A 72,089-nucleotide genomic window follows, 5' to 3' on the forward strand; every position below is an offset into this window, starting at 1 on the left:
GGAAAAAAATCAGAGAGCATACATTTTCAACAGGTCACTGCAGAAAAAATTGCCCAAGAGTCCCTGGGACAGAGCATGGAAAATCATGCACATTTAATGTACATTGCAGAACAGGAAATAACATGCCATGCGTTTCGCACAGCATATAAAATAGGGAAACATGAGCAGCCATTTGTAGATATGTCACTGGATGTTCACGTGCAACAACTGAACGGATTAAATATGGGCTGTGTTCTTCATTGTAACAATTCATGTGCTCACATTTTAGATCATATAGCTTAAGGCATGAGGAAAAAACTTGCAAAGGACATATTGGAAACGAAACGTAAAATATGCTTGTTAATTGACAAATCAATCACATTTTGTGGAAAATGTGTGCTTGTCCTTTGCTTGTGTGATGCTGTCGCAAATTATTCTGATGTGCATACTTTTTTTTTTTACTTACTTGAACTTGATGGCACCACAGTCAATGATATCAGCACTGCTGTGATGGACTACCTACACAAGCATGCCTTTCATGAGGACTTTCTTATTAGAATGTTTGATTGCCTTGGCCTGTGATGGTGCATCGGTTATGCTTGGGAAACAGACTGGAGTTGCAACGCAGATTCAGATTCGCTATCCAGGTTTGTGTGGCAATGTAGCAATCATTGGTTGGAGCTAGCTGTGTTAGATGTTATGAAAGAAATGTCAGGCATAAATCACTTTCCGATTTTCTTTGACAAACTATATTCTTTGTATCATGCTTCGCTTAATAATCAAAGAAAACTGAAGCCGTGTACAAAGGAAATTGAGCAGAGTTCTTTTGTAATTCAAAGGATTCTTTCCATTCGTTGGATTGCTTCCAGTGAAAGGAGCGTAAAGGCTATTTGACAGAGCTTTTCTTCACTACACCAGCATTTCTCAAAAGCTGCTGTTGATAAAAAACATAATGACAGAGATAGAGCAAAATATGCTGGCCGTAACAATATTCAGACCTCTTGCTCATTTTTAAAGAATGTTGATGTTATGTTGGATGCTCTAGCAGAATTGAAGGACTTTTCTTGCCAGCTTCAGTACAATGATACACTTGAATGCTGATGCAGATGCTGAAAAATTGCTGACAAGGGCAGCCTGGGTCTCTTAGTCAATGGTTAACACCCCTGGTCCATACGCTGAAGACGTCATAGAAGCCTGCAGCAGCCTTACATTTAGGAGTGTAGATAGACCTGCATGAAAAGAGTAAGTTTCCAATGATAAATGCAGGTCAATTCTACAGGAGCTTAGCTGAAAACCTAAAAACAAGATTTTCCACCACAAAATCATCCCATGTCAGCACTAAAATGGCAGACACTCCCAAAGCAGACAACATGAAAGTGTTTAAGCAGCACATAAAACTGCGTTATCCCGAAAACTGGCAAGAAGACAGTATTGAAATTCAATATGGTTACATGGATGTGAGGCAGCTTTGTCAAACCTTGAGAGTAAATGTGGTGATTACTATCAGGGTACTTAGAGAATACAATGTCAAAGCTGCCTAAATACCTCTAGATTTGATGCCTTTGATGAAACGCTGTAGAAACCATTGCTGTGTCCACCAGAATGGCACTTCTGATTCTTTCAGCAAAATGGAGGAGAACTCGAACAGAGAGCCGGCAGTGATGTGATAATAACCTCTGACCTGATTTCAGTATACAACATAATTGGTTTTGATTCAAAATTGGAGACAATTACATTTTTTGTCTTAACAAAAATCAGATAGCTTATTGCAAAGGTCAACAAAGGGTGGTACCAGCGGCACACAAGACGCCGGATGTAGGAAGTTTTCAACAATTTTAAAGATTTCTCACAGGCTATTATCGGCTAAAGATATTTTAACCTTAAAAAGGCGGCTTGTGCCTTTTTTAGATCTCGCCTACTCAGCGCACATGCACTGCGTAGGAGGGGACCTTTTGGAATCGATTACCTTTTTCGCCCAAAAACATGCACGCTTTGCATTGCTTTCAATGGCAACGCGTGCACGTTTGGCGATTTCCCTTGCGGGAGCGAGCTTTGGTGACATCTGTTTGTAATTAACTTTCAAACAGATGGTGCCCCTGCTCGCTCCCGCAAGGGAAACGCTTTGTGTTTTTTTTTTTGTGCTTGTCAGTTTTTGCAGGCACACTTTCCCCACTTCAAATAAACTTTAGTTTACCTAACGCCACACTCATAGCCTCGGGGGTGGGGGAGGTGAGCTGGGCATGCCTGGTGACTCATTGTCATATTGCTGCTAATTCACAGCTGAGAGCTGCGTTGCCAATTTTGTTTTGTTTTTATTCCGAAAGTTTGCCTTCCCTGTTCAGGGGCGTTCTTATTATATTAACCTCTAGTTACCAGGTCGTTGTTTTGAATGCAGATCGGTCATCGCGGAAAACGGCTCCCGTCGTTTCTGTTTGGAGGACTGCGATTTCCGAGAACTCCAGCAGTCTCGTGTTAGGGGTCAGTGGTTCTGACTGAACGGCTGCTTTCAGCTTGCACGCAGAGCTACATGTGCCGTATCAGAAAGGCGAGACTCAATTCACAGGGTGACGTACACCTTCTTATAAGGAAAGCCTTGGCAGAGCTCGCAATTTTTAGGAGCGGGCACCGACAGGCACATTAAACCGAATTTACCAACCGTTCAGTGAGTCTACAGCCTGGAGTGCACAGTCAGTGTGTCACTTTTTGCTCAACCTCTGTAGTCTCTGCTGGAGGTGGGCGAGCCAACAATGACCAGGGAGAGCCCAGCCACTAGTGGGCTCTGGCTTCAGCAGCCCGTGCACGAGCCGAGCCCTGGCAAAACTGGTATGTATATCATAACATCATTTGTGTTCTTGTGTAACGTAACTGGTGCTCATGTAAAGCGTCCCAATACCTTCTAGTCGAGTTTGCGCTATATAAAACTGCAAAAATAAAATAAACAAGCATTGGCATAACCAATAGGTCTCGCCTTTGGGACCTTATAAGTGTTTTGCCATGCAACAGTTGATGTTGTTGCACCAAGGATATTGTGCTGCTAACTAAATACTTATAAGGTCCCAAAGGCGAGACCTATTGGCTATGCCAATGCTTGTTTTTATTAGCCTATGATATTTCCTGAGAGCCTCACAATACTTGATTTTATCCACCAGATGATAACATTTCTGCCATAGCTTCTTCAACTGCTTGCAATGTTTACGCTCATCCCTCAATGTCTCAGAGAACCAGGTGACAGAGAGGTTGCGTTTCAATTTGATAAAGGAGATCTTAGTAGGGGACACTGTATTTGCCATATCTTGTAACCAAATATTGGTGCCTACAACATCTATCTCAATATCGTATAGAATATAGGAAGTGAGTTGACCAACAGGTGCTCCATGTCAAGATACTTAACTTTATTCCAGGCACGACAGGAAATGGATTTGGGCAGTGGATCCCCATTCTTCCACGACCTGATGTGTTGGGGAGGTAACATATTAAATCAGATTTTAAAGTGGCCAACTTCTCCAAGAGCGCAGATGTCAAGGAGTCGGCTTTATTATCAATATGTAGATTGAAATCTCCAAGAATGGTAAAATTGGAGAACTGGGGAGTACAATGGGTAATAGCCTCCTCTAGGGAGTTAAGAAAATCACCCGCATAACCAGGTGGCCGATAAACCAACACCCCGGCCACAGATAACCGGGTCGAAATTGTAACGCAGAACCCCACGGCTTCAGCACCCCTTTGATCCGGTAAATCCAAAAAGCAACACTTGAAATAATCTTTAAAAACAATAGCCACTCCGCTCCCTGCTGCCAGATCTATCTACATGCACGCATGAATGCCCAGGATAGGGCAGTCGCTATGTCATGGCCCATGGGCCAAAGACCCGTTCATCCATGGTTCTGTTAAGAATAAAATATCAATTTCCTTCCCACTGAGTAAATCACAGATATGTACAGAATTCTTGTGTACTGACTGCACATTACCCCCAGGTCCCTTATGTCCTCGTCCCCTTCATTAACACATTGGAGATAACTATCTCCCGACAGAAAAAAAGAGCAGAAGGCATGCTGGGACCCTAATACTGCCCCTCCCACCTGGAGTACATAAGCAGTACTTACCCAGCATCCCGTCTGTTCTTTTTTTCTGTCTTCGACAGAATGGACGTGGTGTGCTGTTCTGCTGCTCCTGCTGGGCTGGTGTGGCGTTCCTTTCTTCCTCCCCCGCCCGGCTGCCTGGCTGTTCGGGCGGGGGGGCGTTCCTGGTCCGTCCCCTGGCCTGCCGGGCTTGCTGGGGGTCGTGACGGTGGTGGCCGGTGTGCTGCCTGGCTCCTGCGGGACCTTTTTGGCTGGTGCGCTCCCGGGTACTTCCGGGTCGCGTGCACGTCTTCCTGAAGCTGGGCGTTTGGGGGACGTGCCGCGTTTCCTGTATGCCGTACCTTCCCGCTGTTGGGGTGGGGGCCTTGCTGCTGGTGGTGTCCGGCCCCTGCCCTGGGTGAGTCCCGCATTGCGGTTTTGTTGTTCTTCGCTATGCGTTGGGGCTCTTTCTTTCTTTCAGGCCCGTGATGGTCGGCGGAGGCTCCTGGAGATGCCGGGGTTTGAGCCCGGGACCTCATGCTTGCGAAGCATGCGCTCTGCCGCTGAGCTTCTTCCAGACCGACGCGCCCGTGGATTCCCTTTGCTGTTGGGGTGGGGGCCTTGCTGCTGATGGTGTCCGGCCCCTGACCTGGGTGAGTCCCGCATTGCGGTTTTGTTGTTCTTCGCTATGCGTTGGTGCTATTTCTTTCTTTCAGGTCCGTGATGGACAGCGGGGGGCTCCTGGGGATGCCGGGGTTTGTACCCGGGACCTCATGCTTGCGAAGCATGCGCTCTGCCGCTGAGCTACATCCCGACCGGCGCGCCCATGGATTCCCTTTCTGCTGGCGCTGTCCTGGTGCTTTACTCTTCGCTGTCGCTTGACTGCTTGGGGGTATTGGAGTGCGTGGCTCCTTGCTCCTCCTTCCTGCCCGTTTACCTGCTCTGTGTCCAAGTGCTTCTTCTGCTGCCGGTGTTTATGCCTGCGGCGGTGTGACGCTCCTTCTGGCTGCTGCCTCTGCGTGTGCTGGTTTCCTCCCCGTTGTGGATGCTGCCTTGCCGCGTGGGCTGCCTCTTTTGTGGCTGGGGTTCCGGGTTGGAGCCTGGCATAGGCTCGGCATCCTGTGTTTCTGCGCTATTCGCCTGGTCTCCCTGCGCCTTGCGCACGTGTATGTGTCCTTGTGTGCCGTGCCTGGTGTTCTTGTGGGGCGCTCTGGTGCCTTCGCGTCGGGTTCCCGTTCTGTGGCTATGTGACTTGCGGTTATCTGCTGCGCTTCGGGTGTTTGCATGGTGCGACGTAGAATTGGTGTGCTCCATTCTCTTTTCCCCGTGTCTCCGCCCCACTCTGTCCTATCCCCAGTGTGTGATGGGGTTCCGTTCCCGTGGTGCTCTCGTTGGTTCTGTTAGTTGTTGTAGGACCTGGGGTCTCCAGGCCCTATGGGGCGGTAACGTGACACGAGCGGTCGGGCAACCAAAGGTCGGTGTGTAAAGCAACCATACAACACGCACCTCTCATGGACGGGGACCGCACACAATAAGTGACGCCACACGGTATAAATTATGCAAACAATTCAAGTTTATCCAAGTAGAGCTAGTTAGATGCAGTTCATGAGGTATCAGTGCAATGCTAGCGTTGTAATACAATCCATCAAGATATACATGCCATACAGGAGCAGTTCATAATCTATAAATGCAACTCAGGTAATATACTGGCACTGCAGGAGATGTACATGCAATTCACTTTCCCCACCGCGTTAACCACTAGTAGGTTTAGTTACCTATAGCGCTCTAGGGGTGATTATAGCGCTGTGCGCGCTAAGCGGTGACTACCTCTGAATGGGGCATCTAGCACAGAGCAATACTCGTAATGCATGACACTTAATACTTCAAAGCGGAGCATGTAAAACAAAGCGCCACTCGTAATCACTGACACTTAATACTTTGAAACGGAGCATGTAAAACAAAGCGCCACTCGTAATCAATGACACTTAATACTTTGAATCGGGGCATGAAGAGCAGGGCACTACTCGTAACCCATAGCATTCAATACTTCAACACAGGACCGGAGGGACAGAGCGCTGCTCGTAATCATTAGGATTCAGTACTTCAGGACGGAGCATTCAGCAGGGAGCGCAACGGGACTTGAGGAGCGAGTCTCTCGGCTCCGGTGCAGTTCGTAGGGCACCACGCTTCAGTACTGTTCAAGGGGGCACAAGGAAAGTATCCCTCGGCGGGGTCTCTTCGTCGCGATGACAGGGGGGACTCCCACGGAGGGGGAACTCGGGTTCGGGGTGCGGTGAGGCTCCCAACCAGTAGGGGGCGCACCGGGGTCACTCCCAGCCTCCAGGCTTACCTTGCTCACGACGTCGGAAGGCGTCCGCGCCAGCAGCAATGGGGGGAATCTCGTCCACGGCCTCGCGCACCTTTTCTCACGGCAGCGACGGGGCCCCGGGCTTCTCCACGGGCCTCGTGACTCTGCAGGGCACTTCTTCAGGCCTCCGGGCCGCCGCGGTGAGCGCGCTGGCTCCCACGTCCCAGGTGGGGGGGGCTCAAATTAAGGAGGGTAGCTCCGCGCTCAGCGGAGCACGCTGCCGGGGGTCCCAGGCCAGGTCAGGGAGCGCAGGGGTCACAGCGCTAATACCTGGTCGGTCCCCGGTGGCTCTCCAATCGGCTTGGCATCAGGTTTCAGGGGTCAGTCTGGACACGCAGTCTCAGCGCTTGGCATATAAGTTTAGAGTTCAATCTGGACACGCAGTCTCAGCGTTTGGCATATAAGTTTAGAGTTCAATCTGGACACGCAGTCTCAGCATTCAGTTTCTGTTCTCAGATGTTAGATGAAGTCTGGTTGGCGCAGATGTATCTGGCGCCCTTAAGAGGTTCTGTTACAGAAAGGGGGGTAGGGAGTGAGTTGGCGACTAGGTCCTTCCTAGTCAGGCTGGGCAGAGGTTCTCTGGGTCCTCCTACTGCTGGGCAAGATCAGTGGGTTTCACAGGGTCCCTCACTCACTTAAGAGGCAGCACCTAAATCCTGTCACTCTCAGAGGCATAAGTCCCTGGCTAGGCCCTACCGCCTACACTCCTGGTGGATTCTTCCAGCTCTGCTTTACCCCACTGGCCAACTAACTACAAAAAGTTCCCTCCCTCACTTAAGTAGCCCTAGGTCAGGTGACCTCTAGCCAAGGCGGCAAAAGAAAAAACCCCACCTCTCTTCTAGAAGGTTCCAGCACATTCCAGGAGCTTCCCCATTCTACCTATGGGACAAAAAGGCGGGCTGGTGTCGCAACATTGTTGTGGGGTCCCAGCCAGCTCCTGGCAGCTAGGGTGCTACTATGACAGGCCACTCTGCAGTAGCAGGGGTCTGTGGCAGCCATCTTGGGGGAAGGGAGCACCTGCACCTTAACACTGTAAAAACGAAACAATTCAGGGAAAAAGGGCCAAGTCCAACAGTTGTGCACTGGGGCTGCTATGTGGCCCTTTCTTTCGGGGGATGTTGGCCGCTGGGCGCCTCTGTATTTGGGCGCTTCCTGTTCATCCCGCGCTGCTGGTTGGTCCTTTCCCCCTGCTCCTGTGGCGCCTCTGTTTAGTGTGTGGTGCCGGTCCTCCCGCTCCTGTTACGTTTTTTACGGGTTGGCCTTGGCCTGTTTGGGTGGCAGTGGCTCCTGGTGTTGCCGGGGTTTGTGCCTGGGGCCTCCTGCTTGTGCTGCTTGCTCCCTGCTGCTGCTCTGCGTCCCCACTTCTGCCCTCGTGTGTGGTCTGCGGGGCTGGGGTTATTGCCTGGTTGGGCTGTTCCTCGTCCTTGGCTTCCTGGGTGTTCCGGGTGGCTGGGATGGTGTGCTGGGGTGTGCAGTGATGCCGGTGTTTTGGTTCGCCGTGTGGGCTGTCTTTTATGGCCTTGCCTCTCTTGCGGGGGCCTGGTCGCCGGTTTGGCTCTCTGCCTCTATGGCCTCCTGCTCCCTGGCTGCCGGGGCTGGCGATGCGCGTCTGCTGTCGCTTGAAGCAGGTCTGTGCCGCCTTGTCCTCTTGCGGCTTTTCCCTCCGGGGCTTCTGTGTTGCTCCACTGGGTTTCTGTGGGCTTTCTTGCTGGCTGTCGCTTTTCCTCTGTGGGACGTGGCCTCCCTGGGTCGTATGTCTGGGGTTTGTGGTCCTCTCTTGTCAGCGTGGGCTTACCCTCTCTTGTTCTCTTAGTCCTGCCGGGGTCTGCCTGTTTTTTGGCTTTTCTGGCCGGTCCTGCTGCTGGGTGTTGTTGGGGCCCGTTCTGTGGTCTGGACTGGAGTGGGCTGGGTTCCTAGGTTGGATTCCCTCCCCGGGGGTCCTTGCCTGTGCGGCTGGCTCTGTTCCTCTGTTGCCGTCCGGTTCAGCTGGTTGTGGGACATGTTTGGCTGTGCCGTGGGTTTTTTCTGCCTCTCTTCGGGGTTGCTCGCTCTGTCCGCTGGGGTGCGGTGTCCCCTTTCTTTCTGGGGTCTGCCCTCCCTGGTGTTCGGTGTTGCCGTGTGCTGGGGGGCTTCTTTTACTGTTGCTGCCTCCTTTTTGCTGCTGTTGTGTTCTCCTTGCACCTTCTGGGGCTTCAGGTTTGTATTCCGGGCACTCCTGTGTGCTTGGGTTCCTTTGTGGGGGGCTGTCGGCGTGCTGTCTTCTGTTTCTCACATCTTCCGTGCTGGGTGCTGTTGTTTTTTGGTTTCTCCTGGCTCTGGCATATTTGGCTTCTTTAGGTGGGTCCTGGTCGCCCCTCCTGTTCCTGTGGCGGTCCTGCTCTCGCCTGGTCTCTGTGGTTCCGCTTGGTCGGGACAGGTTTTTTCCTGCTTATGGCTACCTGGGGGTGCCTGTGGCGGTCGGCTTCTCCGACGGATTGGGTTGGGTCCTGCTCTCCTTTCCTTTTGCGTTCCCCCTGGGGTGTGTTTCCAGTGGCGGTTCGCGTTTTGGCTCTCTGGCGTTCGTGCCTGGTTTGTTTGGGGCCTGGCTCTCTTTCGCTGGTGCTGTGTCCTTGACTTGGCTCTGGTTTCCCCTCTTTTGGTATGCTGGGGTTTCCGGTTCTGCTGGTTTTGGGCATCTGGTGGTTGCCTTTTTTCGGACGTGTTTCCTTGCCTGTGCTCTCTCGGTGGATCCTGGCGGGGTGCTCTCTTGGTTTCGTGTCGTGTTCTGGTGGGTCCTTCTGGGCCTGCTCCTGCCGGCGCTTTTTTCCTGGGCTTGGTTCGCCTCTGGTTGGGTGTCCGTGTTTCAGCCTGGTTCCTGGGGTTCGGTTGGGTGCTGTTGGGTTTCGGTTCCCCGTTGCTCCTGTCTGGCTGGCCGCCTTCTTCTTTTTTCCTGGGCTGCGGGTCCCTTGTCCGGCCCTGTGTGGGTCCGGGTGTTCGGTGCTTCTGGGTTGGCTCCTCCGGGGTTGTCTCCTGTTGCTCCTGGTCTGCGGGCTTCCTTCTAGTTCTGCGTGGCCTCTGGCTGGGCCTCCTTGTCGTGCTCTCCCTCCTGGCTCCTGGGTTTCCGATTCTGCTGCTGCTTGGCTCTCTGCTTCTCTGCTTCCTCAGGTTTCCGTTTTGGTGGTTTCCTGTGCTTCTTCTTCCGGCCTTCTGTTTGGTTCGGCGTTGGGTTGCTGGGGGTCTCGTTCGGCCTCCCTGCCTTTCCTTTGCCCTGGGCTCTACGTGGGCTTCTTCCGGGGTTGGTTGGGCCTGTGGGTCCTCCTGCCCTTGCGGGTTGCTGGGCTACGGTCCTGGCTTCCTGGTTCCTTGTCCCTTGTTGCCCTCATTTTTTTTGCTGTCTCTTACCTCCTCTTCGGTGTTGTGTGGGGTAGGACCTGGCGGGTTTCCGGTCTGGGTGCTGTGCGCCCTAGGGCTTTTTTGTTCCTTGGCTCTGGCCCTTGCTGTGTGCTTGGCCTGGGTGTTGGGTGCCTCTGCGGTCGTCCTCCTTCTTGGCTTCTGTTTTTTTCTACCCTCTGTCTTGAGGTTCCGGTTCGGTCCCGGATTGCTTCCTCTGCTCCGCCTGTTCTGGGTTTTGGCCGCCCTGTTCGGTTGGCGGTTTTACTTCCCTGTGGGGGCTTTGTCCTCCTGGGGTTTTTGGGTTTCTGTCTCCTTCCCGATCCTTTTGGTCTGGTTGGGGTCTGGTTCCTGTTCTGCTCACATGCTCTTGCTGTGGTTCATCCCCGGTGCTGGCCTCCTCTGCGGGGTTCGTTGGCTTTCTTCTCTGTGCTTTCGTCTGGCCGGGTCGTTCGTTTTGGTGTGGTGGGCCGGTTTCTGGCCTGTGCCTTCCTCCTTCTTTGTTGGTCTGGGTGCTTGGGGCTGCGCCTCGTTGCCTGGGCTGGCCTTCTTTCTTTGGCCTTCTCCGGGGTGGTCGGGGTTTGCTCGGTGTCTGTTTGGCTGCCGGGTCCTGTGTGCCTTCCTGGTGGTTCTGGGCTGGACGGGCTTGTCCGTCCTTGGCCGTGTCATTTGGCCTGGTTGCCCTGTCTCCTGTTTCTTTGGTTGGTGGCCTCGTTTTTGTGGTCCTGGCCTTGTGTTGTTTTCTGGGTTGTCTCCGGTCCTTGTTTGGTGTTGGATGGTTGCTTCGTGCAGTCTCCCCTTGCCTCCTTCTCGGTGCTCCCTTGGGTTGCTGCGTTGGTGTGGTTTCCTGGGTGTGCTTTTGGTTTTGGAAGGCCGGTTTTTCTGCTTTGGTATTCTCCAATGTGTTAATGAAGGGGACGAGGACATAAGGGACCTGGGGGTAATGCTCTATTACTTACCGGTAATCTTCATTACTCCGGGTCCCGTTGTCCTCGTCCCCTTCATACGCCCCTCCCTCCCTCCCGGGCGACCGGCCTTCCTGTCTGGGCTTGGTGGTACAGACGGGATGCTGGGTAAGTACTGCTTATGAACTCCAGGTGGGAGGGGCAGTATTAGGGTCCCAGCATGCCTTCTGCTCTTTTTTTCTGTCGGGAGAAAGTTATCTCCAATGTGTTAATGAAGGGGACGAGGACAACGGGACCCGGAGTAATGAAGATTACCGGTAAGTAATAGAGCATTAATCGAGACAGTCAGGAGATAATCCCCTGGCTGCCTGGCCGAATGTTCCACCGACTCCGAGGGATCCAAGCAACCTTTCCCCAAAAGGGAGGGTGTTCCACGCTACCTACACCGGTGGACCCTGAGGGGGTGGTCAGGCACCACCTTAATCTTACAGGGCGTTCTGGGCATTATATTCTAAATCTCCTGAGCAGAGTAACAAATCCGAGGACCAGAGAAAAAAGCAAAATACCAGCATGCCTACCGCTGGACGCCGAGGGGCGCACCTGGTGCAGACTATTTACTACTCATAGTGATCTGTTCGTAAACAGCATAAACGGGTAAGCTGATGTATGGCGAAACTCTCTGTACGGACGTTACCTGTTTTAGGTGCACTTGTTTAGTCCAGGTGTTCCCTGCTAAAGCCCAGCGTTGAAGGCCTTGATGTCTCTCAGAGGGTTGTGTGGGGCTGGCTAAGATTCAAACTTTACACAATTACCTTGCTCTTATGAGCGCAGAACCTGAGCCTTCTGATCTACGAATCCATATATTGTTGTCCAGGTCCACGTGCTAGTATCTCATCCAGTTCCGGCTTTGTTTTTATTTGTGGTCTGTAACTTGTCCTAATTTTATAAGAGATCAAATGGACTACAAATCCCAACAAGTAAAAGAAACAAAACTTGCACTGCATGTGCTCGATTGAAGCACTACAATTGTACACTGCAACCAGGGGGTACAAACACAGTATTATATTAACATGCATCCCATAGATGGCGTTTTTCGTTTGGGTGATTATGTCATGCATTGTCTCTCTTTAAAAGGACTTTACGTCAATCTGTAACAGTTTGAGCTGCCAGGGGTCAGAGGCCATGGTGGGACAGAAGCTGGCAGGAGAGTGGAGATACTGATAAAGTTTGGTGTAGCTGCGGGATGGTGGGCAGGAAAGGGGATAGCAGGGCTGGAAGATCACCTATTTTATAACATTTGTGAACAAGAATTTTTAATCTTCTTAAGGACATGGAGGCAAAGATTATACTTTCTCTCATTTGCTTTAATTATACCAGAGCCATGTAAAAACACATAAACATTGAATGAGGGAGCAGTAGAAAAATGACATGAACTGCAAAACCCATAAATCCACAGTGAAAAACTGTATGTAGTCTCCGCACCAATCACAAGGCTAGACACCATATAAAACATATAAAAACATATTGAATGGAATGGAAGGGCATTTATAGAGCGCATGGCTACCCGGAAGCATCCCAGCGCTAGTAACTGACACAGGGGGACCAGAAGGGCTAAGGGAAGAGCATGGTCTTTAACTGCTTCCGGAAAGCCAGGTGGTCAGGGATTGTGCGAAGGTGAAGAGGCAAGGAATTCCATAGTTTGGAGGCATTATAGGAAAAATGCTTACCACCACTCCTAGACGTCTTGATCCTGGGGATCTCTGCCAAATACAGATCATCTGATCGAAGATTCCGATTGGCTTTATATGGACGAATCATGGTGGAGATCATGGGCGGGCCGAGTCCCTGCCTTGCCTTATGTACTAAACACAAGGCCTTGAACTTAATTTGTTCCTGATCAGGGAGCCAGTGAAGGGAGCGGAGGGCCGGTTTAGCTTATCACCTATTGGCTGTTACCATCAACAGTCTTGCAGCACTGTTTTGCACAGATTGGAGTTTTGTGACCGGGCAGATGGGGGCGCCCAGGTACAGGGCGCTCCCATAGTCCAGTCTGGAGAGTATTAATGATTGGACCAATACTTTCTTGGCCTCAAAGGGAAGGAGAGGCAGGACTTTTTCGGCCATTCTCAGTAGACCGTAGCAGAGAGCTGCCATTTTTCTGGCTTGGGTCCTAAGACTCAGGTCCTGGTCCAGCCATACCCCAAGGCTCTTAATTTCTGATTTCGGGATTGGGGCCACATCAAGCTGGGATTGAAGCTGAGGGAGTTGCCTAAAATCATAATCTCTGTTTTTCCTCCGTTAAGCCTAAGCTGGGAGTCGTTCATCCAGTTTGAGATATCGTTTAGACAGGAGTAGAGTGTATGGATTTTAACGTCAGCCTGGTTAAGCCCGACCACCAGTTGTGTGTCATCGGCATAGGTGACTATCCGGATTCCATGTGGAGCTACTCTTTCTGCTAGAGGGGATATATAAATATTAAAAAGAGTCAGGCTGAGTGAGGAGCCCTGAGGCACCCCACTCCGCAGGTGGGTGGGCTTGGATACAATGTTTTCTTCAAAACCTGAAAGGTTCTCCCCTCCAGAAAGGAGGATAGCCATTGGAGCGCCGAAACATTCACTCCTATGCTCCTGAGTCACCGGATCAGAGTCGAGTGATTCACCGTATCAAATGCGGCGCTCAGGTCCAGGATTAGAATGGCCGCCGAACCTCCTGAGTCCAGGATTTTCCTACTTTCCTCTACCACAGCCAATAGAGCGTCTTCTGTGCTTTGGCGTGGTCGGAACCTAGTTTGGAAAGAATGGAGCAGGCTATGGCTTCCGAGAAACCCAGAAAGAGTTAGTTTAAAGTGTTTCTCTGTTACCTTGCTTATGGCTGGTAGAAGGGAAATGGGGCGATAGTTGCCCAGTTCAGCCGGGTCCAGATTAGGCTTTTTAGTAGAGATTTAACCCTCGCCTCTTTCCACTTGGTGGGGACTATTCCGGTTATCAGCGAGGCGTTGATCAGGTTTATCAAATTAGGGGCTATTATAGGGGTGACCTGTTTCAAAATGTTCAGTGGCGCTGGATCTGTAGGGGAGCTGCTCTTTACCGTAGCCAACAGGGAGGTGAGGGATTCCTGAGTCACGGGAGGGAAGTCCCTAAGGATAAATTCTGGGGGGCCTAAGTGGAAATCCGTCTGAGGGTGAGGAGGATGGTCTTCCTCCTCCTTAGATGGGAGGGATTCGAGGATAAGCTGGACTTTGTTGCTAAAATACTCGGCAAGATTATTGCACCGTTTGCCAGAGGTGTCGGGGACTGATCTAGGGGTGGGGGTTTTAAGTACATTTTTTATAATGTTAAAAGTTTCTTTGGGGGCATGGTCTCGCTGCAAATGAGGTGAGACGCACGTCGCGGGGGCTCCGGCGAATCGCTACATTCCTAAGCTATCATAAGTGTAGCTGGGGCCCATTTCCTGCCGTTTTTTGGGGTGCACAGGTGGCGGAAGGTGAGGAACGTCTCCTGGCGAGCTGAGGGCACTGAGGCTGCGCCGGTTGTGGTGACACGGCTGTGTTGCTCCGGCCTTTCACTACTGAAGTCAGCAGCCTCCATCTTGTGGCTTTCAGGTCGGGGGCACACCGCGTGATCAGCGGGACCTGTCCTGACCCTCCTCGGACCACATCGTTGCCGCGCCGTCCTGGAAACAGCGACGCGACACATCTGAGGCAGCGGAGGGCATGGTGAGCTGCCTGGGAGCCCTCAGGTCACGCCACCTGTCCGCCATTTTATGAGCGGGTGCGGACCAGACCGCAACGGAGGCGGTCTTGAGAGGACGGCAGGCGTGAAGAGCTGCCGGTGGCTGGGCAATGTGGCAGTGAGTGGCGATATTGAGTGACAGGTGGTAGCTGGAAGCGGCGTGTGGAGGATCTTAAGTGCGGAGGGCCCGGCTCGATTCTGCTCCTAGCACGCTCTAGTTGTGGTGCGCAGGGACCCTAAGACTGGGGACGACGGGGGTCTGGGTCGCTGCCCATGTGACAAAGGCCCCTGTTATGCCCGCGGGTCCTGCCCGTTTGCTCGGCCGTTTCCTGTCATTGGCTTGAAGATTCCCTTGTGGGGGGGGGGTCCCCCGGAGGCACTCTCGGCTTACATCCACCACGCATAGGATCACGCGGCCGGGGGCCGCGGGGAAGCTGGCCAGGCCCCAATGCACCTATCGATGCCCTTGTGAGCCGCCCGCCGCTGTGGACGCACATCCTGCCTGACTGCCCGGCCTATTCTCCACACTAGCCTGAAGCCATCCTTGCGCTGCCCATGGGAGGGCTAACTCCTACACTGCCAGTGGGGGAAAGGCATGCTGCTGCACTTGCGAGCAGCCCCTAGCTGTGGCCGCGTACCTCGCCGGATTGCCCATCTACATTGGCATGGGGACCCTCTTACGTGGGGGCCCACCTTAGACCTTCTGACCTGTGCTGCCAGCGCTGGACCGCGACACACCGGATTTCACATGACTGGGGTCTGAGGGGAGACTGGCCTGACCCCGGTGCGCTTGCTACCAATCTTGGGAGGGGACCACTGGATGCAAACCTGCTGGAGGTGAGGTAGGTCGGGTGCGGGACCTGGCCGGGACATTGTGCTGTGTTTTGGAGACCCGACCACGTACTCCCGTAGGACCACTGTGAGCTCTACAAGAACGCTGTGGGATCGACGGGGGGTGCTGGACTCACGTGCGGCTGTTAGCTGCGGAGCTGTTGCAACGGCCTGAGCGCCGGGACCTACTATACTGAACTGCCTAGTCCACCTGAGTCTGCGGTGGAGCCGGACGCCTCCGGGGGGCCCTGTGGCAGGCGACGGTGCTCCCACTGGAGTCCTTGATCTGTATATACCACGGACAGACCCTCGCTACCCTCTGGGACTGGAAACCAGCTGAACAGTTGCAGCACAAGAATGACACGCACCCACAGAGGCAAAGACATTTCAGGGAACCTCCAAAGACAACTCTGTGGCGGCAATGTGGGGTAAGGTGGGCCCGTCTGTCCCCACTGAGGGGACCCCGCAGGCTGGAGGGGACTCGTCACCGGTGACACAGGCTTTTATGGCTTCCTTCATGTCCGAGTTGAAGTCTGAAATCGGCTCCCTACGTACCGAAGTGCACTCCTGTTTTCGGGAACTCAGGAAAGAAGTTGCAGACCTAGGCGAGCGAGTAGACGGGCTGGAAAAGATGGTCAATGCCCGCACAGAGGACCAGGAGCAGCTCTGGCAACGCCTGGCCATCCTGGAAGACCAACACATAGAATTGCAACTGAAGCAGGAGGATCTGGAAAAGCCGCCGGAATAATCTCCGCATCGGCGGGGTTCCTCTCAGAGCGGAAGGGAAGGACATTATGACCTATGTGGCACAGCTACTCCACGAGGTATGGGGAGATGATGACACCTCCCCGCCAGCTTTGGATTGGGCTCACCGAGTCTCCGGGCCCGCGGGCAGGCCGGGCCTCCTCCCGGACTGTTTGAAATGGGATTTCTGGTTGGCTAAGGCTTGCGCCAAAGCCAGGCAGAGACCACCACTCTAAGTCAGGGCTGGGGAGTTACACGCCAAAGATAACACCTGCTCACCCCCTTAGTAGCTTGGCACGAGCAGTCAGGCTTATCCCGGAGGCAATGTGTAAAGCGTTTGCGCGCGCATACAGCAACAACACCCTAGGCCCACCACAAAAGAAACTCCACATAAGGTTATATATAAAAAATAGCCTTTGTATTATAATAAACACATTAGATGATAATCACATAATTTACACTGTGCCAACTGGCACTGGGCAGAACTTTACAGGGGACTATTTACACAAGACAGGGCCACATGGACCACTGTCAGAATTAGCACGAATCACCAATTGTAAATGTAGAACATATACCAATTGTAACACAAATTATAACTGTAGAGCACAACCAGTAACTACTGGCGCAATAATGACCTCAGCATTATCACAATAGAATCAGGTATAAAACCTATCCTGTATACATCACAGGGGCATAAACACATTATGCAATCTCTCACAAGTCTAACGCATTAGACCCTACCTCCTAAGTATAATTACACTAGGGGCGTACATCACACAGGGAAGTATAATCTCCCTAACATAAACCTAAACAGGTAAAACAACCTCCTATGCAGAAATCATCTCTAGAGGTATAAAACACAGGGTGCGCAAAACATACTACACACAGTACATTTCCTAACACCCAAAGCATTAGTATATAAATCACAATAGCACTTAAATCACATTAGGGTCCAGGTTGCACCAGAACCTAAACGTAGCAGCTGCCCACTACTTGCTGGGCAGCTGGGGACAAGAAAAGGGCCTAAACGCTGCAGCTGGCACTAAGTGCTGCGCAGCTGTGGAAGTTATATATGAGGCATGGGCTCTCAATGGCCCTTGAAACCAATGTGCCCCACGTTGGAGCCATCTGGCTCAGAACAGGAAGGGGCAACGTGGGAAAGAACGTGGGCTCCTCTGGCCCTTTAAATCCAACGTGTTCAGCGTTAGAGCCACCTGGCTCTGAGAATAAACATGCCCCAGAACGTGGCAGCTGCCCTCTAGCAAGCGGGGCAGCTGTGAAGGGAGATCGGGGCCTGACACAACAGTGCCCTCTGGCCCCCCCCTCGGGCTAGTAATTAATTTTCCCCCATCGTTGGAGCCTCTCTGGGCTCTAAAATAATAATGCCCCCTTCGGTGGAGCCCCTCTGGGCTCTAGAATAATAATGCCCTTGCTGGGGCGAAGGGGCGCCCAAATCAACCATTCCCCCATTGGAGCGGCCCGCTCTCCTGCGGGGCCACTCAATCCCAGGCATCGTCTCTGCGCCTCCACCGGCACTATCGCAGTGAATACAGAGCCCCACTCACCGGTCTGCAGGATCCCCGGCGGGCTCAGCTTCACTGGAGGCACTCTCCCTCGCTCCAGCGGCCGGTCGCGAAGAAGGCTGTGGAGCAGGGAGAACCCTCTGGACTCCGGTCGGCTCCTCTTCGGTTCGTCCTGGCACGGACTATTCTCTCGCACGGTCTTCCCTTCCCGGAAGCCCCGCCCACGGAGTCCCTACCTTCCGGGTCGCGCTGGGCAGCGGCCCAGACGGAATTCAATGTGCGGCTCGGGCCGCGGCGGTGAATCTCAGCAACAAAATGCGGGGTGGGCTCCCGCTACGGCACACAACGCGGGGTGGGCACCCGCATTAAATAATGAAACAAGCAGGGTGGGCACCCGTAAAGGCCACCAATGTGGGGTGGGCACCCACGAGATAAGCATAAGGCAGGGTGGGCTCCCGCCCACCAGTAAATAACAAAAGCGGCAAAGAGGGGTAGGCTCCCTCCATGAAATCAGAGTGACGGGGGACTCCTGACGTCGGGATTCCCCTCAAAGGCGCAGTCCCACGCTGCCAGGGGACCACAGAAGTGCTCCTCCTCCAGATCAAGCTCTCGTCCAGGCGCTAGGTTAAAAGTCTGTGAAAAGGAATGGAGCAAAAAAACAGCTCCCATCAAAGTAAAGCCCTCAAGGCATCCAGGGGCAATGCAGGGCCCAGGGGCCAGCACACAGGGCCCTCCAGCAGAGAGGCAGCCCCCATGGTGGTCCCTCCTGGGCCCCACCAGCAGCAAGCCCCCCTCAGTCAGGACCCAAAGCAGAACATTTTCATGGGGTCACAGCCCCTCTTTTATACACAAAATCCTTTGTCTCCAAAGGTGCAGGGAAGGGGCGAACCAGATGCAACTGGTTCCTGAGCACTTTGTTTTGCTCAGTCCCTCTCCCTATTCACAGGACAGGTCAGGGACATCAGACGCACCACAGGGGGTGGAGTCAGCATTGTGGAGGGAAAGCCCAGCCCTATTCAGGTCCCAGGTGTACTCCTCCCTGCCATCAACATGCAGATCTCTCAATTCACCACCGGGGCAGACCCATCCTGACTCCTGGAGCCAGGCACACCAGCCAATCACAATCCAGACAGTCATTTCACATTTATTACACAGACAGGCCAGATTCTTGAAGTGGCACTTCTACACTAGACACAGTAACGCCGCACACATCATCGCGCAGCATTTAATCTCACGAGTTCGCACATACCAAACTCGACCCTGCACTCCTCTCACATCAGGACTTAACACGGTCACTCAGATCCCCCATGCATTCCTATGGGAGGGCAGGTCAGTCTCACTAAAACATACACAGAGCGCACGCACTTTCCACTGGGACACAGTGTAAATGCGCCTAGAGGCCTAAAACCACTAATGCAACATAGGAAAAAGGCTAGGATAAATGCAAAAAGTTTTAGGGGTGAACTTGCCAGAGGGGTCAAGTCCAACACTACCCCCTTCCAGCCAAAACGCAGGGCAGACCAATCACCACCGTGATGGTCTTCCTTGCTTGGGGCGATAGAACACGGACGCAGGCCCGCACTGCAGGGACACCCTCCGGTTCTACGCCATTCTGAATCAACGTGGTTCCATCTGAAAAAAAAAACAACAAAAACCTCAGGCCCAATTAGGCTACCCCACTGGTACTATCTAGTTGTCCACGGCCAGGACCAGGCCCTCGGCCACCCAGATACCACTGGTCCTTGCCAAACCTAAGAGTGGGGGGTAGTAACCCCTGGCATACAAGCCATTTTCCACTCTCCCTCTCAGTGTAGTTCCAAACTACCAATGATCCTTCAACCTAGGGTCCGCACCCTCAGGCTGACCAGAGGTCACGGGCAAGAATGCCCCACCCTACCTCTACTTCTGGGGTTCCGCACCCTCCCAGGGAAGCACCCACCAGAACACAACTCTCCCATCAATCCAGGGCCTCTCTCCATCAACTGGTCTACCACCTGGGATCCACCGGGGTCAGAGACGTGGATTCCCTCCCTCTGCACCCCCTTCCACCGTAGAGCAGGGTCTCTTCACTTACGATGAACCCCACCTGCTCTCAGAACTACAGCTGCCCTTACGTCCAGATCCGGAAACACCGACTACTGGCTCCCCAACCGAGGGACGTACCCTTTGGTCAGATGCCTGGCGAACCAGGACTTAACGAGGGTGACACATAACTAATGGGTCATGTGACAGTCTGCCTGGCGCTGATCTCACGACCTCCTGTCCATCTGACAGTGCGTGCAAACCCCCCAGGACAGAAGTGGCGTCACCATGGTCACTCAGTGGCAACTCAGCCCTCCCGGCTGGTCCCTGACCTACTGGTTCCCACTGGGGACTCCCTCCCCCTCTCACCCCTCCCTCTGGACTTCCGCACCCTCCCAACTGGAGCGGTACCGCCAGACACCAGAACTACTGGAGCTCTGCTTACAGAGGCTCCCCGTTCTCTAGACATTGGGAGATCCTCCTCAAATGGCCTATTGGTACAGCCTAGGCTCCTGACCTGATGTTCCCTAAAGAAACCATCCATGCCCTGAGACTGGATTTCGGGCACCTGGAGACACGCAATCCCACCCACTCCTTCTCCGCAGAGTCAGGACGTGAGCCCCTACACCGAGACCTAGCTGGGCTACTCTGAACCTCATCCACCACGCTGGGCTGGAAGACACCTCAGCCACTCCTTTTGGAATCACTCCCCAATGCAAGCTCCCTATTTCAGTGAACTCACACCCAATCAACCAGCAAGGTCCTTATTTCAGAGAACCACCCCAAAGTATTCAGCAAGCTCCTTATCTCAGAGAACTCACACTCAGCTGTCCAGTGCAACACACCATCCATCCACCCCCCCCCCCAGACTGGTAAGACAGTTTCTACCGCCCCTGATTTCTCAACCTGACCACCACGTGACACAGGTACCATTACTCCGGGAACTGGGAATGGGAATACATGCACTGGACACACATCTGCTGCCACCACTGGATCCCACCCTCACTGGGGAATCCAGAAAACTACAACTGCGCTCAAGGTCCCATTGATCCTTTTGCTAAAGGATCAGGTTGTCCCTCAGTTTGGACTGGGTGTCTGACTCACCCACCTTTATGTCTCTCTCTTCCCAGAACCTTACCAACTCCAACATACTGTATCTACACAGACCACAGAAATTAAAAGCAGGCTCCATTTTGGCGGACGTTCTCAAGAAAAGTTTAACACAAGGAACCTAGATGTCTGAGCTAAAACAGGAGTACACAATTCACAAGGAAATGACACTTAGAACAATATAGAATAATAATCCCTTTCCATGTGACTATCTAAATGCAGAGTTTTGTAGTGCAGCCAGCTGTCGCTGTGGTACTGCGCAAACGCAAGTCCTAATCCCACCGCTGATCACCAATGTTAGAAATGGGATTTCTGGTTGGCTAAGGCTTGCGCCAAAGCCAGGCAGAGACCACCACTCTAAGTCAGGGCTGGGGAGATACACGCCAAAGATAACCTCTGCTCACCCCCTTGGTAGCTTGGCACGAGCAGTCAGGCTTATCCTGGAGGCAATGTGTAAAGCGTTTGCGCGCGCATACAGCAACAACACCCTAGGCCCACCACAAAAGAAACTCCACACAAGGTTATATATAAAAAATAGCCTTTGTATTATAATAAACACATTAGATGATAATCACATAATTTACACTGTGCCAACTGGCACTGGGCAGAATTTTACAGGGGACTATTTACACAAGACAGGGCCACATGGACCACTGTCAGAATTAGCACAAATCACCAATTGTAAATGTAAAACATATACCAATTGTAACACAAATTATAACTGTAGAGCACAACCAGTAACTACTGGCGCAAAAATGACCTCAGCATTATCACAATAGAACCAGGTATAAAACCTATCCTGTATACATCACAGGGGCATAAACACATTATGCAATCTCTCACAAGTCTAACGCATTAGACCCTACCTCCTAAGTATAATTACACTAGGGGCGTACATCACACAGGAAAGTATAATCTCCCTAACATAAACCTAAACAGGTAAAACAACCTCCTATGCAGAAATCATCTCTAGAGGTATAAAACACAGGGTGCGCAAAACATACTACACACGGTACATTTCCTAACACCCAAAGCATTAGTATATAAATCACAATAGCACCTAAATCACATTAGGGTCCAGGTTGCACCAGAACCTAAACGTAGCAGCTGCCCACTACTTGCTGGGCAGCTGGGGACAAGGACAGGGCCTAAACGCTGCAGCTGGCACTAAGTGCTGCGCAGCTGTGGAAGTTAAATATGAGGCATGGGCTCTCAATGGCCCTTGAAACCAATGTGCCCCACATTGGAGCCATCTGGCTCAGAACAGGATGGGGCAACGTGGGAAAGAACGTGGGCTCCTCTGGCCCTTTAAATCCAACGTGTTCAGCGTTAGAGCCACCTGGCTCTGAGAATAAACATGCCCCAGAACGTGGCAGCTGCCCTCTAGCAAGCGGGGCAGCTGTGAAGGGAGATCGGGGCCTGACACAACAGTGCCCTCTGGCCCCCCCCTCGGGCTAGTAATTAATTTTCCCCCATCATTGGAGCCTCTCTGGGCTCTAAAATAATATTGCCCCCTTCGGTGGAGCCCCTCTGGGCTCTAGAATAATAATGCCCCCGCTGGGGCGAAGGGGCGCTCAAATCAACCATGCCCCCGTTGGAGCGACCCGCTCTCCTGCGGGGCCACTCAATCCCAGGCATCATCTCTGCGCCTCCACCAGCACTATCGCAGTGCACACGGAGCCCCACTCACCGGTCTGCAGGATCCCCGGCGGGCTCAGCTTCACTGGAGGCACTCTCCCTCGCTCCAGCGGCCGGTCGCGAAGAAGGCTGTGGAGCAGGGAGAACCCTCTGGACTCCGGTCGGCTCCTCTTCGGTTCATCCCGGCGCGGACTCTTCTCTCGTGGGGCTTCCCTTCCTGGAAGCCCCGCCCACGGAGTCCCTACCTTCCGGGTTGCGCTGGGCAGCGGCCCGGAAGGAATTCAATGTGCGGCTCGGGCCGCGGCGGTGAATCTCAGCAACAAAATGCGGGGTGAGCTCCCGCTACGGCACACAACACGGGATGGGCACCCGCATTAAATAACGAAACAAGCAGGGTGGGCACCCATAAAGGCCGCCAATGCGGGGTGGGCACCCGCGAGATAAGCATAAGGCAGGGTGGGCTCCCGCCCACCAGTAAGTAACAAAAGCGGCAAAGAGGGGTAGGCTCCCTCCATGAAATCAGAGTGACAGGGGACTCCTGACGTCGGGATTCCCCTCGAAGGCGCAGTCCCACGCTGCCAGGGGACCACAGAAGTGCTCCTCCTCCAGATCAAGCTCTCTTCCAGGCGCTAGGTTAAAAGTCTGTGAAAAGGAATGGAGCAAAAAAACAGCTCCCATCAAAGGAAAGTCCTCCAGGCATCCAGGGGCAATGCAGGGCCCAGGGGCCAGCACACAGGGCCCTCCAGCAGGGAGGCAGCCCCCATGGCGGTCCCTCCTGCGCCCCACCAGCATCAAGCCCCCCTCAGTCAGGACCCAAAGCAGAACATTTTCATGGGGTCACAGCCCCTCTTTTATACACAAAATGCTTTGTCTCCAAAGGTGCAGGGAAGGGGCGAACCAGATGCAACTGGTTCCTGAGCACTTTGTTTCGCTCAGCCCCTCTCCCTATTCACAGGACAGGTCAGGGACATCAGACGCACCACAGGGGGTGGAGTCAGCATTGTGGAGGGAAAGCCCAGCCCTATTCAGGTCCCAGGTGTACTCCTCCCTGCCATCAACATGCAGATCTCTCAATTCACCACCGGGGCAGACCCATCCTGACTCCTGGAGCCAGGCACACCAGGCAATCACAATCCAGACAGGCATTTCACATTTATTACACAGACAGGCCAGATTCTTGAAGTGGCACTTCTACACTAGACACAGTAACGCCGCACACATCATCGCGCAGCATTTAATCTCACGAGTTCGCACATACCAAACTCAACCCTGCACTCCTCTCACATCAGGACTTAACACGGTCACTCAGATACCCCATGCATTCCTATGGGAGGGCAGGTCAGTCTCACTAAAACATACACAGAGCGCACGCACTTTCCACTGGGACACACTGTAAAAGCGCCTAGAGGCCTAAAACCACTAATGCAATATTAATAGTAGTATATGTGGTGTTGGACTTGGCCCTTTTTGCAGGGTCATCCCTGAAATTTTTGCCTTCCTCCTGTATTTTTTCTGACCTGTTGTTGGCTGTTCTATGACTCTGGGCACTTTACCACTGCTGATCAGTGCTAAAGTGCATATGCTCTCCCTATTGTAAAATGTATATGTTGGTTGGATTCCATGATTGGCTTATTTGGTTTACTGTCAGACCCCAGTAAAGTGCACCAGGAGTGCCCAAGGCTTGTAAATACGAATGCTGCTGGTGTGCTTGCAGCACTGGTTGTGCCACCCACAGAAGCGGCCTGGTAAAATATGTCTAAGGTCTGCCATTGCAGAACCTGCATGCAGTCTGGTACTGTCATGCTGACTGGGCAAGTGCACCCACTTGCCAGTCCCTAAACCTTCCCTTAACTTCATGTTAGTCACCCCTATGGTAGGCCCAAGGGCAGGGTGCATTGTAAGCATAAGGTAGGACAAGCCCTGATGTGTGTGGCATGTCCTAATAGTGAATTACAGCCATTTTCGTTTTCCACTATTGTAAGGCTACCTATTCTCCATAGGCCAGAATGGGCTGCTGGAATTATTACACTCTATAATCCTAGCGGACTCAGGGAACATGGTAGGAACTTGAGTTTGATATGCCTGAACTCAGAATAATAAAATACATCTTTTAGCAAAGTTTATTTTAATGTTCTGTGTTCGCAAATGCCACTTTTAGTAGGTTGGCATTTGCTTGCCTAACCATTTCAGCCCGCCTCTGCGCTGATGTGTATCTGCTGTCTGGTTTGTGTGAGTGACAGGGCTGGGGAATTCCAGGAGACAGTCTGGGCAGCCAGGTGGTGAATAGGAAGATTACACCAGGATGGGTGGGAGGAGTACACCTGGACTCTGAATAGGGCTGTGCTCTGCCACCACAATGCTGGCTCCACCTCCTGTGGAGCGTCTGATGTCTCTGCCCTGCACACTGAAAGCAGAAGCCTGCATCATGTCAACAAAGTGCTCAGAAACCGGACTAAACTAGGCAAGGGCCCCCTGGCCGCAAAGAACAAAAGAAATGTAGTATAAATATAGGAGCCCTGCTCCTTAGAAATCAGATCCTGCTTTAACAAGAAGAAACCTCTGCCCGACGAGGAGGAACCGGGAAAGCTGTAAGGAGGAGTACTGTCCCTGACCTGGGGGATTGGCCTGCAGTGGTTGCCTTGCTGCTGAAGGAGAGAAAGAAAAGACTCAAAGACTTTTTATTTGCAACTTGTGCTACAGATCTCCAAGGGCTTGTGGGTGAGCTTGCCCCCTGAACGAAGTCCCTGGACCAGTGGACTTCACCGCCTTGAGAAACGCAGCTGAGAACCGCCGTTCTCACCGTAGCGCCGAAGCCGAGAGAAGTGTGCGCCTCGTAGATCGACGCATACACTGGAAAGCCTGTGCCAAGCTGTTCGGCCCGAGCAACGCGACGTTGTGGCCCCCTACGAGCCGTAGCTCGCACCGTAAAGGAAGGACTTTGCACCGCACTTTGTTTTCCCCTCTTCGAACCGTACAACTCAAGCGTGCCCCCCTACCCCTGTTGTGGGCAGGCTGCGGCGCGTAGAGTGGCTGGGTACGTCGCTCACAATCGGAGTGTACTGCCTGCTTCACACCGCACTTACGGAGAAGGCGCCGCTCTCAAGGTACGGCTCGTACGCCGCAACGAACAGCAAGAGCACCGTACCTACACACCGTCTCCTTGAACAACGCGACTAAGGCCCCCAAAGAGCTGTAGCTCGCACCGTTACAGGAGGACATCGCAACGTACAACGCGTTTGTTTTCACCGCATCATCCGTGACGAACTCTCCAAGACAAGGTACTATGTACGTTTCGCACCGCAGGGTGTACGCTTCGCACCGGAGCGTCTGCAGCATTGTGAGACCCGTTCTTAACCCCTTGCATGCTGCTGACGGAACCACTCCGTCATGAGCCACGGGTGCCGTGTGCTCATGACGGAGTGGTTCCGTCATGCTGCGGCCGTTGGCTGCCGCTCCGCCCACGCGGCGCTGTTTCCCCGCCTGTGCGGGCGATCAGCGCAAGTGGGTGGAGCCATGACGGAACCACGCCGTCATGAGCACAGCTTGCCCGTGACTCATGACAGCGTGGTTCCGTCATGAGCATGGCGGCGCCGCGCTCGCCCCAAACCCCCCCAGCGCTGCGGCGGAATTCGCGCCGCAGCGAAGGGGTTAAGCATCTCTTATCCCCGTATGAACCGTACGAAGAAGAACGAACCGCACAGAACTTTTGAATTACGCTTTAATCAAGAACTGCTTATTGCCAATAGTATTGTGGGCCTTTTTATCGTTATTTGGTCTTGTGCTAAGTCTTTATATATAAAATACTTATTTTTGATAAATCCCAGTGTGGAGTCCATTTATGGTGTTGTCACTGAGTTACTGTAGGTGGTCACAAATGCTTAACCTATAACGCTCTGAGATAAGCCTTGTCTGCTCGCGCCAAGCTACCTAGAGGGTGAGCAGGGGTTATTTTAGGAGTGTAACTCCTTACCCTGACTAAAGGAGAGGGTCCCTGCTTGTCACAAGTACCTACCTGTGCCAACCAGAGACCCCCAATTCTAACATGTGGTAATTAGATATCGCATGATTTATGTTGCTTATGTGATGTTCACATTCCTGATTGGATCCTAAAGGTGAATATTATCGCTTTAAATGTTGCTATATGCTAGGAAAATACTAATACATACAGGAATTAGTGAGGGTATAACATTAGAATGATCATTTCTTTGTTTTAATTATTCTTTTGTGTTTGTTTCGCTTAAGTTAGCATTTGGGCCTACTACAAAATGGAGTCGAAAATCAAGTTCAGAAGTGGCCACCATCTCGTGAGCGTGACGTCTACTGCGCAGACTCGGATGGCTCTGTGAACTTCCTGACAACCCCTGTGCACCATCTCCTCATTCAAGGATAGGATCTTGGTAGACTGCCAAAACCCAGTCGGTAAAAACTGGTTAAAATGAACAATTGGATCATACAAGCAAACTTAAAAACATTGTAACATAAGGACTATGTCATCTACGGAAGTGAACCAGCAAAATCCATGAGAACTTAAATAAGTAAAATTGGACGTTTTTGATCAGCCAATCACAGACTTTCTCCGCCTAAAATTTTTTCATGTTATCCCTAAATTTATTATAAAAAAGTGTAGTAGAATAGGGAGGGGGTTCGTCCGTTCATTCGTTCGTTCATTCTTGTTCCGGCATTTCCCTGGCTTGTTCCAATTTCCTGACTTCTATGCTGGCAATGACAGAGGCTTGCATGATTTCTGGTCCTATGGAGATCTTTGGGACTGTAACGTGCTGAGCAAAGAACTTTCGGACTTTGAGCTTTGGCCTGCTTTATTTGGACAATTTAACGGCTAATTCAATTATGCAGAGCCAATGAATTATAGAAAATCCAGATAGCAAGAATAGGTAAATATAATGACCTGCAATTTGAATTAATTGATCCAGAAATTCTAAAATTCTTGATGAAGAAAATGCTAATATTAATTGCAAACAAAATTTAGATAAACAAATAGTGATTAACAGAAATTATGAGTTTGTGGTTTTTCGCTAAAGAGAATAAAGGATTCTGAGTCTTAAAATGTTTTTTAGCTGGTTCTAAATCACCATCAACCAATCCAACTAATTGGTCCGTCGAACAAGTGGGTGGAGTGCCTTGATGTTTGGGATTAGGAATCTATAGGTGGCGAATGTTAATGTATATTCTGTCAAATACCTTTTTCTTCCCTATAGGGTATAAGGTACCCCCCCACATGTCCAGCGCGATATCATCATTACCTCCTGTGTGCAGACTCGTGAGTGGAGACGTGTGAGTGTTGGTGTTATGGGCCCCACCAATGACTGCATGTGTGAATGAGCTAGTGTGACGTTGGGTCTGCGACGCTGGGAGGGTAGTTGTGTATATATAAAATTCCTCTTTTTCTCCAGTCTCGCGCTGGATCAGTTTTTCTGGTATCAGAATGATGGTTTTATTGCATTGGTTTAGTGATTATTGCTTATAGATTTGATTATTGTTTATTGATTTTCCTATTTTGATTATTGATTGTGGATATTGGATAAGTATTGATTTATGCACTAACATTCTATGTTGAGTCGTTTTGCGTTCTATGTTGTTTGACGACTTCTGGGATGTAGGAAGTCGGAAGTTTGTAACGATTCCGTAGTAGGGCAGATTGTCCGCTGCTCTCAGGAAAGACGGAATTATTGTGCCCTGTAGGTACACGGGGAAAACGTGTGACGATTGAAGTTGCACGACGCAGTGTCTCGGTTCGATTTGAAACATCGTCGTGTGTTGCCATTAGGGGTATTTTCTGTATGAAAGAAGTGTATGGGTAGCGAAGGCCACCTGTGAAATTTTGGTCTTAAGTACCAGGAGTCCAAAAGGCACTCTGATTACGCTTATCACTGGAAAGGTAATAGATGCCCCCTAAGCTTGTTAGAAGGTTGAAGTAGAGGGAAGTGCTACTTTATTAACGAGTGTAATAATCCTGTAGTAGGGCAGATTGTCCGCTGCTCTCGGGAAAGACAGGATTCTGTGTGAATGAACTACATTTTCCGTATGAATGTGTGTAAATGAAATAGCATTCAGGTTAATTGTGAAACTCTGATCTTAATTTTCAGGAGCATTGGGTCTCCAACAGGTGTTTTATTTCTAGAGAAACAGTTAGCTAATGCTTGCTAGAAGGGTAAGGTAGAGGGAAGTGCTACTTTATCGGCGAATGTAATAATTCCGTAGTAGGGCAGATTGTTCGCTGCTCTCGGTAAAGATGTAATTCTTGTGAAAAAGGTCAAGACTATCCTTTTGTTAGCGAAACAGATAATGGTGGCGTTTTTATGTTGTTACTAACAGAATTTTAGTAAAAAGTGAATGTAAAAAGTTTGCCGATAAATTTTGTAAAGGAGGGGTCAGCAGAAGCAGGAGTAACAAGAAAAGCTGACGTCAGAAAGACCGCGCTGGGATTGGTTAGTCAGTAAGAAACGAAGACGCTCCCGATTGGTGCGTTAGTGTGCGTCGCGCTAGGAGTGGAGAATTATAGGGTGACGTGGACGCCCCAGATTGGTGCGTTAGTGAGAGTCACGCTGGAATTGGAGAGTTGTAAAAGTGACATAGACGCTCTGGATTGGTGCGTTAGTGTGAGTTGCGCTACGATTGGATAAAACAAACAAAATAGTCGTAGAAGAAAACTAGCGATACAGAAAAGAGAAAATGATGTATTACGATCCACCAGAGAAAGAGAAAAAGTCCTGGTTCGGAAAAATCAAGAACTTATTTTAAAAGGACAAACTGATAGTGACTAGAGAGGGACAGTTGCTTCCTCCAACAAAATCACCTGCATCCTTTATGGTTGCGAAATATGGCTATCATACATGTATTTGGTTAGACAATTGGGCAAAGTAGACAAAAGATGATGGAGTTTTAGCATTTCCGGAACATGGTTCATTTAATTTAGCGGTTTTGAGGAATTTGAGAGAATGAATGATGAAACTAGAACCAAGACCTAGACCTACACAGTTTGAAGCATTGACAGAATGGGAAAATGAGATGTATGACAGAGAACAGCAACGGAGTGTCGGAAGGTACAGATATATGTTTGGTCGATCATATGGACAAGAAAATCATGATGATAGAAGGAAGAGATGGCGAAGTGCAAATATGACTGATGGATTGTTTCCTGTGAGAAATGTTGAAGAGACTATTAGTAGAAAATGTACAGAAAAGAGAACTAATACATGATCAGAAGGTTATAAGTATGGTGTGCATGAGTCGGAGGATGATGTTCTTGAGGACATGTTTTATAAAAATCCACCCCCGTATCAACCAAATTCCACATTGACACCAAGTGCCCCAGTAAAAGAATCACCACAGAATATAAAATTTGAAACAATACCACATGAGGTAGGAAGAAATAATCCTTTCAGAGAAACAGAAAATACTCAACCTAGTAAAATGGCAAATGAAAATTCAGCTGAATTAGCCAGAACTACTTTAGAGTTAACTGAGAAGATTAGGGAATTAACTAAAAATATGGAAGCGGTAACTGTTCCTGTAACAATAGAACCTGTAATGCCAATTTTTGATAAATAAAAGGATAGTGAGCATTGTCTGACGATTCCTTATAACAATAACAGAGAAAATGAAATACAAAGAAGAGATACAAGAGAAAATTCATGGGGACAAATGGTAGGAATTTCTGAACAAAGTACTCCTAAAAATTTGACAGTAAATCAGAGTCTAGTAAATAGAGCAATAATGACGACAGAGTCAGTACCAGGATCACCAAAAGGGTTAGAACAGACACAAAATGAAATGATTCCTGTAGGTCCTCCTTCTGATGAATTAAGTGAATGGCTAAGAAGTTTACAGCAAAAAGATGCAGAGCCTAGACCTTTAGATGTGTCCAAATTAAAAATAGTGTTAGAAGAATTTATAGTAGGAACTATTCCTACGGAAAAGTTAAAAAACTATCAGGATGAAGAATTAATGTTTCTATGCAAAAGTATAACGTGGAGAGCCAGAAATTTACATGAAAGATTAGAAGAAGTAGCAAATGAAATGGGTATTGACTTTGAAAAGGTAAAGTTGTTACAAAAACCATACAGAGTAGATTTTTCTGAAAAAGACATTGAAAATTTGAATACTACAGGACGAACAACTCAGATTAAAGACTTAATTATTTTACTAAGAAAATGGGGCGATGTAGACACATGGAAGAGTAGATGGTACAACAGATAAAACATTTGCAGCTTACTCAGTGAGAGAAAAAGAAAAGGTAGTAACTGAATGTCCCATGAGAGAGATTCCAGGCGGAGGCTATGTACATGTCCCGTGGACCAGTCAAGATATTTTGTCATTTACCAATGATTTTCCACGACTGCGCGATAAGCCAGTGGAGTGGTATAGGCAGGTAGACAGGTTTGTAAAATTATCAAAAGTACTATGGATTGATTTGAATAGCCTATTTGACATAATTGTACCAGCAGATCTATGGACAGAATGTAAAATTACAATAAGTTGGCCTACGCAAGAATACCCTAGAGTTCCAAAAACAGGTGCCCCTGATCCAAAAGTAATGAGAAAATATGAACAAGTAATTACCTTTCTGAAAAATAAAGTACCTCCTAAAGAAACTGATTGGGTAAAGATTGATAGAACTCATCAAGAAGCGAAGGAATCCGTACACGCTTATTACGAAAGGTTGATACTTGCCTTTAAACAGTATAGTTGTGATGAAAATTTAAGTGAGAAAGATTTGAGTCATTTTGTGTATCGATTTGTGTATGGGTTGAGACCTGAAGTAAGTGAAATGATTAAACAGCATACAGTAGATTGGCTAAATAAAAAGATAGATGAAGTATTGAGACATGCAAAATATTTTAGTGATGAAATTGAAGCAAAGCAGCGTAAATTAAAAGAAAAAGCCATGTGGGCTCAAGTAAAAGTGGCAGAGAGACAGGAAGCTCAATTGATTGAACAGGCAAATGGTACGGGCATGAGACCAAAACTTAATATTGGAAAAGGGAAAGGACAAATTAATCTAGATGAAGCCAAAAAGAAATGGACATGTCATAATTGCGGAAGAATAGGGCACTGGAAAACCGAGTGTAAATTTCCCCCAAGTGCTAATGGTGATAATGCATCATTGAATTCACAGGTGCAGAATGAGGTGAGTTGTCAACCACAGCGACAGCAGCAGGTTGTTGCCCAACAGAATCAAGCGCCAAAACCGCCTTTTCCACAGGGCGTAAATCCTCAGAAATACAGTAATGAGACAGGATTCTACAACGAAGAACAGGTAACTAAGCTGCCGCGCACTAGTGCTGTTTCACAGTATTGGCTACAACGCGATGAGAGTGAGTCAGAAGAAAGTTATTGACGGTGCCGAGGGGAGGAAGAGGAGTGCGTACTTGGCGCAACTCTAGAAGTAGACCAGACAGGCCCATTTGTGGATGGAAAGGTAAATGACGAAACCATTACTTTCCTAGTAGATACTGGTGCTACTCGTTCAACTGTTAGATCAGCTGATGTTAAAAATCTTCCTCTCTCGGACAAAACAATCCAAGTAGTTGGAGTATCCAACAGACAGATAAAAACATATCTTACTGAACCAGTTAAAGTTAACATAGGGAAATTTTCTGAAATGCACTGTTTTGACGTGTGCGATTCAAGCCCTGTAAATTTGTTAGGGAGAGATTTGCTGTGCAAAATGAATCGCACAATATTTTGTACTCCAGATGGTATAGCATTTGAGACTCCTGATGAGGATGTACTGTATAAAATGACTATGGCTAATATGGAACCTGGGATTACCGAGGCATTTGCTGTATTTGACCCCGAGGAGCTGCCTCAAGAATTGAAAAAGACAGTAAAAACAGAAGCATGGGATTTCACAGGAGAAGATGTGCGATTAATGAAAAAAGTAGATCCCTTAAAAGTTCCTGTAAAAGAAGGAGTAAGTTACCCAAATATTCCAGAGTACAAATTGACACCCAAGATAATTGCAGGAGTCACTCCTATAATAGACAGAATAATTGAACAAGGTATTTTGAAGGAAATAATGAGCAGTCCATGTAATTGACCAATTATGGGTCTGACAAAGCCTAATGGAACATTTAGAATAGTACAAGACCTGAGAAAAATAAATAAAATCGTTGCATCATGTTGTCCCATTGTACCGAATCCATCAGTGATTTTGTATCAGATTCCTCACGATGCAGAATGGTACAAAGCAATTGATCTGTGTCATGCTTTCTTTTCCATTCCATTGCACCCTGACAGCCAACAGATTTTTGCCTTCCGGTTTGGCGAACGTATTTTGGCATGGTGCCTAAACCCACAGGGGTATACAGAGAGCCCCTCAATATTCAATCAGATATTGAAAAAGTCCCTAGAAGATTTAAAAATGCCCGAAAGTTCGGTTCTTGTCCAATACATAGACGACCTGCTTGTGGCATCGAGAACTCGAGAAGCTTGTGTAGTGGATACCATTGCATTGTTGAATCATTTAGCAGATGGAGGTCTTAAAGTATCCCCATCAAAATTGCAATTCTGTCAGAGAGAAGTACAATATCTAGGCCACAAAATTGAAAACGGACTGAGAAAAGTATCTACAGATAGAATCAAAATAATAAAAGGAATGAGAGCACCAATGAAGCAAAGAGAAGTGAGAATGTTTCTTGGAATGGTTGGATATTGTCGTCAGTGGATAAGTAATTTTTCCCTGATTGCAAAACCTTTGGTACGCTTGACAAGAAGTGATGTAAAAGATCCCATTGAATTAAATAAAGAAGAGTTGATGGCTTTTAAACAATTGAGAGATGGTTTGTGTGAAGCACCAGCACTTGGCATGCCTGACTATGAGAAAGAATTTGAACTCTATTGCAGCAAAAGAAATGGATGTGCGCTATCTGTGTTAATACAAAAACATGGAAAACTGAGACCAATTGCATATTTTTCAGCTATATTAGACACTGTAGCTGTAGCATTGCCTGGTTGTTTGAAAGCTGTAGCAGCCACTTGTAAGAGTCTGGAACAGAGTGAGGGAATTGTGATGGGATATCCTGTGTGAGTGTTTGCACCTCATGATGTGGCAATCCTTTTAACAAGGAGCAGCTCTCAGTTCATGACGCATAGTCGTCTGACTAAATATGGGAAAGTCATCCTAGGTGCAACGAATGTGAGCCTTGTGAGATGTCTGAATGTGAATCCTTCAATGTTGTTGCCTGATGCTGAAAATGTGGAAGTCAGAGACGATGTGGATCATGACTGTTTGTAAGTGCTTGATTTCTGTACAAAACCACGTCCTGATATAAAAGATGTGCCTTTGACAGAAAGTGACTATGTGATGTTCGTGGATGGATCATGCTTGAGAACGGATAAGGGAATTCTGAGTGCAGCGTATGCAGTGTGTACGGTAGCAGCTGTATTGGAAGCATCTTGCCTAAAGGGAGTAAAATCAGCCCAGGTTGCTGAACTTTTTGCATTAACAAGAGCATGTAAGTTGGGAAAGAATGTGAGAGTGACTGTGATAACCGATAGTCAATACGGCTTCGGTGTAGTGCATGACTTTGGGCAAATCTGGTCCCAAAGAGGGTTTTTGACATCGAGTGGAACTCCTATAAGGAATGCTGAAGTGGTTGGAAAATTGCTTGAGGCGATACAGCTGCCTAAGCAGTTAGCTGTTGTGAAATGTGCAGCCCATTCTAAGTCAAATGACTACATTTCAGCTGGCAACCAATTTGCCAATGATATGGCTCAACATGGCGCATGTAATCAGAACTCTGTGAATCGGGGAAGAGAAAGAGAAATGAATTCATGTCCTGTGTTTTTTACTAACACTGTGAATACATGGGAAGAAGTGAGGCAATTACAGGAAGAAGCAGGAGATGAGGAAATGAGACAGTGGGTAAAAGTAGGATGTGCACTACGAGAAACAGATCATGTGTGGGTTTATCGGGATGGAAGACCAGTTATGCCTGATAGCATGGTTTCTGCCATGGCACGGATGTATCATGGACAAGCACATGTAGGAAGAGATGCTATGATCAGACTTTTCAAACAGACATGGTATAATGCAAAATTTAGACTTGTAGCTGAAAGCCTTTGTCAAAGATGTCTTATATGTCAGCAATTCAATCCTGGAAGAAAAACAGTGGTAAGTCTGGGAACGATAGGAGGAGAAGGAGGGCCTTTCACCAGAATGCAGATTGACTTCATTGAAATGCCCCCCTGCAACAGGTTGAGGTATGTTCTAGTGATGGTTTGTCTGTTTTCCCGATGGTGGAAGCATACCCAACAAGAAGAAGTGATGGAATTACAGTAGCCAAGCTATTATTGAGAGAGTTCATTCCTAGGTTTGGGTTTCCAGTTACGATTGAGTCAGATAGAGGAAAACATTTCCATAATGAAATCATGAAATTAATTTGTGAAGCATTGAATGTACAACAGAAACTACATTGTGCCTATCGCCCAGAGGCTTCTGGTGTGGCGGAACAAGTAAATGGCACCATTAAAAACAGACTGGGAAAAATGTGTTTAGCCACAAGTTTGAAATGGCCTGATGTTTTGCCTCTGGTACTCATGACTATTAAATCTATTCCAGATAGGAACACAGGTCTGAGTCCCCATGAAATTGTCATGGGAAGAGCAATACAACATGTTTTCATACCAATCAACAAGCTATTGCCTATATCTGATGACTTGGTGTTGGATTATTGCAAGGGGTTGGCTGATTCCGTTAATTCTGTGTTCCATCAGGTTAGATCGGATGCCACCACTCTTGAAAAAAAGCCAGCTCATGATTTGAGCCCAAGAGACTGGGTGAGAATAAAAGTGCACAGAAGATGAAACTGTTTGGTCCCACGTTGGGGAAAACCACGTCAGGTGATTCTGACCACGACAACAGCTGTAAAATGTGCAGGAGTAAAAAACTGGATTCATGCTAGTCACACCTTGTAAATTCCAAATACAGTGGATAACAAGGAATGAGAATACTTTGAAGAATCAGATACAAGTTCTGAATCAGATACTGAAGAAATAAGAGCAAGACAAACTCCTGAAAGGGGGGAGTTAGAACCAAGTCCAGTTATTGCACCAGAGGATCTTCCTTTAAGAAGAAAATTGCAGATTTCTGACACCAGCTCAGAATCAGATACTGAACCAGTACAAGCACATAAGAGTGAAAATAAAAACAGTGAAGAGACTGTCAAAGAAATTCTTGATAAAGAAGTTCCAAATGAAAATTCAAGAGAAGTTCCACCTGAAATAACAAAAATAGATGGTAAGGTACCAGATACAGAGAGTGAGGGAAAGATTTTTGCGGAAGACCCCCGAGGAGTTGTAGGGAAACCACACATCCAGGTAGAAGAAGAGACAGTTAGTCAGCAGGATGATTGTGTGGAAGAACCACGAGGAGGGACAGAAGTAGGTAAGAAAAAGAAAGTGGTGGAAAGAAAGACTACTGAAAGTAAAGGTCAAGTTGGAACTGAATCGGAGGACAGTGATGAAGAAGTACCAGAAGGTCGAGTCCTGAGCAAAAGAGCATGGAGAACTGAGAGAAATGAAAAGGGAAGTAAGTTAAAAAGGCCCGCAAGGGATGAAATTCGGCCCAACAAGATAAAAAGATTAAGATACAGATTGACACGAGTAAATTCATCTAGAGCTGAACAGGTGAATGAAGTATCTAGCAAGAGAAATCAAAAGACGTGGAACAAACACCAGCAGAAGAAAGTAAGAGAACGAGAAAACCTAACCAGAAGTATAAGTCACCGGAATGGTCATATGTGGCACTGCCTGAAGTAAAAGAAGAGGCAGACAGACAAGGGGATCTAGAGGTGACTGTACCATAGAGTGGTTGAGGAAGACGAAGGAATCGGAAATCCTGAGAGTTATCTTGTCCGACATCGGAGAATAGAAAATGTTCAGGAAATTCTGCATCAAGATTGTGAAAGAAAAGTGAAAGACTATCAAATGCCAAACTGAAGAGACCAAAAGTGCTCTAAAGGAAGAAAACAATAATTTACCAGAAAAGACATAATCTGAAAGAACCAAGTAGGTGCTTAGAGTCTTGGGTTAGACAAAACTGGTTGTGAAAGTAGAAGAGGCTAAGCCAAAAGACACTGATCATTTTTCGAAATGGCAAACACAGAAAGTAGAAAATCTAAATGTGTGTTCCTTAGAAGATGGTTAAAAATGTGTTTTTTTTTCTTTTTTTTGTGCATATTTATATAGCGTGAACTCGACCCGAAGGTATTGAAGCGCTTTACATGAGCCCCGTATTTACATTACACATTCAGGCACGGGGAGATTAAGTGATTTGCCCAGAATCACAGGATGTTGACACAACCTCGAGGCTCGAACTCTGGTTTCCAGCACCAAAGTCGGCAGCATAGCCGACGGACCACATCCTCTACATGATTACTAATGCTTCTGTGGAGTGCGTTAGCTTTAACGGATTCATTTAAGGTTACATTAGAAACAATAGAAGGACATAGCGAAAATAAGACTAATGTAGAAAAGATTCAAAAGATTTATCCGACTAAAATAGATAGAAATTATTTACATAAAGATAAGTCTATAACTGATTTTTCTAACAAAGATTTTTCTAAATTATTATACGAATATGTGAAGACGATGGACGTGAGGGATTGTTACGTCTGCATGCAGTTGCCTGCATATGTGTCTGAGGGAGTGACATATCATCACCTCCCAGTGACATATGGAATAACCTGTAGTGTATTAGCAAGTTTGTTTTACCAAATAGGGAGACTAGAATATTATTTTTCAGATGTAGATAACATATTTTCACAAATACCTGTAGCCAACAAGCTGAATAAAGTAAAACCTGCTAAAGTGTTAGGTGAATTTTTCTTAGAAACCAAAGTATTGACATTAGAGTCAATATTTAGAAACAATCTAACTTGCAGTTTAAAGAAGGAGGAGAAAACTTTCTTAGATATGGTAGAAGAGAGGAGATTGAAAATGCAAAAGAAGGTACCTGAGGGAAAAGAAGAAAAGACAGTCTGGGATGTTGAAAGAGAAAAATATTTGAAAGGAGAAGCTAGTCCAACAATGGCTTTAGATTGGCCTCAGAAAGGGAAGTTGTGTATCAGAAGGAATCAAACTGCATATGATAACTACTTTGTAGGCACAAGTGATTGCCATGATACTTATAGAATCATGGGTGGATGGGGATTTAAAGGAGGAAATGATCCGGTTTTTCCTGGATTATATTTTATCTGCGGGAACAAAGCATATTATCGATTACCAGATCACTGGTATTGCACATGTTATCTAGGCCTGGTTGTCCCAAAGATATTTCATGTAGGAAGAGGAAAAGATGGTGCACATGAGATAGGTAGACAACTAACACGTAGGAGAAGAGAAACTTGGTCAGAAATAGTAGGAGACATTTTTGGAGCGTGGATACCAGCAGTGGGAATATCTCTGAATGCACATAAAATTAGAAAATTATCAACAGTAGTGGATCGCTTGTCAACAAGCACTGCTGGAGGATTCTTATTGGTAAATACTGAAATGGTTGCCATGCGAGCCATGGTAATGCAAAATCGACTTGCCCTTGATATAATTTTGGCAAAAGATGGTGGAGTCTGTGGAATGCTGAAAGTTCAACATTTTTGTACTTACATTCCTGATGAAAGTCAAGATTTGAAGACGTATATTAAAGAATATAACTGATTTGCATGAGGAGATTGTTTCACTGGAGGCTGAAGGTATTTGGGAAAAGATTGGGAAAAGGTTTTCTAATATTAAGGACTTTTTATTAAAACTAGGTAGTACCTTTATTGGTAAGATATTATTTCCAATAACATGTGTGATTATTTTAGTATTAATTCTAAGATTAGGATGTCTATGTAGCAAAAGAAGAAAATTACGAAATAACATAAAAAGAGAAACTGTAAAGAAAAGAGAGAAAGAAAGGAAAGAAAGAGAGTTTGAAGAAGTAGAACTAGAAGAGTGGAAAGAGAAAACGTATAGAAAAACAAGAGAAGAGGAGACAGGTGAAACAGTAATGTGATCTAACAAAATAGTAAGAGAACTGAATTCATTTCCATTTACTAAATTTTTCCAAATTTAAAGGTAATGTGGTGATGTTAAAAATCACCAAAGGGGGGATTGATGGAGCAGGTAGAGCAAAATTGTGTATACCCCCTCTATTTTGCATGTAAAGACTAACTATATAACTTACTGATTAGAATTTTACTAACGGTGTGGTGTGTTATTTTGATTCAACCTTTTGCATACACAAATTACACGTGGGAAATTGCTATTGGCATGGCAAAATAACTCTAATGATTAAAATACGTACGCATATTAATAGTAGTATATGTGGTAATTAGATATCGCATGATTTATGTTGCTTATGTGATGTTCGCATTCCTGATTGGATCCTAAAGGTGAATATTATCGCTATAAATGTTGCTATATGCTAGGAAAATACTAATACATAAAGGGATTAGTGAGGGTATAACATTAGAATTATCATTTCTTTGTTTTAATTATTCTTTTATGTTTGTTTCGCTTAAGTTAGCATTTGGGCCTACTACAAAATGGAGTCGAAAATCAAGTTCAGAAGTGGCCACCGTCTCGTGAGAGCGACATCTACTGCGCAGACTCGGATTGCTCCGTGAACTTCCTGACAACCCCTGTGCACCATGTCCTCAGTCAAGGATAGGATCTTGGTAGACTGCCAAAACCCAGTCGGTAAACTGGTTAAAATGAACAATTGGATCATACAAGCAAACTTAAAAACATTGTAACATAAGGATTATGTCATCTACGGAAGTGAACCAGCAAAATCCATGAGAAATTAAATAAGTAAAATCGGACGTTTTCGATCAGCCAATCACAGACTTTCTCCACCTAAAAATGTTTCATGTTATCCCAAAATGTATTATAAAAAAGTGTAGTAGAATAGGGAGGGGATTCGTTTGTTCGTTCTTGTTCCGGCATTTCCCTGGCTTGTACCGATTTCCTGACGTCTATGCTGGCGATGACAGAGGCTTGCACGATTTCTGGTCCTATGGAGATCTTTGGGACTGTAACGTGCTGAGCAAAGAACCTTCGGACTTTGAGCTTTGGCCTGCTTTATTTGGACAATTTGACGGCTAATTTGATTATGCAGAGCCAATGAATTAGAAAAAATCCAGATAGCAAGAATAGGTAAATATAATGACCTGTGATTTGAATTAATTGATCCAGAAATTCTAAAATTCTTGATGATGAAAATGCTAATATTAATTGCAAACAAAATTTAGATAAACAAATAGTGATTAACAGAAATTATGAGTTTGTGGTTTTTCGCTAAAGAGAATAAAGGATTCTGAGTCTTAAAATGTGTTTTAGCTGGTTCTAAATCACCATCAACCAATCCAACTAATTGGTCCGTCTAACAAGTGGGTGGAGTGCCTTGATGTTTGGGATTAGGAATCTATAGGTGGCGAATGTTAATGTATATTCTGTAAAATAACTTTTTCTTCCCTATAGGTTATAAGGTACCCCCCACATGTCCAGCGCGATATCATCATGACCTCCTGTGTGCAGACTTGTTAGTGGAGACGTGTGAGTGTTGGTGTTATGGGCCCCACCAATGACTGCATGTGTGAATGAGCTAGTGTGACGTTGGGTCTGCGACGATTAGAGGATAGTTGTGTATATATAAAATTCCTCTTTTTCTCCGGTCTCACGCTGGATCAGCTGCTTTAAGGTACGTAATTCCGGTGTGAACCATTGTGCATTATGGGGCCCTGCCGACCTTTATCTTGATCTTTGGGAGGACAGCATTGAGTGACTCCTCGATCAAGCCGAGGAAATCCTCATTAGTTTGCACCAGACATTGGTTTAAGCTAGGTTTTGTCCTTTCCAGCTCCTGGGACCATTTCACTAGGGGGAACTTGTTCCAAGGGCGACCAAGTATCCAGGATGATTGTGTCATAGGCCCATTTGTCTGGGGGGGACCAAAGAAGGTTTATCAGGAAGTGATCCATCCAAGGAAGTGGAATACGGTCGGTTCCCTTAAGGTCGGCTAGGCTGGAGAACACTTGGTCAAGAAGGTGTCCTCTAGCGTGTGTGGTCTTAGTAATTTATGGGGAGAGTTTAAGAGATGAGAGGTCTCTGGTCAGCTTGCATGCATTTAGGGCTTGCGGCTCATCAAAATGGAGGTTAAAATCTCCCAGGATCGTAAAATTGCTCGTCACGCTGGCCAGATTAATCGTGGCCTCGAGCAGTGATTTATTAAACGCCCCTATTGGCCCCGGGGGACGATAAATCAAAATGCCTGTGAGAACGAGAAGTGGGGAGAATTCAATAGAAAAATTGACATTCTTGCAGTCTTCGAGCGGGTTGCCCAGGAGGCGAAATGTAAGCTGTTCCTTATGGGCAATAGCAATCCCACCACCTCGGCCCGTCGCTCAGTCAGTTCTTTGTAGCATGAAGCCAGAGGGAAGGGCTTGCACGATATCTGGCCCTGAGCTAGGAGTGAGCCATGTTTCCGTAAGGAAAAGTACGTCGGGGTCTTGATCTCTGAGAAGCATCCAGAGCTCTGCCGTATGTTTGGGCAGGGACCGGCAATTAAGGAGGAGGATTCTAAATTCGACCTTATCGTGGGTATGGTCTAGCCTGTGTGGGGAAAGATCATGCTTACATATAGGGCAGTTTTTAGGAATTTTGTCAGGGGAAAAAACTTGCTCACAGTTAGTTCCTTGGGCATTGTTTAGTTTTCTGAGGTGAAAGCTGTTGTAAGTGTAGAGGGCTGGGGTGAACGATGCAGGGGTCCTGGCCCCTGGTCCCGGTCGGGCGCGGACTGGCGCAGCCGGGCTTGCCTTAGGCGCGCCTTCAGTGCTGCGCAGTTGCATCAGAGTGCACATTTAAGTGTTAGCCGCTGCACCGGGTTCAGCCACTAGACCGCTGACCCGGTGAAGACGGATGCGGAAATGTAACAGGCCAGAGCCCCTAGAGTATTGCACACAGCTCTATTCCCCGTACAAGGCACAATACAATTTCCAAGTAAGTTCAGTTTTTAAAATTAATAAAATAGGTTAAAAAATATGTAAGATGAGGTTCTTTGGCAATTCTAGCGTTTCTATCGCAAAACAGCACTGACCTGCAGCCACACTCGAACGCGAGTGCTCTGCTTCCGGCCCATGTCAGTTATGCGCGGTCGCGTCAGAGTGCGCATTTAAGTGTTAGCCGCTGCACCGGGTGCAACCACTAGACCGCTGACCCGGTGAATACGGATGCGGAAATGTAACAGGCCCGAGCCCCTAGAGCATTGCACACAGCTCTTTTCCCTGTAAAAGGCACAATACAATTTCCAAGTAAGTTCAGTTTTTAAAATTAATAAAATAAGTTAAAAAATAAGTAAGATGAGGTTCTTTGGCAACTCTAGCATTTCTATCGCAAAACAGCACTGACGTGCAGCCACACTCAAACGCGAGTGCTCTGCTTCCTGCCTGCCTCTTCTCGCTGTGAGGAGACATTGCACTCTATGAAAACCAAACATAAATTAATCCAGTTTTTGATTTGAATCTAAAACAATAGCATACTAAATACTTTGCATCCCCAAACAATTGCTTACAGTAGGGAGGGGTCAAAAGAAATTATTTGGTGATACAAAATCGATTAGAAACATCATGAAAATATGTATGGGTGGGATAATCTCCGTCTCTGTGTCCTTAATAGAATTGAAAATTCTTGTTCACGAATGTTATAACATTTTTGATTATATGACAGGACTGGAAGCTTCAGATTTTGGATGTTTAAAACTTATCTACAATCATTGAAAAGGGATTACTTACTGGTTTAAAATAGAACTCCTTAAACATAAAATACCATGACTAATCCTCCATGCAAATTATTTCTTCCAAACATGCTTCTACATCAAAAAAATTAGAGGCCTTTGCTCCCCTGACTGATTGTGCGCCTAAAATAGAAGTGTCAATGCCCGCTTCAGATAGAATCCATTTAACCCAATGGCCCAAAAGAGGGCAAGACACAGGAGCATGTGGATGCACAAGGGAAATTAGCAATAGACCAGATGTGGGGTACCTAATGAGAAGAGTAACCCTTTTATACTCTCAAAATCAGTGAAGCACACAAAGATTATAACCCCAAGCATGGGCTGGAAAGCAAACATGTTGGGTTGCTGACTTAGCACCTGATTACGAGTTTGGCGGTAAGGAAACCGCTGTCGAATCGGACCTGGAAACCCCGCCGCCTAAATGGCGGTCCACCCACTATATTACGAATTTGGCGGTTTGCAGAACGAAAGACCCCTGGAGCGCCAACGCCAGGCAGTCGCCGACCGCCTTAACGGCGGCATAGAGAAAGCAGCTACCAGAGGGTGGTACAGACAAGTTCACCAACTTCAGAATTACTAGTTGGCTTTCACTCGAGCCGACCATGGCAGGGAGACCGCCTGCTTCCACTTGGCAGAATCGAAGGCATTGGGGTGCATGCTCACTCATTTCCTTTTCTTTCCTTCAGTTTCCCACATGGATCCCTTCCTCCAGGTCCCCCTTCACTGAAGCATCTTGATCCCGAAGAAAACAACCCTGTTGGCACTGAAATCCAGGTAAGTAGGTTTTGCACTATTTACCCATTGACTCCACTGGGTACATATGGTCGAGACTCCAGCAATGGGAAAGTACATGTAGTAGGTATTTTTTCACATATTATGCATATGTGTACATTTAACACTTGTGCTGTCAAAATATACACACCTGCATCGACAAATAGGAAAAATATTCCCCGCTATCAGAAACACTGCCGCCGGCTCAGCGTTGGCATCATAATATGGCAGACGAGAGACTGCCGCGGCGGCGGTGTTCTTAGGACCGCTGCCACAGCAGTACGGCTGTGAGACCGTCAAACTTGTAAGCACGCCCTTAGTTCTTTTCGAAACTATAAAGGTACTTCTTCTTGAGTAATAAACCTACCTGCTAGATCCAAGACTTGTACCTCTGAAACACTTTTACAAGATACTAGTCATAACAGAAGGGTTAACTTGGAAGATTATTGTTTTCTGGGCAAGGAACTGTTCTCTGGCCAGGTATGAAGGAATTATGGAACACAGAAACGTCCCAAAGTATGGAATATTTGGGCTGAGGAGGAGCAGAAACTTTAATTCCTCTAAACAATTTGGAAACCAGAGGGGGCTCCTCTATTGTCTAGTTCCAATAGAAATGTGAGCAGCAGAAATCGCCAAGAGTTACTTGTCCGGTGAGACAGGTACTCTGATAATACGTTACATCTGCTGCCACAGAATCCAGATCCTGTTCCATGCACCAGTATGACCATCTCCTCCAGGCTGATCTTTATCTCTTGTGGATTGAATCTGCCCAGCTTTATCGACAAGCTCGAGAGTTTGTTTTGAAAAGGCACTGGCACTTGCCAGCATTTCTGTAAAGTCTCCAAGTCACTAGTCCAACTGTTGAAGCATAAGGAGTGGATGTTGTTGGCCCGTGGGATCCAGAAGGACATTCAGGATCATAGGCAACTAAAGGGAAAGATCGCATGAGAATTTTAGAAGAATTGGGAACCAACTCTGTGTTTGTCAAACATGAAAAATGAAGACCAACTCTGCTGATTGATTCCTGATGAAAAGGCTACTCTCAGAATCATCTAAAAGGATGCAAATTCCAACCAATGCACAACTGTAAGAAGGCATCCGCCACTAAGGATATGATCTCAAGCTCTGGAATTGTGGTAATCAGTAAGTCAGTCAAAACACAAAAATACCCACTTGGCATTGACCCCAGATGTCCAGAATCCTAGAAAGCAAAATGAAATCCAATTTCCACTTCCACTCGCTGGAATCCCTGAGGAATAACGAGCGTCAGTCCTCTACAGAATTCTGTTTGAATGGAAAGTGAAGATCTATCACAGAAAGTTGGAGGTCTAGGCAAAAGTGACAAAAGTCTTTGGCGATCTCCACTGGCACACAGGATCTCATTCTCGCCAAGCGGTTGACATATTGGACCACCAAAACGTTGTCCATCTTCAGGAGAATACAGCACTGGATTCGCTCAGGGAAAAAAGAGTGGATCACAAATGAGCCTGCTAGTAACTAGAGGCGGTTGATATGCAGGGAAAGTCTTTCTTTGGACCATCTGCCTCTGTTGTCAGCTTCCCACATCTTGTGCCCAAACCTCACTGGTTGCATTTGACCCTGTCACTAAGTCTGGAAGGAGGCAGAAAATGGCCCTTTCCGTCATTTATCTATGTGGTAGAGCCACCAGTACTATTCTCGCCGGACGTCTCTGGTCAATGTCATTTTATCTGACTACAATAGCCCTTTTTGAGGTGTTGAAGGACTCAGTGGTGCAAAGCGTCCAGAAAAATGTCTTGTATGGACAATGCCAGTAGATCCACCAATTTTGCTAGCCTGAGAAGAGTGAGTGCCTCTTTCTTTAAAGCTATTTGTTTATTTATTTTTTGATAGTGCAGATCTTTTGGACTGGGAGAGCTTAAGGTCACCGAGAGGGTATCTATGGTAAACCCCAGAAAAATAATCTGTTTCAAAGAAGTCAACTCTAATGTGGCATACTTGATGACAAAACCCAGAGCTTTTAGGCGGGAAATATTCAGGTCCAGTTGTTGAGAGAGTAATTTGGCATCTTGGGACATTAGGAGAATGCCATCCAAATAATGATCAGAAAAATGTCTCTGGCTCTCAAAAATTCTGTTACAAGTTTGAGCAGCTTGGCAAAACGCAAAGGGGCTGAAGAGAGACTAAAAGGCATGGCCAAGAATTCCTAAGTAGCTAACTCCCATTGGAACTGCAGAAAACAGCGATGAGGAGGAAACGTCGGATCAGGTCTAGCCTGACCATTAGGTTGCCTTCTCTTAGAGGGTTTCTCACCAGGTGAATCCCGTCCATCTTGAAATGCCTGCAGGGAATCACCTGTTGAAATTCCTGAGGTTGCTGACTAGACAATACCCTCCTCCTTTTTTGTCCATCAAAAATATGTTGATCATGAAACCTGTGGGATTAGGAGAGCATGGAGCTCTTTAAGTAAAAGGGAAACAATCTCTTAATCTATGAATCGATGATTAGTTGGCAATTGTGTAAAATGTGATGAGGTATGCTTCCTCAATTTGGAGGAGAAGAAAGGAGATGTCTTACCTTGGAAGGACGCACCTGCTGCTGCCCCATGGAAATGTCCGTAATGGTATCGCCATCTGTAACCTCATGCTCTTGAAGAAAAAAAGGGGGGTCCTCTCTGCAACTCATTCCAGGAGTTTTGTCAGCGTGTTTGTCCTCTGAAGAAGGGAGCATGATAAGAGAAGCAGTTGGTAGAAAGACCCCTACCTCTCCCAGCCCTGGGAAAAAGGTATGGCTGGAATACCTTATTTATAGCTGACTGCACCTTGTCCAATGTGGTGAATGTTTTAACAAATCAGAAAACTTATTTTACAAAGGATCAACAAATAGCAATCAATATGCTGAGGTGCCAGCTTCATTAGTGGCAAGTTTGCATGGTTTAGAATCTATTCTGAGGAGAATAGAAGGTCAACGTTTGGATGAAAGGGAAGTTCACATTGCCTAAAAAGGAAAATTGCACGGTGGGCCCAACCGCCCAGAACACCTGGGTCAAATGAAATGTGGTCAATCATATACAGTAAAATCCATGCTCTAAAGCTAGTCCTGGCAAGCTTTCTAGGACCTATCAATTCCCTTTTTAGGATCCTTGACAAACTTACCTCAAAATGTTGTAAGTTTGGATCATGGTCAGGGTCATGGAGCCCTTTACATAAAGCGAGGGTCTGTGGCTCTCTTCTCATATGCAATTGTGAAAATCCTTCGGGTATGGCTTGGAAAACCTACTCTGAACATATGCCACTGTTTTAGCTGACAGCGTCCTCTCTACGGTACGCGGATGGATCATACTCTTTGGGTGAAAAGTGTTGTTAAAAAGAGGGGGCTGGGTTTGTGAGGTCCCTTCTCCCACATAATGGTCATTATGCTTTCTTTTTTTTGGCACTGGCCATCCAAGGCGTCAAAATTTTCGTCAACTTCATTGTTGTCTTGAGACATGATACTATCTCATATTCAAGTGCATTGTAGGCAGGCCAGGGATACTAGGTAGAGCTTTATTTAAAGGTAATTGAGGAGGGCAGCCCAGCAAAAAAAGCTCGGCACATAATTATGCAGAATTTGATCTAGTGCAGAACAATTGGAGGCAAGGACAAAGTCAGACATTGTGTTGCATTAAATTCACCGGGGTGGTTGTCATGTTTGATTGTGGCATGGTAATGTAGTCAATCAGGCAGAATCAAAGTCCCTAATGAATACATCCACAGTTTTCGCATCAATAACTTCACTGCAAATGTTGCTGTGATCTTAACAATGATGTGAGAAAAGATGTCTTCAGTGATGTAATATGTGAGGTAATTAGCAGTGCATGGCGAGGGTACGAGTTACAGTTACTTGAGATAACTAACTATAACTGGTGAATTTCTGTGGTTTTTAGAGTTTAAAATGTTACGATGTTACTGAACATTTCACCTAATTATAACTTTACCTTTAACCTTTGTTTTTTTCAGTGAATTTCTAGTTTAAAAAAAATATAATGTAATATTTAATTACAATACTTAAATCCAACCCCCTAGGCGCATGGCATCTGGCTGTGCACGGTAGGGAGTTGGCTCAGTCTGCAGCCAGGCCCTGCTTCTAACCCCACCTCATGCAGTCAACCCCATGCTGCGCACTGTTTTTGGCAATGCATGGTGGGGGGGTTGGCCACAGGGCCTAGCCGCAGCCAACCCCCTCGCATACAGTCATCCCCACGCTGCGCACCACACACTGTGGCTTTCCCCCAAAGGCAGCCAACCCCACACTGCACACAGTCTTCAGACCTGTGCTGACAGTGTTTGGCCTCAAGGCCTAGCCCTGAGGACCTCATCAACGGATGGGCAGTGTTATATTTATGGGAAGGAGGGCACTAACTGCCAAGCTAGGTCCTCCCTGAACCGGCACACAAGCCACCAGGGAGAAACACAAGCAGATAGGGCGAAACCTGGGTTTCTTCTCTTTTGGTTCAGGGAAGATCGTGTCTGGCAGTTCAGGCTTTACTGCTCCCATGAGGAGCAGGGTCAAGACTGATTTGCAAATGGCTGGATCCAAACTGAGTTGGCATGGTGAGCAAACGAACGTTGGGTTGGGATTCTATCCTGAACAGTTGTTAGTGGTTGGACAAATTGCAAGCATTCCTCCCATCACCTTTGGTGTGTTTCAGGTACCACCCTAAGTAGCATGGGTATGCCCAGACGGGGGTCCCATGCTCACTGTGTCACTGGAACCAAGCTGTACCCAGCTGATTAGCCTATAACTAGGGCAAAACCAGTCCTGGTTTGCCTGCATCACATTTTGATTGCAAATAGACAATTGGGAAGCATCCTCTGGTTTCCAAGGTGTTGAGAGGAATAGAGTTTCAGTTCCTCCTCAACCCAAATATTCCATCTTTTGGGGCATTTTGTTGTTCTATGATTCCTTCACGCCTGCCCAGAGAACAGTTCTTTGTCCAGAAAACAATTATGTGCAAGATTAATCCTTCTGTTATGTCTAGTATCTTGTAAACGTGTTACAGAGGTACGAGCCTTGGATCTAGCAGGTTCCAGTTCAGGGAGGTCTTGGCAGTTCAGGCTAAACTGTTCCCATGACAAGCAGAGTAAAGACTGATTTGCATATGGCTGGGTCCAAACTGAGGTGGCATTCTGTGCTACCCTGAGCAACTGCCAGTATTTAGGCAAATTGCAAGCATTGCCCTTAGTGGCATGGATATACTCAGATGTGGGCCTTATGCTCACTGTGTCACTGGAACCAAGTGATACCTGGCTGATGAGCTCGTAACTAGAACAAAACAGGTCTTGGGTTGCCTGTGTTCCGGTTTAAGGGAGGACCTGGCCTGCCAGTTTGGGCTGGACTCTTCCAATGAGAAGAAGGGTCAACACTGATTTGCAAATGGCTAGCTCTAAATAGAGATGGCAGGGTGAGCAAAAGAAAGATGGGTATGCTACACCAAGTGATTGCCAGTGGTTAGACAAATTGCAAGCATTCATCCAATCACCTTTTGTGTGTTTCAAGCCTCAATTTGAAACAAAGTTCCAGCCACTCGAGTGCAGCTTGTACTTGAATTTGTACCAGGGATTTGCATGGTGCAGCATTTTAATTTTAAATTTTTTATTTAATATTGTACTTGTATGAGAAATTATCTTAAAATTATGTGAAAAAATTGTTTATTTGAAAAAAAGTTTGGGTTTTTTAATGTTTATGTGTTGTTATGTTTAAATAATAATAATTTTTTTTTAATAATTTATTAATAAATATTAGATATTTTTTCAATTTATTTTAAAAATACTTTGAATGTTTGCATTTATACATTATTTTTATTTGGCTAAGTGAAATGACTGAGAAATCAGGGGCAGCCTACACAAGGTTTTATGAACAAGGGAGGACTATGTGCCATATCCGTGTGTTGGAAATCCAAGGGACTGTATCATTTCTTCGAAATCATTAATTCATTATGGATCAAAAATGTTGGACATACATATAAGTAGGATTATTATAAGAAATGCCAGTACTGCTATTTAGCAAACATATCAAAATTACATGGTAACATGGCGGTGACATAATATGGTATTTAACCCAACAGCAGAACAGTCCTCTCTTAATTGCCCTTGAGAATAGAAATTTGCCTAGCTCCGTAACGGTAAGTTTCAATTCTCTTAAGGACACGGAGGCGAGGATTATCGCTCTTCGCTTTATTATTTAAAAAACTTCATAGCAACCGAAAAACAACAAACTCAATCCAAAAAACATCAACTCTCATAAACTATAGGAGGGAGATCCAACAATATAGTCCTTCTACAGTGTCCATTAACTCTCATATAATCCTTTCATTGTGTCATCTCCTCCTCTTTCTTTGCGCAGAGTACGCGAAGAGCACAATCACTGATCCTGTTTGGAACCATCGTTTCCTAGGAAGAATAAAGACAACGTAAGGCACCGTAGCAAACCCACTGAACGGTTATCTACATTTTGCAAGCAAAACTACAAGATCACTATAATGATAGCTGAAAGCATTTTACCATAAAACATTTATGAAACTCATAAACAAGATACTTACCACCATATGGATAGGATTTGCACCTAAAGTGCATCAGGCGGATAATCCTCGCCTCCATGTCCTTAATAGAATTGAAACTTACCATTACGAAGCTAGACAAATTTCTATTCTATGTCAGGACCAGAGGCTCAGATTATGCTAGTTTAAAGCTTACTCACCACTAACTGATCGACCTCTATTACCGGTTTGAAATAAAACCTCTTGAAGGTCGAGTCCGAGGACCAATCCGCTGCCTGAATCAAGTCCTCCAGATGAGCCCCCAAAGAAAAAGCTTTCGAGGCCATGGCCCCCCCAAGCAGAGTGCGCTCCACACTGCCTCGTATCAATGCCCACCTCCTGCATGACCCAGTGCACCCACCTGGCTATAGTGGGGGAAGAGACAACCTTGTGAGGCTTTTTTAGTGCAATAAGCAATAGGCGCTTGCCCGAAGGACGAAACTCTTGAGTCAGATCTTCATATGTCTTAAGGCAGTTCACAACACACAATTTGGGAGTGTCTGGAAAAGCTGTATAAGAAACCGTGCGGGTGAGCGACTTGGTGCAGCGCCATCCAGGGAAAAAAATCTTGCAGAAACGTCTAATGCTCTGACGTCCGAAACTCTCCTGCAGGAGATCAAACACAATAGCATAGCTAGCTTAGCTGAGAGCTCTTTCGTTGAGAGGTACCTATTCGGTTGCCAAGATAGAAAGAGATTCAAGACCAGATTGACGTCCCATAGGGAAAAGTAACGCGTGTCTGGGAGCAAGGAGAGGCGAATACCTCGCAGTAGTCTACAAACGAAAGGATATTCCCTCACGGGCGCCCCATCTACCGGAGCATGGCCCGTGGAAATTGCTGACCTGATTGCATTAATTGAACGGTGCGCCAAGCCTTCCATCACCAGATCAGCCAAGAAATTCAAAATTTGAACGACGTCTGCAGCCACGGGATCTTGGTACCTCCGAAGACACCAACGAACCCATCTTGTCCAGGCAGAACGGTAACGTCTGGTGGTACTGTCTGCCCACGCCTTTGACAAGAGGTGTTCAGCTGGGAGCGACCAGCGTTGCCTGAAAGTCGCCAGGCCATCAACTGCAGGGACCCTTGAGCCGTGAGATGATGCGGCACCCGATCCGGGTTCAGAAAAAGATGAGGAAATCGGGGGAGTCAGATTGGAGAATCCCAAGAAAGTTCCAGTAGAACCAGAAATCAGATTTGAGACCTTCAAAACGAAGTCACCATTACCACTTCCGCCCCCTGTCGGCGAATCTGGGACTTTGCCCTCATGATCATCGAGAATGGAGGGAAAGCATAACCGTTCTCCCGACTACAATCCTGGAGATAACCATCCATGGCCACGGCCAGCGGATCCAACCTCCAACTGAAAAACCGCATCCCTTGATGATTGAGGCGTGATGCAAAAAGATCTGTCGAAAACGGACCCCATCGATCCGCCAGCCATTTGAAGACCTGATGGTCCAACCTCCACAGGCTGGAACCGTGCAGGTGCCTCGAGTGCCAATCTGCCACCTGGTTGGCCTGGCCCGGAAGGTACTCTGCCGTCAACGAGACATGATGGGCTAGACAAAAGTCCCAGAAATCTTTCGCCAGGTTCGCTAGAGCCTGGGATCGGAGGCCCCCCCAGGTGGTTGAAGTATAGGACTGCAGACCTGTTGTCCATTTTGAGAAGTACACAAGATTGAACCTTGTCCTCAGTCCAACAGCGGACCGCGAAAGACCCTGCCAGGAGCTCCAGGCAGTTGATATGCAGGGCCTGTTCGTCTAACAGTCAAACTCCGCCGGTGGAGAACTCCCCACAATGAGCGCCCCATCCGGTTCTGCTGGGGTCGAACTCTATGATGAGATCTGGAATGGAGCTGAAAATCACCCAGCCGTTCCATGCCTCCATGTGGGTCAGCCACCATGCTATTTCCTCTCTCGCTTCCGAAGTAAGCGGCACTGACTGGGCTTAAGACCGACCCTGCTGCAAATGATATGCCTTTAGCCGCTGAAGCGCCTGATAGTGTAGGGGGCCCGGGAAGATTACCTGGTTGGAGGAAGAAAGAAGCCCCACCAGCCGGGCAATCTGCCTCAGGGACGTGCAAGGTCTGGCCATAGTCTGTCACAACTCTTGGCGTATTTTGGCCATCTTACGGGACGGAAGACTCAAGGAGGCTTGGACCGAGTCCACCACAAATCCCATAAAAATTACCTTCTGAGAGGGAATGAGGACCGACTTCGGTTCGTTGATGACAAACCCCAATTCCTGCAAAAGGTTCAACGCTTGATGAAGATGGGAGTTCAGGGTCCTGGGACATTGTGCCATAAGGAGAATATTGTCTAAGTATACGATCATTCAAAAGCCCTGCGCTCTGAGGAATTCCACCACCGGGTGGAGCACCTTGGTAAAACACCATGGTGCCGAGGAAAGACCAAACGGAAGGGAGGTGAACTCGTAGATCCGATCCCTCCAACAGAACTGCAGAAAACACCGATAAGGAGGGTGTATCAGGACCACTAGATCGGCGTCCTTTAAATCCAAACGCACCATCCAGTCCGATGAGAGTATGACGTCCCGGAGAAGGTGAATTCCCTCCATTTTGAAGTGGCGATAAACCACTTACCCGTTGAAGTCCCGGAGATTGGTGACCAGACGGCGGCCGCTGTCGGGCTTGTCCACAAGAAATATGTTGCTCAAAAAACCATCGCAATGCAGAACCATCGCGAATGGCCCCTTAGTCCGGAAACGCCGAGACTTCCTCGTCGACCAGATCTGCATTGCAAACTGAGAAGCAAATAGGCCGAAGACGAACCTCTTGCCGAGGATGATCGCAGAACTCTATATCGAAACCTTGCACGGTTCTCAAGACTCAAGCGTCTGACGTTATAGCACGCCATGCATCCACAAAGTCTGCCAATCGACCCCCAATGCAGACCTGGGAAGACGGGATAACACCTACCGGTAGAATTTCCACCGCCGGTGTTATTCTTGAAGCCTCCTCGGCCCCTGAATCGCTGGCTCCTGGTGGGATAAAAGTTGGTATAGTTGGCACTGGTATTATATTGACCGCGACTGGAGCCATGTCCTTTGGGAGGATTCTGCTCGAAGCCACGGCCGGCGGAGCGGCCCCTGCCTCAGGCGGCCCCATGGAAAACCCGCTGGTTGAAAACCCGCTTGATACTTGATTGCATCTTATCTAGAGAGGTAAAGTTTGCTACAAATTTTCTGAGTTCCTTAACAAAAAGATCCCCAAAAAGACCACCCTGGACCACCGCGCCCGCCTCCGATGAAGCCAAGTCTCTGAGCTTAGGATCGAGGTTGATCAACAATGAGCTGCGGCGCCCCGTTGACATGGCAAAATTAGTGCTGCCCATGAAAATGATGGCCCGCTGGGCCCAGTTGGAAAGCACCTCCGGTGATATTAGGGATTCAGAAACCTTGGCTTGTTCCGCCATGTCTTAGATCTAAATCAATGGCTAATGGCGTCAAGAAGCTTATCTTGGCATGAACGCCAAGATCTATCGATGCCCCAATGTAGATCTTCCATATATTGGCCATCTTTGAGTCGAGCTCTGGGGTAAAAGCGACCTTACCCTCCAAAGGTAGGTCTTGGACACTCTCCTTTAAAGCAGCCCCGGGTCTCCTTCTTAAGGGGTTTGCAGAGGTGGCCCTCAACAAACTTTGCCACCTTGTCCCGGAACGAGGAAGTACAATCTCACCAGGGTCCAGCATGCCCGAATCCTCCCCTTGAGTGGAGGGGGAGGTGACCACAGGGCGCCAGGGACAGGATGGACCCGCCTCGTCCTCTGAATCCCCCGGGGAATCCCCATCGGGCTCAGGAGAAGCCGGGTCAAGAGTCCCAGGGGGGTCCGGAGGAACTAAAGTAATAGGGGGGGTGGGATTCCCTTGCACCAAAAAAGCGCTCTTAAGACGCGCAAACGCATCCTTGTCAACCCCTTCTGTGCCTTTTTTCTTTGGTGGAGGGGCCTCGTCCCCGACAGGGGGGACAGGGGAGGAAACAGGGGATGCTGTGTGGGCCTGCGGCAATTTTGCACAATCCTGGACAATTTTATCAGACAAGCGCTGATCCATGGGTCCCACGACCTCATGGACCACCCTATATATGGAGGAGTCAACTGCATCAAAAAAGTCATCGTCCCATTGCATATAGGATTGGGACTCTTCCTCCTCGTAGACACAATCCTGAGCCTCCATTACTTTGTAAGAGGCAGACCAAATTTAAATCTAAATATATGTGCCCCAAGGGCTTTGTCAGAAATAAAGTGTATGTTCGCTTAATAAATATAAATATAAATACAGGGGCGCTAGGGAAGACCCAGGCTAGGCTAAGGGCAGATCCAAGGCCTGCAATAGGGCTTGCAACAACCTGCGCACAGCCAAAAGCCCTCAGGAACTCCTGACCGGGCTCCGCTGCCCCGCTGTGCGCCTAATAGAGGTTAAAACCTCTCTTCAGCAGATTGTGTGTGAAATACGCCTCCCAGGCTCTGGAATTACAATCTCCTTTCAGTGCAATTATACGGTGAACGACCAAAATATAGAATCCAAAATACAGACAGGACAGAATATCGATTCTAAAATATAGAGAGGACAGAATATCGAATTATCAAAATATAGATAGGTCAGAATATCGAAATTGGGGTATGAAATATTGATTTCCATAATATAGAATTTAAAAATATAGAATTCCATAATATCGAATTTTAAAATATAGATTAGCATAATATTGAATTTAAAAATATAGATATCTATAATATCGAATTTTTTTTAGTGTTATGTATGGTAGTATATGTGTTAAAATTATGTATTATTTTTGTAATGTATGTTTAATTTTTTTAAACTAATGAATGTTATGTAATTACATTTTTGCGTAATTTAATTCCGTAGCGGGTTGTGGGTTTATAGGGGAATAGGGTGGGAAGTAATTTAATTATGGTTAATTAAATATTAATTATATTTATATGTTTTCATAATTAATTGATTGATAATTAATTATTAATTGGTAATTAATTTTTATTAATTGGTAATTCATTTATATTAATTGATTAATTGATAATTATGTTAATTGTATTTTTTATTATTAGGAGCGGGTTGTGGGTTTATAGGGGAATTGGGTGAGAAGTAATATAATTGTAATAAAGTAAATATTATTTTTTTTATTTATGTGTATTGATAATTAATTGATAATTAATTATTAATTGGTAATTAATTTGTAGTAATGGGTAATTAATTTGTATGAATTGCTAATTAATTTTTATTAATTGCTAAATAATTTTTATTAATTGATTGATAATGTTAATTGTATTTTTTATTATTGGGAGTGGGTTGTGGGTTTATAGGGGAATTGGGTGGGAAGTAAATTAATTGTAATAAAGTAAATATTTTTTTATTTATGTGTATTGATAATTGATAATTAATTATTAATTGGTAATTAATGTGCATTAATTGGTAATTAATTTTTTTCAATGGTAATTAATTTTTATTAATTGGTAATTATTTTTAATTAACTTTTTATTGGTATTGATAATTAATGTAATCTTATTTTTAAATTAAATCATTACTTTCCTTACTTTTGCACTCTCAGGAGTGGGAATAGTATTTTTACCCTCTCGCTATCCAACTCTTTCCCTACTGTTGCACTCACTGGAGTGGGAATAGTAATTTTTACCCTCCTGCTATCCAACGCTTTCCCTACTGTTACACTCTTTGGAGTGGGAATAGTAATCTTTACCCCTACACTATCCAGCGTTTTCCCTACTGTTGCATTCACTGGAGTGGGAATAGTAATTTTTACCCCTACGCTATCCAACGCTTTCCCTACTGTTGCACTCATTGGAGTGGGAATAGTCATTTTTCTCTTCCTGCCATCCAATGCTTTCTGTACTGTTGCACTCTCTGGAGTGGGAATAGTATTTTTTACTCTCCCGCTATCCAATGCTTTCCCTACTGTTGCACTCTTTGGAGTGGGAATAGTAATTTTTACCCCTACGCTATCCAATGTTTTCCCTACTGTTGCACTCACTGGAGTGGGAATAGTAATTTTATACCCCTACGCTATCCAACGCTTTCCCTACTGTTGCACTCACAGGAGTGGGAATAGTAATTTTTCCCTTTCCGCTATCCAATGCTTTCCCTACTGTTACAGTCTCTGGAGTGGGAATATTAATTTTTACCTTCCCGCTATCCAACGCTTTCCCTACTGTTGCACTCTTGGAGTGGGAATAGTAATTTTTACCCCTACGCTATCCAACGTTTTCCCTACTGTTGCACTCACTGGAGTGGGAATAGTAATTTTTACGCTCTCACTATCCAACAAAATCTCTACTTTTTTTACATTACTTTTATTATGTTTACATTTTAAGCTTTTTTATATTATATTATGTATGTTTTATTTAACTGTTTTTAATATTTAATTACTTTTATATTATTTTTAATACATTTAAAAAATTCGATATTTTAGCTAACTATATTTTAACATTCGAGGGGCCGATTCCGATCCTGTAAAAAGGCAGTACGAATAGTCGTACGGAGCGTTTTCTCCGTACGACTCGTACCAGGTAAACTCATCCTACAACCTAGGAAGTACGATTCGTACAGAAAGCCTTTTTCTGTACGAATCGTACAAAAGACCATACAGCAAAAAAATACCAACGAGTCTGATCCGGAACTGCTTGTACGCGACGTCCGCACGTATTTGAGCAGCGTTTTCCGGCCCAGCAAGTACGATTCGTTCCAACGTCACTACGTACCATGCTTTGATTACGGGAGCGAAAAACTGCCGGGAAAGCAGAACCCTATGCCACGGAGCCCCGGTACGCGACGTACAGCCATGAACCCCATCGTACGTGTCATCCCGGTCCTCTTGGCCTACGACCTGGTGCACCGCACCCGACGCACACGCCGCAGAAGGTGAGAACAACACCCAGGGGCCAGGGTGGGGGTGAGGGGCAGGAAACATACCCCATACTCAAACCCAAACCTATAATATGGAGGCCATACATTACCACCTGGGACTGGTCACTTGGGGGGCATGTCTAGCAACCCCTGCGTACCGCAACAACAGAAGTGGACGTGTACAGTGCGTACCACACGTACCCCTATGGCACCATTACAACAGTGGTACGGACCGTACCCATACATGAATGTGTGGGTACGGTGCGTACCACACGTACCCCTATGGCACCATTACAACAGTGGTACGGACCGTACCCACGCATGAATGCGTGGGTACGGTGCGTATCACACGTACCCCTATGGCACCATTACGACTCAGGTACGGACCGTAGACACGCATACATGCGTGGGTACGGTGCGTACCACACGTACCCCTACGGCACCATGACAACTCAGGTACGGACCGTACCCACCCATGTATGCATGGGTACGGTCCGTACCTGAGTTGTCATGGGGCCGTAGGGGTACACACCGTACCCACGCATGTATGCGTGGGTACAGTGCGTACCCCTACGGCCCCATGACAACTCAGGTACGGACCGTACCCACGCATACATGCGTGGGTACGGTGCGTACCCCTACGGCACCATGACAACTCAGGTACGGACCGTACCCACGCATACATGCGTGGGTACGTTGCGTACCCCTACGGCACAATGACAACTCAGGTACGGACCGTACCCACGCATACATGCATGGGTACGGTGCGTACCCCTACGGCACCATGACAACTCAGGTACGGACCGTACTCATGCACACATGCGTGGGTACGGTCCGTACCACACATACCCCGCTACGGCAGCTGTAAATTTTGGATACGAGGCGTACACACGCCAGGAATGTGGGCATAGAGGACTGGCCCAGCATGTTACCTTCATATTGTTGTGTGTGTAGGTCCTGGCCAGCAGTGTACAGCTCCAAGGGGGTGAGTGGGTGGGTGCATATGGCTCCCAGCAGTGTCCAGACATATGAGGGGTGGGTGCAGAGGACTCCCAGCACTGGACAGAGATATGGGGGTGGGTGCATATCACTACCAGCAGTGTCCAGACATATGAGGGGTGTGTGCAGAGGACTCCCAGCAGTGTCCAGGCATATGAGGGGTGGGTGCATATCACTACCAGCAGTGTCCAGGCATATGAGGGGTGGGTGCAGAAGACTCCCAGTAGTGTCCAGGCATATGAGGGGTGGGTGCAGAGGACTCCCAGCAGTGTCCAGGCATATGAGGGGTGGGTGCATATCACTACCAGCAGTGGCCAGGCATCTGAGGGTTGGGTGCAGAGGACTCTCAGCAGTGTCCAGGCATATGAGGGGTGGGTGCAGAGGACTCCCAGCAGTGGACAGAGATATGGGGGTGGGTGCAGAGGACTCCCAGCAGTGGACAGAGATATGGGGGTGGGTGCATATCACTACCAGCAGTGCCCAGACATATGAGGGGTGGGTGCAGAGGACTCCCAGCAGTGTCCAGGCATATGAGGGGTGGGTGCAGAGGACTCCCAGCAGTGGACAGAGATATGGGGGTGGGTGCAGAGGACTCCCAGCAGTGGACAGAGATATGGGGGTGGGTGCATATCACTACCAGCAGTGTCCAGACATATGAGGGGTGGGTGCAGAGGACTCCCAGCAGTGTCCAGGCATATGAGGGGTGGGTGCAGAGCACTCCCAGCAGTGTCCAGACATATGAGGGGTGGGTGCAAATCACTACCAGCAGTGGACAGGCATATGAGGGGTGGGTGCAGAGGACTCCCAGCAGTGTCCCACTCACAGGAGGATGGATGTCTTTCACACACTGCATGACACACCACATGTGGGTGTTAGGACATATAACATATGCATACCCACCTATGGCGGATGCAGCACAATACACACCCTGATTTCATGCCAACAGACTGTATAGTCATGGAACTGCATACAAAACTAAGATAGCCAAAGGGAACACACACTGTCACGCACATCCCAGGAGTGATAGGAATGTCCAGGTGCTGGTCCAGCCACCAAGATGTTGTCTCTCATGGAAGGAATAGGGTTCAATGCCACTAGATACAATGCCCACAATTGTGAGTCAGGTGCCCAAATACCCTGCATAACACGTGCCATTTGTGTGTTAGGCCGTGATTACACACATGCATAGTGCTGAAAAGGGGCAATTGGTCCCTGATGCCATTCCTACATACCCAAAACACAAGTACAGTGATTGGCAAGGATGGCACAGACGATTCAGCATGAGACATCGGTGAGCAGGCATGGCCATTGTTGAAGGGATCCGTCACCAACAAAGGATATGTTGACACAGGTCAGCACAACAATAGTGCAACTGTTTGCAGGTAACATGTCAGGTGCCACAGAGGAAGGAACATTCCGTGGGACAATCTCTCCAAACAAAATGAACACACACTACCAATGACTATTTGCACAGACATTGTGATGGCACACAGATACCATGGTCCACCTCATGACCATCATACAAAAACATTTCTCAGAACCCTAACACATTACCAGAACACCAACTTCATGAGCCTCATCACCAACATCAAGTACCTGAAATGCAATAGTGTTGAAACTAAAAGAAAAGGCTTTATTCAGCCCACAAAAATAATAAATTACGAAGACAATATATACAAAGGCCAATGGCCAGTCCATTTTTTTCGAGTCCAAGGGTGGACATAGGCGACCGTGTCCACCCCTACCTTGCCTGCACAAAGTAACCTCAAGGTTTGTCGACCGGGGGGGCATCATCTGTGGGAGTACCAGGCACCACAGGGACAGGAGGGGGTTGGGTAGGTGTGGTGGGTGCAGGGCTGGATGTCTCCACCACAGGGGGTGGGGCAGCGCCAAAGGTGGAGGTGAGCTCGGCACTGCACACTGCTGCCAGGGCGTCCAGAGTAACCCCTGCACCGGAAGAAACCCCAGGGCCAACGGAGGGGGGGGTGGCCGAGGGATGAGGTGCAGCACTCTTGGGGGAGGGGGTGGACATTGGGGGGACTCAACTCCCCTGCCCGGGGACTTCCTCGCCTGCTTGCGGGGTTGTGTCACAGTGGGGGTGAGGGCCAGCTCAGCCATGTAGACCTCTTTGGGTGACTCTGTCAGGATCCGAGACTTCGCGCGCCACTTAGGGTGTACGGCAAACATGGAAGCCAGACCGCGTCTGCTCTGAACATCAACTCCCGGCGGGCGTTGCGGGAGACTCACCACGTGACTCACGCAATACCCGTCGCGAACGTAAAAAGGGGAAAGGTCGACTCCTTCGGAGCCGATAATTCCTCTGGATGAGATGTGCCCACGATGACCCTATGTTTGGAGTAAGGAGCGGAGGCAGAAAACAGAAGGCGACAAGAAACAAGGGCTACACACCCCTCCCCGGAGTCTCCCATACACCTGAGGTAGGTGTGTTGTCACTAGTTCGTCCTACGGCTTTAGGACCGTGTTCAGAGACCAAGAGTCTCAGAGAACCGGAGTGTTACAGTGCCTCCCTGAGCAGCATAACTTTGAAACGCTTACCGCCCCTCTGTTGGAGTGCCCAGGCTGGTCACGTGCAGAGGAGCGGTGTTACTGTACAGCCACTCAACCAACAGTGAGTTGGCTTCAGACCTGATATTTTCTCTCGTGGAGTGAGAGCTCCAAGACTAACAAACATAGCACCTGTTACAAGGTTCTCTATTGTCTATTTACGATCTTTGTGGGACAGTAATAACCATCCTTCACTTGGTGTGCCTAAACGAGTGTGGGATTCTGATGCATGTTTCCTGTAAAGCCTGGCAGAAGCAAAACGTGCAAAAAAGGCACGGTATCGCAGCCAGTCCTCATTATTGTTTCTTTTTGCTTGTGTTTCATTTAACAGACATAGGAGAGAGCCACTACATGAAGGGGTGGTGACATACCCGCTGGGCTTGAGAATAATGGTTCAGACACAAGGGGGTACCTGCAAAAGAATGTGCTAAGACATGTTGTGTTCCTTGTGTTCTTCTCATTGTTGTGTTGATCCGTATATATGGTCTTTCTTTTTTTTCATTTGCCTCTTGCTCTCCCCTATAAGTTGAGACGTACCTTCTTTGCTTTACAGGTGAGATAGCACGCCAGAATAGGTACTGCTGGTGTTCATGGCTACAGCGCATACCCAACTATATTTATAAGGGTCTCATATAGTGTTTTGTCTGTCTTTTTGCTTTTCAGATCTCCCTCCCTGCAGTCCCCACCCTTTCCTTCCCCCGCTCGATTACCCCAAGAGTCCGTGTTCGCTCTCAAGCCGGACTTGGGGTCATCCAGAGGTGGGCCCCTTTAGAGCATCAACACAGCCCCGGGGACATCGGAACGGAGGAACCTGACAGACAGTTTGGCAGGGGAGCTAAGGGGAGTGGTTTTGGAGGAAGTGGGTGTGAGGACTGCGGACTCTGACTGTGGCTGCGTGTCTGCCGTTTGCCCCCAGACCCTGTGGGTGTGACAACATCCCCCTGAGTGTGCGTGCCAGGAGGTGTGCGCTGTGCCTTACTTGGGGGTGTGCTGGATGTGTCTGTTGGGGTGCGTGCCCGTGACTGTATGTGTGTGTGTTGGTCAGGCATGGGAGAGGGCAGTGTGGATGGGTCCGGGTAGGGGGGGACAGAGTGCCGCAGGAGAGAAACTGCTTCCATCAGTGAAGAGTCCATGGACCGCAGAATCCTGCTTTGGGCAGACATCGTTGATGACATGCCCTCCACGAACGACACCAACTGTGTGAGCAGTTTAGTGTGTTCATAGAGGACATGCAGCACCGATGCCTGACCAACCTGAAACTGCCGCAGTGTGTCCACAGACTCTTCACTGAGGGCAGCAGGGGTGACAGGGGCAGGGGGTGCGGTGCCTGGTCCGAAGAAGACACGGTGGGACCCTGCACGGACAGAAGGGACGGGAGCAACTGGTAGGGCAGAGATGGCAATGGAGGAGGCGGGTACAGATGGTGGGATGCTGCCAGTTGTTTTTGCATCCTCCGCCTCCTCAAGGATGTCAGCCTCGGACCCGTCGGTGTCGTAGATGCTCTCGCCTCCAGACAGGTCCTCCGACTGACTCCCCTTGCCCTCCGTGCCACTGGCTCCTTCTGCCTCCACAGCACTGGTGGCACTGTCGCTGTGTCCCTCCTCAAAGTCCATGCAGGTGTCTCCCTCGCTTGCAGATGATGATGCTGTGGGCAAGGAGAAGAAACCAAAATGCATCAGTCACCTGTATACATCTGACACATGAGCACAAGAATAATTGGTCACAGTGCATATCAGGCAATGCATCATGAGTAACAGCTAGATTACTCCGCACATATGTAAGCCCTGTACTGCCCAGTTAGTAGACCCACCATGCCACTTGGACACCAGGAAAATAAATACACAAAAGGCCACAATTTGAATGAGAAATACACTGAGAAGCTAGTGTCTGTGAACCGGTGAGCACAGCAATACAATGAAGTCATGACACCTCTTGTTTACCCTGAAAGAAACAGTAGTGGTGCACTCAAGGTAAACTAACACACCTCAATACTCAAGGTGTCACCACACTCAGCGCCCTGTATGTGTTGGTACCTTGGGACTCACAATACTTTACCCAATCTACATGTTTTGAATGTGCAAATTGGCCATTTCGTGAGAAGAACACTTATGTGCCTGCATGCAATATGTCGCACAAGGCAGTGCACACAAAAGTACATTGACACTGTCATTGAAGAAGCTGGCACCTTTTCTGAGAAGCCACTGTTAGAAATAAATGGTGTTGCTGAAAGTACATATACATGGGCCCACGGAGGTCTGGATGTCTTGACACTCGTTAGTTTGTATCACTGACAACTAAGGAGTCTCACAAAATCAAGACCACTGTGGCAACATGTATATGGAGAATCTGCAACACAATTAGAACAGTGGCTTCTTTGAAAAGGTGCCAGCGTGTTCCATGAAAGTGGAAATGTCGTTTGGTGTGCGCTTCCTTGGTAGACAATTTTCATGCAGGCACATCATTGTCCTTAACACAAATCATCAAATTTCCACATTTAAAACATGAGCAACTGTTGACAAGTGCTGTGAGTGCCAAGGTACAATTTTCGAAGAGTAACAACTTGAATCATGTCAGTTGTCACCAGGCCATCCATCACATGATTACAAAGTTGGCTACACAAATGACCTACTGCCTGTCATCTGGAGTGGCACAAAAGTCCACACCCAGGACAATGCATAAGCTAATGGGCCTGCAATTGGGTGGTAAAAAAGCCCAGCTGTACTGTGGGGACACCCTCATGGCAAGCCAGAATGTACACACAGATGTCAGCACACAAAGTCCAAACTGCGTTGCATCAGAACCACACACAGGTGCCAAAAATGTATGAGCAGGATTCATGTTGGTAAAAAAATGACACAGGCTGCAAAGCACGAACATTAAGCACTGTCCAGCATCACAGGGGCACTGCACAGTGTATTTTCGTACAGGCAATTCTCACACACAAGTCAGACCTGGCAATGAAAAATCAGGGTTGCACATGCATGTCCTCCCGCACCCCCCCCCCCCCAATACCTGAGTCAATGTGATTGATACAGATCAAGAAGTGACACCTCTTATTCAGGGTTACAACAACTGTGCCTTAAAAATTGCTTCATTTACACCACATCACCTTGTGGGGCTGGCAACACATATTTGTGACAACCAACCATCAACAGATTGTTGTGAATAGCCACACATGCACTGCCCAGTGTGAGTATGCACAAGCAAAATGGTGTATCCCTGTCCAGTGGACACATGTAGCACACATTAGCAAAATACAAACTAGGCCAGGGAACAATGCCACAGAGGCATACCTATGCAGAACACACAGAGAATGTGCACAATGTTGGATGACACACATGATTAGGAGGCCAGGGTGTCTCAGGGGACTGTAGTGGGCACACTGCTCCGTGGTCCTGGAATGAGTTGACTGTACCATGTTCAACCGTCATGGCACTATGCATATCTCACACTCATGCACATCATGTCTGAGGCCACAACATTGGTCATGCATGCTGCAAGGGTGTCCAGTTGAAAGCTCACACTCCTATGTTGAGAATCAGCATCAGTGACAACAACTATGGACCCCCAACATAGTGAACAGGTCATGGCACAGGCAAGGTACCAACAAAAGTCACAGACCACCCTCCCACATGATGCAGAAAGCAATGTGCACTTAGATGTACTGGCACCATAGATGACCATGTGAAAATGTGATTACACACAAACCAGGGGACACATGTCAAGGAGAGGAAGGGATGAAAATGAGCCCCAGGTGACATTGGGGAACTGAAAATGCACTGCACATATGAACTCTGGGAGTGCATTCATGCAAAATAGCACTTCCTAAAGCTGGCGACACATAACACGACAAAAAGCTATGTACCTACCCCCTCCTTGCTGCAGTCTCTCCTTTAACTGCCTATCGAGGTCAGGGAAGACCACCGCCAGGACACGTTTCATGTGGGGGGTCAGGCGTCGGCGGCCGCCGTGGGGGTGAGGAGGCTCGAGCCCCAGCTGGACCCGGGCGATCCGCCGGGTCCAGCACCGGATGTCCTGCCACCTCTTGCGGACCTGTGGCAGCTGTCGACTACGCTCCCCCGCAGTTCTCACGGCCCTGACAACGTTGGTCCAGATCACCCCCTTCTCGTAGGCAGTTACCTGTCAGGATGACAAAGTGACACAACATCAATACTCCTGCTCTATGTCCCAGAGACACACATTAGAACATCTTTGAAATGTTGAACAGGGCATAGGATGCTGACATGAATAGCCTCATTCACCACAAGAAATTGGCCTGTGTGCAAGCACCACTGCAGTACATGGCATTGAAAGTCAACAGGTGGCATAAGGGGTGCAACACACTCACTGATCATGCCACACACCATGCAGCACATGCAACAGCAGGCTGATGACCAGCACGTGCCATCCAGTCACATGTCCCACTCCACTGACGCACCCTCAGCAGACTAGACAGACACACCCAGCCACAGATCACTTGCCTGTCATTGACAACAGCGGATACAACCCTCACTCTGCACATGTGCCATTTGCCAGTGGGGAGTCACAGGTGTCGTGCTAGCTCTGCAAGTCAGACACAAAGCACGGCTCACTTGTCACATCAGATGGGTAGATCTGTTGCCTCAACCATGCAGCTGTGGTGCAACACTTCACATAGACACTCACCCACATGACAAGGAACATTCACACACATCAATGTCCATGAGGTTGTACACGTCATTTGGACACTCTCACCACAGGTCCACTCAACTCATACACATCTGTGGGTACAGTCACCTGTCACACCGGGGGGGGCACTGAATCATCTCAGGACAACAGTAAAAAAAGCCACCAAGGATTTGCCAGGCTGAATGTGTCATGCACTATGCAGTGAAAGTCACTGTAAGCACTATGCAAGTGAGGAGTACACACAGGAACTACATGATGCTCTGCATGAGAGCCATAAGCATGACCCCCCCCCCCCCAGGACACACTCTAAACAACATTGCATGTCTGTCCCACCTGGACACAATATTGACAGTCACACAACAGGTGCATAGGCAAAGGTAGTGGAGTCAGCACTCACCTGCTCCCCTGGTCTCCCATACAGGCTGGTGTACTGTGGGAGGAGGACGTCCAGCAAGGCCTCATTCTCCTCCAGGGTGAATGGCTGGGCCCTCTCCACAGCACGTGACATGGTCCAGGGAAGCAGAGACAGCAGCAGTGTTGTCGACTGGAAAGTTGTGCAGGCAAGTGCCCGCTCATGGGTTCTGGCTCCCTTATATCTGTCTTGCTGAGGGGCATACATTTTGAGGAGTACATAGTGATTGGTCTGAATCATTCTCATCGTACGTTTACTCCAATCCCTTTAAACATACACCAGTGACAGCATTTACATCATTCAAATTTTGAGCATCATGTCAAGTCAACAACCACTTTGCAACATTGTAGTTTGTGGCCAACTGACTTTTCCAGGACACCTGATGGACAATTTTGAACTGAAAATTCTGTCTTCATGACAACCAGCATGCATTTAGGGCCTATTACTTGTCCCTTATGTGTCCCCTATGTAATTTTGAAATCCACACACAGGTACGGTGCGTTTCACACGTACCCCTACGGCACCAGTTGCACAGTGCGTTTGACACGTACGTGTACGCACTAGTAGTACATGTATGTGTACGCACTAGTTGTACATGTACGTGTTCTACTAGTGTGTACCCGTAAGGGGATCGCAACAGTAGTACACGTATGTGTACGCACTAGTTGTACATGTACGTGTTCTACTAGTGCGTACCCATAAGGGGATCGCAACTGTAGTACACGTACGTGTACGCACTAGTTGTACAAGTATGTGTTCTACTAGTGCGTACCCATAAGGGGATCGCAACTGTAGTACATGTACGTGTACTACTGTTGCGATCCTCTTACGGGTACGCACTAGAAGAACACGTACATGTACTAGTGCGTACACGTAAGGGGATCGCAACAGTAGTACACGTACGTGTACGCACTAGTTGTATACGTACGTGTACAACTAGTGCGTACACGTACGTGTACTACTGTTGCGATCCCCTTACGGGTACGCACTAGTAGAACACGTACGTGTACAACTAGTGTGTACATGTACGTGTACTACTGTTGCGATCCCCTTACGGGTACGCACTAGTAGAACACGTATTTGTACAACTAGTGCGTACATGTACGTGTACTACTGTTGCTATCCCCTTACAGGTATGCACTAGTAGAACACGTACGTGTACAACTAGTGCGTACACGTAAGGGGATCACAACAGTAGTACAAGTACGTGTATGCACTAGTTGTACACGTACGTGTAGAACTAGTGCGTACACGTACGTGTACTACTGTTGCGATCCCCTTACGGGTACACACTAGTAGAACACGTACGTGTACAACTAGTGCGTACACGTAAGGGGATCGCAACAGTAGTACACGTACGTGTACGCACTAGTTGTACACGTACGTGTTCTACTAGTGCGTACCCATAAGGGGATCGCAACAGTAGTACACGTACGTGTACGCACTAGTTGTACACGTACGTGTTCTACTAGTGCATACCCGTAAGGGGATTGCAACAGTAGTACACGTACGTGTACGCACTAGTCGTACACGTATGTGTGCTACTAGTGCGTACACGTACGGGTCCGCATTTCACACGCTTACAATGGTAATACAGGCGTACACATGCCAGGAATGGAGGGCTACGAGTCGCACATGGATGTCCATCAAGTACTTGTCATTGCATACTTTCATGTGCAGGCCCTAGGTGTGTTAGCCAGTGATATTGCACAGGTCATCTCATCTAGTTGCACAATTGATGTGTTCTGACCTGTGGACACATGTCATGTGTGATGGGTCACTATGTGGCACACATTACCTTGACACTTGCCACTTGTGTGTCTGTAGTCCAACTGTGTCATGCACAGCAGCAGTGTGTGACACAGTCATCAACACCCGCACCTGTCTCCTGATGACAGGGAGAGGGACACTCTCTCAACTGACCTGTCACGATCAGCGTGCCCCTTTGGGACTATGTCAGGTGTGTGTCATGTGTTCCCATGAGCTTGATGTCAGTGTACCGTCAACTGCATCTGCTGTTGGTGCATCCAACAGGGGTCTGTGTGGAGATGGGCATGTATGATGTAACACATCTACGCACACCATGCCACATGTGGATTCCCAAGGCTGTAGGGTCACTCCGCGCGGCTCATTTTTTACGGCAGCCAAAAACTCCCGGGAAATTGAGGACGACGCGAAGAAGGAGCACCGGTACGCGACGGACAGCCATGGACCCCATCCTACGTGTCATCCCGACCCTCCTAGCCCACGACCTGGTGCACAGAAACCGACGCAGACGCCGCAGAAGGTCAGAACAACACCCAGGGGCAAATGGGGGGGCGAGGGGCAGGAAACATAACCCCCACCCAAGTAAAAAAATATATATCCTGCACATAAATTACCTCCAGGGTCTGGTCACTTCGGGGGGCGTGTCCACCAATCCCTACGTACCGCCACAACGGAAGTGGACGTGAACGCGTACCCGTCACCACTACAATGGTGGGACGGACCGTACCCACGCTCTGAGGGCATGGGTACGGTCCGTACCACCATTGTAGTGGTGATGTAGGGGTACACATGGTACGGACCGTACCCACGCCCCCCAGAGCGTGGGTACGGTCCGTACCACCATTGTAGTGGTGATGTAAGGGTACCGTGGTATGGACCGTACCCACGCCCTCAGAGCGTGGGTACGGTCCGTACCACGCGTACCCCTACATCACCACTACAATGGTGGGACGGACTGTACCCACGCCCCCCAGAGCGTGGGTATGGTCCGTACCACCATTGTAGTGGTGATGTAGGGGTACGCGTGGTACAGACTGTACCCACGCCCCCCAGAGTGTGGGTACGGTCCGTACCACCATTGTAGTGGTGATGTAGGGGTACGCGTGGTACGGACCGTACCCACGCCCCCCAGAGCGTGGGTACAGTCCGTACCACCATTGTAGTGGTGATGTAGGGGTACCGTGGTACGGACCGTACCCACGTCCTCAGAGCGTGGGTACGGTCCGTACCACGCGTACCCCTACGTCACCACTACAATGGTGGGACGGACCGTACCCACGCCCCCCAGAGCGTGGGTACGGTCCGTACCACCATTGTAGTGGTGATGTAGGGGTACCGTGGTACGGACCGTACCCACACCCTCAGAGCATGGGTACAGTCCGTACCACCATTGTAGTGGTGATGTAGGGGTACGCATGGTACGGACCGTACACACCCTATGAATGCAGGGGTACAGTCCGTCTCACCCATACCCCTACGGCACCAGTACATTATGGATACAAGGCATACACACGCCACGAATGTTGGCTTACGGCCTGGTGCAGCATATTAGCAGTAAATTGGGGGGGGGTGTCTGCCCAGGACAGCAGTGTACTGCACCAAGGGGGTGGGTGGGTGGGTGGGTGGTTGGCTGCAGAGGACTCCCAGCAGTGGACAGAGACATGGGGGTGGGTGCCCATCACTCCCAGCAGTGGACAGAGACATGGGCTTGGGTGCAGAGGAATACCAGCAGTGGACAGGGACATGTGAGGGGTGGGTGCCTATCACTCCCAGCAGTGGACAGAGACATGGGGGTGGGTGCCCATCACTCCCAGCAGTGGACAGAGACATGTGAGGGGTGGGTGCCTATCACTCCCAGCAGTGGACAGAGACATGGGGGTGGGTGCCTATCACTCACAGCTGTGGACAGGGACATGTGAGGGGTGGGTGCCTATCACTCCCAGCAGTAGACAGAGACATGTGAGGGGTGGGTGCCTATCACTCCCAGCAGTGGACAGAGACATTGGGGGTGGGTGCCTATCACTCCCAGCAGTGGACAGACACATGGGGGTGGGTGCCCATCACTCCCAGCAGTGTACAGAGACATGGGGGTGGGTGCAGAGGAATACCAGCAGTGGACAGGGACATGTGAGGGGTGGGTGCCTATCACTCCCAGCAGTGGACAGAGACATGGGGGTGGGTGCCCATCACTCCCAGCAGTGTACAGAGACATGGGGGTGGGTGCAGAGGAATACCAGCAGTGGACAGGGACATGTGAGGGGTGGGTGCCTATCACTCCCAGCAGTGGACAGAGACATGGGGGTGGGTGCCCATCACTCCCAGCAGTGGACAGAGACATGTGAGGGGTGGGTGCCTATCACTCCCAGCAGTGGACAGAGACATGGGGGTGTGTACATTATTATCAGATGACCCCAACTCCATGGGTGTATATACGCATCCTGAAATTTTGACTATGTTGATAGTGCCATAACAACACATCACTGACAGCAGTGTCCCACTCCCATGAGGATGGATGTCTTTCCCCCACTGCATGACACCCCACAAGTGGGTGTGAGGACAAATGACACATGCATACCCACCCCTGGCGGATGCAGCACAATACACACACAGAGATCATGCCACAAGACTGTATGGTCATGTCAATGCCTACTAAACTAAGAGAGCCAAAGGGAACACACACTATCACACACATCCCAGGACTGATAGGAATGTACAGGTGCTGGGACAGCCACCAAGATGTTGTCTCTCATGGAATGAATAGGGTGGAGTTCCCACAGATACAATGCCCACAATTGTGAGTCAGGTGCCCAAATACCCTGCAGAACAAGACCCATATGTGTGCTAGGCTGGGATTACACACATGCATTGTGCGGAAAAGGGACAATTTCGCCATGAAGGCATGGCAACATACTCAATACACAAGTACAGTGACTAGCAAGGATGGCACAGACGATGCAGCCGGAGACATTGATGAGCAGGCATGGCCATAGTTGAAGGGATCCGTCACCAACAAAGGAAATGTAGACACAGGTCAGCACAACAATTGTGCAACTCCCTGCAGGGAAGATGTCAGGTGCCACAGAGGAAGGAACACTCCTTGGGACAATGTCTCCAAACACAAATAGCACACACGACCAAAGAATCTTTGCAGAGACCTTGTGATGGCACACAGATACCATGGTCCACCCCATGAGCAGCAGACTACAACATTTCCCTGAAACCTAACACATTCCCACAACCCCAACTCCTGTAGCATCAGCACCAACATCAATACCTGAAATGCAATAGTCTTCAAAGGAAAAAGAAAATGCTTTATTCAGCATGAAAAGAAAAATGATGAAACAACACTATTCACAAAGGCCAATGGCCAGTCCAGATCATAAGTCCTTGGGGGGGACACATGGCCACGCGTCTCCCCTAGCTTGCCTGCACATGAGAACCCTCAGGTTCGTCGGCTGGGGGGGCATCATGTGGGGAAGGACCAGGCACTGCAGGGACAGGAGGGGTAAGGGTAGGTGTGGTGGGTGCAGGGACGGGCGACTCCACCACAGGGGGTGGGGCAGCGCCAAAGGTAGATGTTAGCACGGCGCTGCACACTTCTGCAAGGTCGCCCAGCGTCTCCCCTGCACCCGAAGAAACCACAAGCCCCAAGGAGGGGGGGGGTCGGAGGGATGGGTTGCAGCGCTACTGGGGGAGTGGGTGGACAGGGGTGGGGACTCAACTCCCCTACCCGTGGAGTGCTTTGCACGTTTGCGGGCTGGCGAGACAGTGGGGCTGAGGCCCAGCACTGCCAAGTAGCTCTCCTTCTCCGATTGTGGGGCAGGAGAGCCGAGGGGAGTGTCATTGGAGGGACTGGTTAGTGAGGCATGCGTACTCGGACTGTGGCTGCGTGTATGCCTGTGTGCCCCAGACCCAGTGGGTGTGCCTTCCTCCCCCTGAGTGTGCGTGACAGGAGGTGTGCGCTTGCCCTTCCGTGTTGGTGTGCTGCCTGTGTCTGGTGGGGTACGTGCTTGGGAATGTCTGGGTGTGCTTGGGACAGGCATGGGAGTGGGTGGTGTGGATGGTGCAGGGGTGGGGGGGACGAAGCGCTGCAGGAGACTCACTGCTGCCGTCAGTGAAGAGTCCATGGACCCCAGCAACATCTGTTGGTCAGACATCGCTGATGACATGCCCTCCATGTACGACACCATCTATGTCAGCAGTCTGGTGTGGCCATGGAGGACATTCAGCATCGATGTCTGGCCAACCTGCAACTGCCGCTGAATGTCCACAGACTCTGCAGTGAGGGCAGCAGGGGGGACAGGGGCAGGGGGTGCCCTACACGGACAGAAGGGACCAGAGCAACTGGGACCCGTCAGCGTCGTAGTCGGTGTTGCTAATAGACAGGTCCTCCGCCTGACACCCCTCACCCTCCGTGCCACTTGCTTCCGCAGCCACGCCAGCAGTGGTGGCACTGGTGCTGGATCCCTCCTGCAGGTCCGTGCAGGTGTCTCCCTCGGTGTCCTCCGATGATGCTGTGGGCAAGGTGAAGATACAGAAAATAATCAGTCACCTGTATACATCTGACACATGAGTCCAAACAAAATAGGTCACAGTGCATATCAGGAAATGCATCATGAGTAACATCTAGAATACTCCGCACATATGTAAGCCCTGCACCACCCAGTTGGTTGACCCACCATGCCACTTGGAAACAATGAAAATTAGGACACAACAGCAAATAACTTGATATCGAATTATACTGAGAAGCTTGTGTCTGGGAACAGTTGAGCACAGCAAGACTATGAAGGCATGCCACCTCTTGTTCACTGTGAAAGAGACAGTATTGGTGCACCCAAGGCCAAATAACAGACGCCAATGCTGAAGGTGTCCCCACACTCAGAGACCTGTGAGTACTTTGGCAACCCAAAAGAAATACATTGTGATCCCTTGGGAATCACAACTATTTACACAATCTACATGTTTAGAATGTGTGAATGTTCCACTTAGTGAACAGAACACACATGTGCCTGGATAACAGAAGTCACACAAGGAGGTGCACCAAAAACGACATTTACACAGTCATTGAATGAGCTGCCAGCCCAATTCAAATAAGCCACTGTTAAGAAGAAATGGGGTATCAGTAACTACATATACATGGCACCACGGTGGTCTGAATGACTTGACACTCGTAAGTTGGTATCAGCAACAACCAAGGACTTACCCAAATGCAACCACACTGTGGGAACATGTATCTGTATAATCTCAAAACAAGTGTTATTCGAACTGTGCCTTTCTTTTAAATGTGCCAGCGTGTCCCCCGGAAAGTGTAAAGGTGGTTTATTGTGCACTTCCTTGGGAGACATCTGTCATGCAGGCACATTATTGTCCTTCACAACA

Source organism: Triturus cristatus, chromosome 10 (genome assembly GCF_964204655.1).
Source record: "Triturus cristatus chromosome 10, aTriCri1.1, whole genome shotgun sequence".
Lineage (NCBI taxonomy): Eukaryota > Metazoa > Chordata > Amphibia > Caudata > Salamandridae > Triturus > Triturus cristatus.